This window comes from Oryzias latipes, chromosome 2 (genome assembly GCF_053564925.1).
Source record: "Oryzias latipes strain Hd-rR chromosome 2, Olatipes_Hd-rR_3.1".
In the NCBI taxonomy this organism is placed as follows: Eukaryota; Metazoa; Chordata; class Actinopteri; order Beloniformes; family Adrianichthyidae; genus Oryzias; species Oryzias latipes.
The window spans coordinates 89,831-161,919 of NC_136238.1; positions in this window are offsets into that span (position 1 = coordinate 89,831).

A 72,089-nucleotide genomic window follows, 5' to 3' on the forward strand; every position below is an offset into this window, starting at 1 on the left:
GCAGATGTTAGGCAGGACCTCCGGCGACCTGCAGATGAAAGACTTGGACAGCTTATCCGCAAATTACATGCTGTAATTAAGATGGTGCATCACTTACAAAACGTGACCATCACGCCGGACAGACCAGAACCTCTGATGATCGCTCGCATAGTGGACTCATTAACCTCACTGATTAAACCCGCTGATCCCACGGATGATGTGTTAGACCTCATTGAGGGCAACGCAAAAAACTGGGGACAGAACACACTGCAGATCCTCCAGGATCACTACCAAAAGAGGCTGGAGAAACTTTTACAGGATCTCCCCGGTGATTTAACCCGAGATTGGAGGGAAGCCTTCATCGTGGCGACACGATGGGCTTGCAGAAATCTACCTCGGATCACGCAGGATGTTCTCGATCAGGCAGAGGCCCTGATCATCACCTGCAGATCAGACTCGGAGCGGCGAAGTCCAGCGGCTACGACACCACCCCCCGGCAGGGTCTGATAGCCGCCGGGGGCCGCGCACATCAGGAGGAAGAAAAAAGAGGACCCGTCAACCTGAGCGGGTCTCCATGAGCATTCAAGCTGAATGTTACAAGGCCACAAACCGATCAGTTGGAACTATGACGGACATGAGACCAGCTTGGCCTCCAGATGCAGTTCCAGCAGCCGCTGCCGAGAAGCAGCGTGGACCGCGAACGGCGACCCGCCGCAACCCCTTCGTGGCGCGTGAGGAATTTCTCCCTCAGATTGTGGGGATAACTTCACCCTCTGCTCCCAGACCGGCAGCACGGGCGCCACCTTCCCGAATTTCAGCACTGGACAGCTCCCAGGAGGAGGAAAGCTCCGATAGAGAGGAGAACCGCGGCGGGGAGGTTCTTCACGAGGAGGAGGAGGAGTTCGATAATGAATACGACAGCGAGGAAGATGGGGATGAGGCGGACACGGACGCTGACCCCCCAGCTTCAGGTAGTTCGGGGCTGGATCATATTTCGGACAGCCCGGGTGTGACAGAATGCCAGGAGGACAGCGCATCTCCAGCTTCAGCGGAGGAACGCTGTATTACAGGGCTGGAGCTAGCAGGTGACGGTGCTGAGCCACCAGTAGCCCGTGTTGACTTACCTGCCCCAGAGCGGCAGGTTTTCAAGGTAAAGCGTCACCCTGAAACAAACAGAGAATTGATTGACTGGTTTCTGGAAGTGGAGAAAAGGTGTCTTATTGTTGGTGACTCAAATTTATCCAGAATCCCTGAATATTCCATCCCAGATCTACAGATTGAGAGGTGTCCAGGTGCTAATTTTCGCCACATGCAGGCTTTATTTGAGATAGCCCACGTTCCGTGGGATTTGGTGGTTCAGAATGTGGTCATTGCAGCCGGCATTAACGCCAAAGGTCAGAACATTAAAGAAACTGCAGTTAAACAGCTCCAGCGGGCTCTGAAGATGGCTAAACACAGATTTCCATCTGCTGTCATCTGGGTTCCCTTGGTTAATTTTTCTGGTAACTTATCTGCAATGGAGCAGAACAACATGAAACTACTAAATCAGCATATTAAAAAAAAATATGAGACACATCCCCCTGCTGGAGGACTCGCATTTTGCAACAGAAAAAGATGCAATTCACTGGACCGAGGACACGGCCAGAGCAATGTTGGAACATTGGAGGTATTTTTTAAAGTGGAATACCCACTAAGTCCATTCAGGGTAGAGTGTGTAAGGGGGCAGCCCTTTATGGCCCCACAATATCATGGTTTTGACTGAAAAGTGATGCCCTGACAGAACAACAAGGTGACCTCCTCAAAAACGGTTTAACTTTTATTTCCATAGATAACTTTTTAAAAAAAATACAGACCCAAAACACAAGACTGTATTGATCATGTTTCCTGTTCTTTGTGGGATTAACATTTGGTGGGACAAACCGAAACTTTTGTTAGCACAAGAAAGTGACAACATAAATATAATATTGCTCATAATGGATAGGTGCATAGCCCACTGGTGGAGCATTTTCTCATGACCCAGGGTTTTTCTTTATGGTGAACAGTGTGAGAGATTTTGTTATCATTGTTACTGTTATTATGGCTATTGTTCTTATGGTTCTTATTACTGTTTTATGATGATTATTATTATTACTTTAACCCTACCCCTGGTCCTGTTTCTAACCCTAACCTTTAGTTTAATCTGAACCCTAATCCCAACCCTTAATCAGTTATTAGAAATTTAAATAATCTTAAACATAAAGCAATAACATGGTTGGAAGGAAAAGGTTTTGTTTCACGTGTCTTTTTGCCTGGTTAGCAGTATGCATGCAGGGGAGGGGCTTAGAACATACAGGGCCCATGGCTCAGGACACGCAGGGCCCATGAGGCCGACGCGTGCTCCTTGGTAAGACAGTGTGAATAAAACAGCCACCTTTTGTCTCTCACTTCACTTTTACGCCTGTCCAGCCAAGTTGTAGCTGTTGTGGTGTGCATAGAGCCTGATGAAGGCAGAATTTGCCGAAACGCGTAGCGAGCACACTTTATTCTAATTTTGTATTGTTTATTTATTTATTTTTTTACATTTTTGTGAATAAAAACACTCATTTAAGTGGTTGTCCCGCTTTTTTCTTTTTTCAAAGTTTTCAAGTTTTTCTATTTTTGATTACATTCTTGCCTGGTGGAAAACCGTAACACCTGCCATGCACTTCTACGACGGAGAGGAGGATGGAGGTGCTTGGACCACGGTGCGCTACGGGAGGAGACACTACAGAAATCCCCGTGCGCTCAGCTTTAATTACCGGGGCCGACAGGACCATAGGATGGACCGTGCATTTCCCGTCTCCGGCTGGAAGAGGGCGCCAAGAATCCCAAATTTTGGCTGGAGTAGGGCTTCACCTTCAAATCCTAACTGGCCTGCGCTTCCTATGTACGACGGGTCCCGGCCTTATTTTCCACAGCCCCGCTCTTATGCAGCAGCGGTCCGGGGCTCACCTACCAGACGAGCGACAAGATTTGGACCCCCAGCAGATGTTACGCAGGACCTCCGGCGACCTGCAGATGAAAGACTTGGACAGCTTATCCGCAAATTACATGCTGTAATTAAGATGGTGCATCACTTACAAAACGTGACCATCACGCCGGACAGACCAGAACCTCTGATGATCGCTCGCATAGTGGACTCATTAACCTCACTGATTAAACCCGCTGATCCCACGGATGATGTGTTAGACCTCATTGAGGGCAACGCAAAAAACTGGGGACAGAACACACTGCAGATCCTCCAGGATCACTTCCAAAAGAGGCTGGAGAAACTTTTACAGGATCTCCCCGGTGATTTAACCCGAGATTGGAGGGAAGCCTTCATCGTGGCGACACGATGGGCTTGCAGAAATCTACCTCGGATCACGCAGGATGTTCTCGATCAGGCAGAGGCCCTGATCATCACCTGCAGATCAGACTCGGAGCGGCGAAGTCCAGCGGCTACGACACCACCCCCGGCATGGTCTGATAGCCGCCGGGGGCCGCGCACATCAGGAGGAAGAAAAAAGAGGACCCGTCAACCTGAGCGGGTCTCCATGAGCATTCAAGCTGAATGTTACGAGGCCACAAACCGATCAGTTGGAACTATGACGGACATGAGACCAGCTTGGCCTCCAGATGCAGTTCCAGCAGCCGCTCCCGAGAAGCAGCGTGGACCGCGAACGGCGACCCGCCGCAACCCCTTCGTGGCGCGTCAAGTCAAGTCAAGTCAACTTTATTTATAAAGCGCTTTTAAAACAGCAGAAGCTGACCAAAGTGCTTAACAATGCAGAATAAAACAAAACAACAAACTAAAACAGAATAAAATCAATAAGAAATCGATACATTAAATAAAAATACATAAAACCAATAAAAATAAATTTATAAAACCAATAAAAACATCAACTCATACTGAGTTAAAAGCCAGGGAGAAAAGGTGAGTTTTTAACTTGGATTTAAAATCATTCAGTGAACGGGCCTGCCTAACCTGCATAGGGAGTGCATTCCACAAGCTGGGGCCAGCAACAGCAAATGCTCTATCCCCTCTGTGTTTCCGCCGTGTCCTTGGCACATCTAGGAGCAGCTGGTCAGCTGATCTAAGTGAGCGGGAAGGGAAATGCAGGTGTAGCAGCTCAGAGAGGTAGGGCGGAGCCAGACCATTTAAAGACTTAAAAACAAATAAAAGAATTTTAAAACGAACTCTAAAATGGACAGGCAGCCAGTGGAGAGAAGCCAGAACTGGTGTAATATGCTCTCTCTTCCACGTTCCAGTTAACAAGCGTGCAGCAGCGTTCTGCACCAGCTGGAGACGGGACAAGGATGAGTGAGGGGTACCAAAGTAAAGGGAGTTACAGTAATCCAGCCGAGTTGTAACAAAGGCGTGGATTACTGTCTCAAAGTGCTTTCTTGATAAAAATGATTTGACTTTGGCAAGCTGCCTTAACTGAAAGAAGCTGGATCTCACCACTGAACTGATCTGCCTGTCCAAATTAAAACCAGTGTCCATCTTCACTCCTAAATTTGTGACTGTGGATTTCACCGATTGAGTGAGAGAGCCCAGAGCTATTGGGTGTGACTCACTGTTGCCACTGGGACCAAAGACAATCACCTCTGTCTTTTCCTCATTGAGGTGGAGAAAATTCAGAGCCATCCAGATTTTCAATTCCTCCAAGCACTTAATTAAAGGGCTGATGGAGTGGGCATCCTTCTTTGTTATTGGGACGTATATCTGGGTATCATCCGCATAGCAATGAAAAGCACAGTTATGCTTTCTAAGAATGGAACCCAGGGGGAGTAAGTAAAGGGAGAAAAGCAGAGGCCCAAGGACTGAACCCTGCGGGACCCCATACAGTAGAGGAGCAGAGGAAGATTGAACATTATTGAGGTTTACACAAAATGTTCTATCTTCTAGATATGACCTGAACCACTGCAGAGCAGTGCCACGGATGCCTACAAGTTGCTGTAACCGGGAGATCAAGATGTTGTGATCCAGTGTGTCGAAGGCAGCCGTAAGATCCAGTAGTACCAGAACCACATGGTCCCCAGCATCTGTAGCTAAGAGGATGTCGTTAAACACCCTAAGCAGAGCTGACTCGGTGCTGTGAAGAGATTTGAAGCCAGACTGGAAAACCTCAAGGTTGCCATTTTCATCTAAAAAATCCTTCAATTGAACATACACAATTTTTTCCAGAATCTTTGAGAGGAAAGGAAGTTTAGAAATGGGTCTAAAATTGGACAGCACAGAGGGATCCAGGTTAGGCTTCTTTATCAATGGCTGTACTGTAGCATGTTTACAGTTTCTAGGAAACACACCAGAGGAAAGGCTGCCGTTTACAACAGCAAGAACTGCAGGTCCCAGAGTAGTGATAACCTCTTTAAATAATCGGGGTGGAATCGCATCAGAGGGGGAACCTGAGGGCTTCAGGTGTTTCACAGTCTCATATAAAACAGACAGAGTCACTGGTTCAAACTGGTCAAAGGTTACAGGGCAGGACACAACAACAGAGGGGTCAAATCCAGGTGGTGATATGAGGGCCCTGACATTATTCACCTTGTCCACAAAAAACCTAAGGAAGGTTTCACATGTCTCCAGCGTAGGTTGGACATAGACAGACTTGGGGGCGTTGAGAGCTGCATCTATGGTGCTAAACAGGACACGGGGCTTGTGTCGGTTTAACAGGATAACATTTGACAGATGCTCCCTTTTTGCCTCTTTTACAGTAGCCTGATAATGACACCAGCTGGCCTTCAACATCTGTAGTGACACCTGTAGCTTGTCCTTTTTAAACTTCCGTTCAGCTTTTCTGCACTCACGTCTAGCAGCACGAGTTACGTTGTTCAACCACGGCTCAGTTTTAACTTTTGGCTGCCTGGATTTAAGTGGAACCACTGCATCCAGTACTGTCAGGCAGGTGGAGTGTAACCAGGAGCTGAGCTCATCTGTACTAGAACATGTGGACTGAGGGATGACACTGGTTTGATTAAAAGAAGAAGAGAAAAGAGCTGCAGTGGAAGGTTTGATGATACGGACCCACCGAGCCGGAGCTGGAGGCCTACAGGGGCTACAGGGCAGAGTGATGTCAAATAAAACAGGCATATGATCTGAAAACACTGCATCGCATATCACCAGGTTAGAAACAGAGAGTCCATATGTTAGCACCAGATCAAGTGTGTGTCCACGCTCCTGCGTGGGTTCAGACACATGCTGAACAAGATTAAAAGAGTCAATAAGACTTAAAAAGTCCTTAGACATTGTATGGTCTGGACAGCACACATGTATATTAAAATCTCCAACAATAAGAACTCGGTCATATTTAAGCAGGATTTCAGCCAGCAGCCCAGAGAATTCATTTAAGAAGTCCTTGTTGTATTTTGGTGGACGATAAACCACTGCACACAGCACCGGTGGAGAGCAGCCCAGTTCAAAAAGTTCAAGTTCAAAGCTGGACAAAGAGACCAGCAGAGACGGAGGGAGACATTTATATGCAGATTTATAAATGGTGGCGATTCCTCCTCCTCGGCCTGATGTGCGCGGGGAGTTGAAATAATCACAGTCCGGCGGTAAAAGTTCAGAAAACGCGCTGGACTCACCGACGTTCAGCCACGTCTCCGTCAGACAAAGGAAATCCAAGCCCTGAGAGGCGAAAAAATCCTTCAGGATGAAAGTTTTGTTTGCCAGGGACCTAGTGTTCACCAGGCCAAATCTGGCGGGGGGTGGTGGGGCCGGGGTGTTGATGGTCCGGCTGGCCCGGGGGAGCGGCCGTAAGCTCTCCAGGTTCACCCCGCGCTGCCTGGGGCGAGGAGAACAGGGACCGCGAGGCTGGAACAGCTGCTCTGAGCCGGCGACAGGTAACAGCCAGGTGCTGACAGGCTCCAATGAGCGCCGGAAAGGAAAGAGTCGATGAACCGGTCCAAAGTCATCCAACGAGGCCACCGCAGAGCGCCTCAGACAGGTCGTCAGCATCCGCTTCAGATTCGCCAGCTTACCCCCGCGTTTTCCCCGATAACGACGACGACGGCGTTTCCTCCGCTGAAACGTCACTGAGGTGCGGCAGGCCGTGCACACAGGCGCCATCTTGGTGTCAAGCAGTCAGCATGAGGAATTTCTCCCTCAGATTGTGGGGATAACTTCACCCTCTGCTCCCAGACCGGCAGCACGGGCGCCACCTTCCCGAATTTCAGCACTGGACAGCTCCCAGGAGGAGGAAAGCTCCGATAGAGAGGAGAACCGCGGCGGGGAGGTTCTTCACGAGGAGGAGGAGGAGTTCGATAATGAATACGACAGCGAGGAAGATGGGGATGAGGCGGACACGGACGCTGACCCCCCAGCTTCAGGTAGTTCGGGGCTGGATCATATTTCGGACAGCCCGGGTGTGACAGAATGCCAGGAGGACAGCGCATCTCCAGCTTCAGCGGAGGAACGCTGTATTACAGGGCTGGAGCTAGCAGGTGACGGTGCTGAGCCACCAGTAGCCCGTGTTGACTTACCTGCCCCAGAGCGGCAGGTTTTCAAGGTAAAGCGTCACCCTGAAACAAACAGAAAATTGATTGACTGGTTTCTGGAAGTGGAGAAAAGGTGTCTTATTGTTGGTGACTCAAATTTATCCAGAATCCCTGAATATTCCATCCCAGATCTACAGATTGAGAGTTATCCAGGTGCTAATTTTCGCCACATGCAGGCTTTATTTGAGATATCCCACGTTCCGTGTGATTTGGTGGTTCAGAATGTGGTCATTGCAGCCGGCATTAACGCCAAAGGTCAGAACATTAAAGAAACTGCAGTTAAACAGCTCCAGCGGGCTCTGAAGATGGCTAAACACAGAGTTCCATCTGCTGTCATCTGGGTTCCCTTGGTTAATTTTTCTGGTAACTTATCTGCAATGGAGCAGAACAACATGAAACTACTAAATCAGCATATCAAAAAAAAATATGAGACACATCCCCCTGCTGGAGGACTCGCATTTTGCAACAGAAAAAGATGCAATTCACTGGACCGAGGACACGGCCAGAGCAATGTTGGAACATTGGAGGTATTTTTTAAAGTGGAATACCCACTAAGTCCATTCAGGGTAGAGTGTGTAAGGGGACAGCCCTTTATGGCCCCACAATATCATGGTTTTGACTGAAAAGTGATGCCCTGACAGAACAACAAGGTGACCTCCTCAAAAACGGCTTAACTTTTATTTCCATAGATAACTTTTTAAAAAAATACAGACCCAAAACACAAGACTGTATTAATCATGTTTCCTGTTCTTTGTGGGATTAACATTTGGTGGGACAAACCGAAACTTTTGTTAGCACAAGAAAGTGACAACATAAATATAATATTGCTCATAATGGATAGGTGCATAACCCACTGGTGGAGCATTTTCTCATGACCCAGGGTTTTTCTTTATGGTGAACAGTGTGAGAGATTTTGTTATCATTGTTACTGTTATTATGGCTATTGTTCTTATGGTTCTTATTACTGTTTTATGATGATTATTATTATTACTTTAACCCTACCCCTGGTCCTGTTTCTAACCCTAACCTTTAGTTTAATCTGAACCCTAATCCCAACCCTTAATCAGTTATTAGAAATGTAAATCATCTTAAACATAAAGCAATAACATGGTTGGGAGGAAAAGGTTTTGTTTCACGTGTCTTTTTGCCTGGTTAGCAGTATGCATGCAGGGGAGGGGCTTAGAACGCACAGGGCCCATGGCTCAGGACACGCAGGGCCCATGAGGCCGACGCGTGCTCCTCGGTAAGACAGTGTGAAGAAAACAGCCACCTTTTGTCTCTCACTTCACTTTTACGCCTGTCCAGCCAAGTTGTAGCTGTTGTGGTGTGCATAGAGCCTGATGAAGGCAGAATTTGCCGAAACGCGTAGCGAGCACACTTTATTCTAATTTTGTATTGTTTATTTATTTATTTTTTTACATTTTTGTGAATAAAAACACTCATTTAAGTGGTTGTCCCGCTTTTTTCTTTTTTTCTTTTTTCAAAGTTTGCAAGTTTTTCTATTTTTGATTACATTCTTGCCTGGTGGAAAAACCGTAACACCTGCCATGCACTTCTACGACGGAGAGGAGGATGGAGGTGCTTGGACCACGGCGCGCTACGGGAGGAGACACTACAGAAATCCCCGTGCGCTCAGCTTTAATTACCGGGGCCGACCGGACCATAGGATGGACCGTGCATTTCCCGTCTCCGGCTGGAAGAGGGCGCCAAGGTTCCCAAATTTTGGCTGGAGTAGGGCTTCACCTTCAAATCCTAACTGGCCTGCGCCTCCTATGTACGACGGGTCCCGGCCTTATTTTCCACAGCCCCGCTCTTATGCAGCAGCGGTCCGGGGCTCACCTACCAGACGAGCGACAAGATTTGGACCCCCAGCAGATGTTAGGCAGGACCTCCGGCGACCTGCAGATGAAAGACTTGGACAGCTTATCCGCAAATTACATGCTGTAATTAAGATGGTGCATCACTTACAAAACGTGACCATCACGCCGGACAGACCAGAACCTCTGATGATCGCTCGCATAGTGGACTCATTAACCTCACTGATTAAACCCGCTGATCCCACGGATGATGTGTTAGACCTCATTGAGGGCAACGCAAAAAACTGGGGACAGAACACACTGCAGATCCTCCAGGATCACTACCAAAAGAGGCTGGAGAAACTTTTACAGGATCTCCCCGGTGATTTAACCCGAGATTGGAGGGAAGCCTTCATCGTGGCGACACGATGGGCTTGCAGAAATCTACCTCGGATCACGCAGGATGTTCTCGATCAGGCAGAGGCCCTGATCATCACCTGCAGATCAGACTCGGAGCGGCGAAGTCCAGCGGCTACGACACCACCCCCGGCAGGGTCTGATAGCCGCCGGGGGCCGCGCACATCAGGAGGAAGAAAAAAGAGGACCCGTCAACCTGAGCGGGTCTCCATGAGCATTGAAGCTGAATGTTACGAGGCCACAAACCGATCAGTTGGAACTATGACGGACATGAGACCAGCTTGGCCTCCAGATGCAGTTCCAGCAGCCGCTCCCGAGAAGCAGCGTGGACCGCGAACGGCGACCCGCCGCAACCCCTTCATGGCGCGTGAGGATTTCTCCCTCAGATTGTGGGGATAACTTCACCCTCTGCTCCCAGACCGGCAGCACGGGCGCCACCTTCCCGAATTTCAGCACTGGACAGCTCCCAGGAGGAGGAAAGCTCCGATAGAGAGGAGAACCGCGGCGGGGAGGTTCTTCACGACGAGGAGGAGGAGTTCGATAATGAATACGACAGCGAGGAAGATGGGGATGAGGCGGACACGGACGCTGACCCCCCAGCTTCAGGTAGTTCGGGGCTGGATCATATTTCGGACAGCCCGGGTGTGACAGAATGCCAGGAGGACAGCGCATCTCCAGCTTCAGCGGAGGAACGCTGTATTACAGGGCTGGAGCTAGCAGGTGACGGTGCTGAGCCACCAGTAGCCCGTGTTGACTTACCTGCCCCAGAGCGGCAGGTTTTCAAGGTAAAGCCTCACCCTGAAACAAACAGAGAATTGATTGACTGGTTTCTGGAAGTGGAGAAAAGGTGTCTTATTGTTGGTGACTCAAATTTATCCAGAATCCCTGAATATTCCATCCCAGATCTACAGATTGAGAGTTATCCAGGTGCTAATTTTCGCCACATGCAGGCTTTATTTGAGATAGCCCACGTTCCGTGTGATTTGGTGGTTCAGAATGTGGTCATTGCAGCCGGCATTAACGCCAAAGGTCAGAACATTAAAGAAACTGCAGTTAAACAGCTCCAGCGGGCTCTGAAGATGGCTAAACACAGATTTCCATCTGCTGTCATCTGGGTTCCCTTGGTTAATTTTTCTGGTAACTTATCTGCAATGGAGCAGAACAACATGAAACTACTAAATCAGCATATTAAAAAAAAAAATATGAGACACATCCCCCTGCTGGAGGACTCGCATTTTGCAACAGAAAAAGATGTAATTCACTGGACCGAGGACACGGCCAGAGCAATGTTGGAACATTGGAGGTATTTTTTAAAGTGGAATACCCACTAAGTCCATTCAGGGTAGAGTGTGTAAGGGGACAGCCCTTTATGGCCCCACAATATCATGGTTTTGACTGAAAAGTGATGCCCTGACAGAACAACAAGGTGACCTCCTCAAAAACGGTTTAACTTTTATTTCCATAGATAACTTTTTAAAAAAATACAGACCCAAAACACAAGACTGTATTAATCATGTTTCCTGTTCTTTGTGGGATTAACATTTGGTGGGACAAACCGAAACTTTTGTTAGCACAAGAAAGTGACAACATAAATATAATATTGCTCATAATGGATAGGTGCATAACCCACTGGTGGAGCATTTTCTCATGACCCAGGGTTTTTCTTTATGGTGAACAGTGTGAGAGATTTTGTTATCATTGTTACTGTTATTATGGCTATTGTTCTTATGGTTCTTATTACTGTTTTATGATGATTATTATTATTACTTTAACCCTACCCCTGGTCCTGTTTCTAACCCTAACCTTTAGTTTAATCTGAACCCTAATCCCAACCCTTAATCAGTTATTAGACATTTAAATAATCTTAAACATAAAGCAATAACATGGTTGGAAGGAAAAGGTTTTGTTTCACGTGTCTTTTTGCCTGGTTAGCAGTATGCATGCAGGGGAGGGGCTTAGAACGCACAGGGCCCATGGCTCAGGACACGCAGGGCCCATGAGGCCGACGCGTGCTCCTTGGTAAGACAGTGTGAATAAAACAGCCACCTTTTGTCTCTCACTTCACTTTTACGCCTGTCCAGCCAAGTTGTAGCTGTTGTGGTGTGCATAGAGCCTGATGAAGGCAGAATTTGCCGAAACGCGTAGCGAGCACACTTTATTCTAATTTTGTATTGTTTATTTATTTATTTTTTTACATTTTTGTGAATAAAAACACTCATTTAAGTGGTTGTCCCGCTTTTTTCTTTTTTTCTTTTTTCAAAGTTTGCAAGTTTTTCTATTTTTGATTACATTCTTGCCTGGTGGAAAAACCGTAACACCTGCCATGCACTTCTACGACGGAGAGGAGGATGGAGGTGCTTGGACCACGGTGCGCTACGGGAGGAGACACTACAGAAATCCCCGTGCGCTCAGCTTTAATTACCGGGGCCGACCGGACCATAGGATGGACCGTGCATTTCCCGTCTCTGGCTGGAAGAGGGCGCCAAGGTTCCCAAATTTTGGCTGGAGTAGGGCTTCACCTTCAAATCCTGACTGGCCTGCGCCTCCTATGTACGACGGGTCCCGGCCTTATTTTCCACAGCCCCGCTCTTATGCAGCAGCGGTCCGGGGCTCACCTACCAGACGAGCGACAAGATTTGGACCCCCAGCAGATGTTAGGCAGGACCTCCGGCGACCTGCAGATGAAAGACTTGGACAGCTTATCCGCAAATTACATGCTGTAATTAAGATGGTGCATCACTTACAAAACGTGACCATCACGCCGGACAGACCAGAACCTCTGATGATCGCTCGCATAGTGGACTCATTAACCTCACTGATTAAACCCGCTGATCCCACGGATGATGTGTTAGACCTCATTGAGGGCAACGCAAAAAACTGGGGACAGAACACACTGCAGATCCTCCAGGATCACTACCAAAAGAGGCTGGAGAAACTTTTACAGGATCTCCCCGGTGATTTAACCCGAGATTGGAGGGAAGCCTTCATCGTGGCGACACGATGGGCTTGCAGAAATCTACCTCGGATCACGCAGGATGTTCTCGATCAGGCAGAGGCCCTGATCATCACCTGCAGATCAGACTCGGAGCGGCGAAGTCCAGCGGCTAGGACACCACCCCCGGCAGGGTCTGATAGCCGCCGGGGGCCGCGCACATCAGGAGGAAGAAAAAAGAGGACCCGTCAACCTGAGCGGGTCTCCATGAGCATTCAAGCTGAATGTTACGAGGCCACAAACCGATCAGTTGGAACTATGACGGACATGAGACCAGCTTGGCCTCCAGATGCAGTTCCAGCAGCCGCTGCCGAGAAGCAGCGTGGACCGCGAACGGCGACCCGCCGCAACCCCTTCGTGGCGCGTGAGGAATTTCTCCCTCAGATTGTGGGGATAACTTCACCCTCTGCTTCCAGACCGGCAGCACGGGCGCCACCTTCCCGAATTTCAGCACTGGACAGCTCCCAGGAGGAGGAAAGCTCCGATAGAGAGGAAAACCGCGGCGGGGAGGTTCTTCACGAGGAGGAGGAAGAGGAGTTCGATAATGAATACGACAGCGAGGAAGATGGGGATGAGGCGGACACGGACGCTGACCCCCCAGCTTCAGGTAGTTCGGGGCAAGATCATATTGTAAGGCCTGGAGGGTTGAAAGATGGGGTAAACAACAAAAAATTGAATGAGGGTATTGAAGGGCTAGAGGAATGATCTGGGGAGAGCGCACGCACACCACCAAAGAGGACCCAAATTCTTGGCCACAATGACAATTTATTCCGATGGAAAAAACATATGAATGGCCAAAAAGTTCCAGTTAAAAGACACTTAAAACAAGCATAAAATGCGTCTAAAAATTCTAGGCACGGATTAAAACAGTAAAACACGATAAAAATCCCAGGAACAGTTAAAAAGGATAAAAGAGACCTAAAAGTCCAAAGAACAGTTAAAACTGGTTTAAAAATGCAGCTCAAAGGGGGGAATCACTGATCCCAAACCAGGAGACGTCTCTCTTCCCCCGACGCTGTTCCGAGGATCCCTCCAGTCATACACACAAAGACCTGGGGGGCGGGCTCCGTTCCACCTCTGGGGTTTGTGACCGGCACTCCTCCGCGTCACCTCCAGCTGGCTCTCCTGGACACGCTGGAATCTGTGGAAACAGGCAAGCGGCAGCACGAAAAGCAATTCCTGATGCAGGCTGCCACTAGCCCTCCCACCTATTTCCACCAGTCTGCTGAAGCCCGTTCGGCTACTTACACACAGGCAGGGTCCCTGCCCTGCCCTTGCGTGTCGATCGCTCTGCAGACTGATGGTCCCAGCGCCCAGCGCTCTCAGAGTGTGTGTCCCGATCACAGCGAGTCTTCCCGACGTCTGGCGGTCCCGGCGTCCCACTCGCGCCCCGCGTGCATGCGCCTGCTGTCGGTGTGCGACTGCCTTTGGCTTTCCTCCTCAGGACTTTTATAAGTCCCTCCTGATGAGGAGCAGGTGCGGTGGATCGGCGCGCTATGTTACAAGGGGGGTGTGTCCATAGAAAGCATGCAACAAACAGGTAGCACCACAAACATGCAAAAGAAAAACACCCTACAACATGCAATCCCCCCACATCATCACAATATTTCGGACAGCCCGGGTGTGACAGAATGCCAGGAGGACAGCGCATCTCCAGCTTCAGCGGAGGAACGCTGTATTACAGGGCTGGAGCTAGCAGGTGACGGTGCTGAGCCACCAGTAGCCCGTGTTGACTTACCTGCCCCAGAGCGGCAGGTTTTCAAGGTAAAGCGTCACCCTGAAACAAACAGAGAATTGATTGACTGGTTTCTGGAAGTGGAGAAAAGGTGTCTTATTGTTGGTGACTCAAATTTATCCAGAATCCCTGAATATTCCATCCCAGATCTACAGATTGAGAGGTGTCCAGGTGCTAATTTTCGCCACATGCAGGCTTTATTTGAGATAGCCCACGTTCCGTGGGATTTGGTGGTTCAGAATGTGGTCATTGCAGCCGGCATTAACGCCAAAGGTCAGAACATTAAAGAAACTGCAGTTAAACAGCTCCAGCGGGCTCTGAAGATGGCTAAACACAGATTTCCATCTGCTGTCATCTGGGTTCCCTTGGTTAATTTTTCTGGTAACTTATCTGCAATGGAGCAGAACAACATGAAACTACTAAATCAGCATATTAAAAAAATATATGAGACACATCCCCCTGCTGGAGGACTCGCATTTTGCAACAGAAAAAGATGCAATTCACTGGACCGAGGACACGGCCAGAGCAATGTTGGAACATTGTAGGTATTTTTTAAAGTGGAATACCCACTAAGTCCATTCAGGGTAGAGTGTGTAAGGGGACAGCCCTTTATGGCCCCACAATATCATGGTTTTGACTGAAAAGTGATGCCCTGACAGAACAACAAGGTGACCTCCTCAAAAACGGCTTAACTTTTATTTCCATAGATAACTTTTTAAAAAAATACAGACCCAAAACACAAGACTGTATTAATCATGTTTCCTGTTCTTTGTGGGATTAACATTTGGTGGGACAAACCGAAACTTTTGTTAGCACAAGAAAGTGACAACATAAATATAATATTGCTCATAATGGATAGGTGCATAACCCACTGGTGGAGCATTTTCTCATGACCCAGGGTTTTTCTTTATGGTGAACAGTGTGAGAGATTTTGTTATCATTGTTACTGTTATTATGGCTATTGTTCTTATGGTTCTTATTACTGTTATATGATGATTATTATTATTACTTTAACCCTACCCCTGGTCCTGTTTCTAACCCTAACCTTTAGTTTAATCTGAACCCTAATCCCAACCCTTAATCAGTTATTAGAAATTTAAATAATCTTAAACATAAAGCAATAACATGGTTGGAAGGAAAAGGTTTTGTTTCACGTGTCTTTTTGCCTGGTTAGCAGTATGCATGCAGGGGAGGGGCTTAGAACGCACAGGGCCCATGGCTCAGGACACGCAGGGCCCATGAGGCCGACGCGTGCTCCTTGGTAAGACAGTGTGAATAAAACAGCCACCTTTTGTCTCTCACTTCACTTTTACGCCTGTCCAGCCAAGTTGTAGCTGTTGTGGTGTGCATAGAGCCTGATGAAGGCAGAATTTGCCGAAACGCGTAGCGAGCACACTTTATTCTAATTTTGTATTGTTTATTTATTTTTTTTTTACATTTTTGTGAATAAAAACACTCATTTAAGTGGTTGTCCCGCTTTTTTCTTTTTTCAAAGTTTGCAAGTTTTTCTATTTTTGATTACATTCTTGCCTGGTGGAAAACCGTAACACCTGCCATGCACTTCTACGACGGAGAGGAGGATGGAGGTGCTTGGACTACGGTGCGCTACGGGAGGAGACACTACAGAAATCCCCGTGCGCTCAGCTTTAATTACCGGGGCCGACCGGACCATAGGATGGACCGTGCATTTCCCGTCTCCGGCTGGAAGAGGGCGCCAAGGTTCCCAAATTTTGGCTGGAGTAGGGCTTCACCTTCAAATCCTAACTGGCCTGCGCCTCCTATGTACGACGGGTCCCGGCCTTATTTTCCACAGCCCCGCTCTTATGCAGCAGCGGTCCGGGGCTCACCTACAAGACGAGCAACAAGATTTGGACCCCCAGCAGATGTTAGGCAGGACCTCCGGCGACCTGCAGATGAAAGACTTGGACAGCTTATCCGCAAATTACATGCTGTAATTAAGATGGTGCATCACTTACAAAACGTGACCATCACGCCGGACAGACCAGAACCTCTGATGATCGCTCGCATAGTGGACTCATTAACCTCACTGATTAAACCCGCTGATCCCACGGATGATGTGTTAGACCTCATTGAGGGCAACGCAAAAAACTGGGGACAGAACACACTGCAGATCCTCCAGGATCACTACCAAAAGAGGCTGGAGAAACTTTTACAGGATCTCCCCGGTGATTTAACCCGAGATTGGAGGGAAGCCTTCATCGTGGCGACACGATGGGCTTGCAGAAATCTACCTCGGATCACGCAGGATGTTCTCGATCAGGCAGAGGCCCTGATCATCACCTGCAGATCAGACTCGGAGCGGCGAAGTCCAGCGGCTACGACACCACCCCCCGGCAGGGTCTGATAGCCGCCGGGGGCCGCGCACATCAGGAGGAAGAAAAAAGAGGACCCGTCAACCTGAGCGGGTCTCCATGAGCATTCAAGCTGAATGTTACGAGGCCACAAACCGATCAGTTGGAACTATGACGGACATGAGACCAGCTTGGCCTCCAGATGCAGTTCCAGCAGCCGCTCCCGAGAAGCAGCGTGGACCGCGAACGGCGACCCGCCGCAACCCCTTCGTGGCGCGTCAAGTCAAGTCAAGTCAACTTTATTTATAAAGCGCTTTTAAAACAGCAGAAGCTGACCAAAGTGCTTAACAATGCAGAATAAAACAAAACAACAAACTAAAACAGAATAAAATCAATAAGAAATCGATACATTAAATAAAAATACATAAAACCAATAAAAATAAATTTATAAAACCAATAAAAACATCAACTCATACTGAGTTAAAAGCCAGGGAGAAAAGGTGCATTTTTAACTTGGATTTAAAATCATTCAGTGAACGGGCCTGCCTAACCTGCATAGGGAGTGCATTCCACAAGCTGGGGCCAGCAACAGCAAATGCTCTATCCCCTCTGTGTTTCCGCCGTGTCCTTGGCACATCTAGGAGCAGCTGGTCAGCTGATCTAAGTGAGCGGGAAGGGAAATGCAGGTGTAGCAGCTCAGAGAGGTAGGGCGGAGCCAGACCATTTAAAGACTTAAAAACAAATAAAAGAATTTTAAAACGAACTCTAAAATGGACAGGCAGCCAGTGGAGAGAAGCCAGAACTGGTGTAATATGCTCTCTCTTCCACGTTCCAGTTAACAAGCGTGCAGCAGCGTTCTGCACCAGCTGGAGACGGGACAAGGATGAGTGAGGGGTACCAAAGTAAAGGGAGTTACAGTAATCCAGCCGAGTTGTAACAAAGGCGTGGTTTTTTAACATACAAGCTTGATATTTACAGGACATGTTCATCAGATGGAAACCTACAAAAAAGTCTCTTGGGACCAAGCTGTCAGTCGCACAGGAAGTCTGCTATATTGATGTCAATATGTCAGTTTTGCTCTATTTTGGTCCTTTGCAGGCCTCGTTCTAGAACGAACTCCTCCTAGAGATTTTTGAACAATGACTCCAAACTTTGGTTTTGTAAACTAAACACATGTCCGATCTTAAATTGCGAAGCTTTTAAGTTTTTACGGTTGTTTGTGACCGTGGCGGCGCGTCAAAATTTGAGGTCGTTTCGAAATCACGCCATGAAAAGAAAAATGGCCATTACTCAGCCATAAATAATCTAATCTGATCCAAATTTGTTGTGCATGATTGTAGTCTGACTTTGAACACATCTGCAGTGGAAAAATCCGAAACAGGTGTAGCGCCACCTGTTGGCAACAGGAAATGACATGTTTTACTTGGAGCATCACTGCTCCAAGTAGGATGAGCAAACACACCTCAAAATGACGTCCACCTGTTGAAAAACCATTGAAGTTTACTCTGATGAAAAACAAATCTTTCAACGCGGGGGTGTGGTCGTGACAGAGCGGCGAAGTTGGGTATCTCGCCATGCACAAATGTTGCTCTCACGTTCACATTCTTTGTCTGATCTCACTGAAATTAAATAGATTTGATGAAACTTCCATTCTGAACCCATGGATATGACAATTTTGGACGAGCTATATATGTTCATAAATGATCATGAAGCATGATCATATAATCAAGCTTCATAGGAAATCAGCCGTTTGTCTCAGGAAGCTGAGATTTCAGAATTAGATGCGTCTTACAAAGCTCCACGTTTGAAAAGCAGCACTATACGTACGAGAAACATCTAACCACCTTAATCACCCTTTTGTGCTGAAAGCAAATTTTTGGACATTTTGTCTCAAGCAAATATTTTTATCATAACATCTGTTTAGTTTATCAGCACCAAAATAAAAAATATTTACATTTATAAAATGAACTGGTCAACTCTAGGATTTTATTTATTCAATCTTACATCCTCAAGCTTTTCATCAGTCTCCCCTGCTGCAGGAGTGGAGTTAGCCCCCCCCCCCCCCGGCTGTGTGCTCACATGTAAATTAGCCACGAGTGGCAGACAGAAAGTAGAACAGTTAGAAAGCCTAGTTCAACACTAAAATACAGCAATTTCCTTTGTTTTGTTTGTCTTTTATACATCCTTAGCACTAATCATTGCTTTTTTATTCATCCAAAATACAATTAACTTTATATTTTATCTTTTTTTTTTTTTTACAAACAAAATATATGAATGTGCTCCAAAACAAAACCCAGTCTCAGTACACTCCTACAGATGTAACATCTGACAGTAAATGTCTCTTTTATGCTTTTTTAATCAATGCTGCAACTTCTTTTCATTTCCTTTCAATACACCCAAAGAAATTAAACTACAACGACAACAAACACAACATATAGCAAATGTCTCTAAGAAGATTGTGTATATACATTATGTACCACCTTTAAACACCAAATAAATAACAAATCTTTCTAATACAATCACAAAAAATGGAACACAAAATGTAAAACCCAAATTAGAAATTGCAATTTTAAAAAGATACATTTTTCAGCAGCTTTTCAAAATCAATCACATATTTTACTCTTCTGTGGATGAAACAAAGAAGTCCAGAGCAATGTAGCCACTTCTCCAAAGTCTCTGTCACCTTCAGTTTTACACAAAGTCTGTGAAAATCCACCATACATTGGTCACATGTATTCAGAGACCGGCTAAAAGTCCACAATTGTAAAAGCTCTTATATAGACAACTGTTTGTTTGCTTGGAGCTCTAAATATAAAAAAATGCTTTTCTATCACCTAGACACAGATGGAGAACCATATCAACTGGATTAGTAACAGGGAAACATGTTTAGGTTTAAACTTACATCAATAGACAACATGAAGCTGTTCATCACATTTTTGACCTAAACATGTAAACACATCCTTGGCTCTGCGGTTAGGAAATGGTACTTGGGAATCTCTTCATACCAGGAGCCAGCCTGAACATTGGAACATCACCACAGTGCCCATCCAGACTGGGACAGCAACGGGGTCCACTTCAGAGCCCTGAGCTGCTGTGTTTAACTCCAGCTGTCCCAGCAAGGGAGACAACTGCAGCAACATCCACTGACCAAGCTGGCAAGCCCTGGCAGAAAAGATCCCCACAAGAAAAACACTGGCTCAGGCAGGCTGGTCAATAAAAAAATATAGTTTTACCAATGTCTTGCAGCTCGCAGATCAAGTGGTTTAGTTTTCCAGTAATGTCAGTCAAGAATACAAGTTCAGATTCACCATATTCAGCAGATATCTCCACCAATAGCACCTTAAAAATCCTGTTCTGTTTTGCTTTGCAGCTGAGGTTGTTTACGATTTTCAGAATAAGAGTCATTATATGTCCAGAGCCAATCACTTCTGCACATAAGGCCTACTGGTGAAAGAAGCAGCAGTAATGCAGACATTTTGGAAAGTCTTGGTCAGCTTTACAGTGAGTGATGAAACCTGTTTGTCGGTCAATCATAGCAGGAGCCCCGTCTGCAGGTATGGCTACCAGCTTTTCTAATGGTACCTTTTTCTGCACAAAAACTCCTTCACCGTGTTATACATTTCAACTCCTCTTGTAGTTGTCTGTTAGGGCAGATGTGTCAGGAATTCTTCTCTTGTGGAAACCAAAAGCTATGCTGTACTGTTGCCGTCCACAGACTCATCACACTGGACGTTAACCACCTGCACTTTGTAAGATCCCGGTCCAGCTAATTGGCCAAGTTATCAGACATAGCTGACATTCATCTAGACATTGTAGTGGAAATTGAATGAGTTCTATTGTTCTCATTCTTAGGAACAGTGATAGCAATTATCATCATTGCTTGTTTCTTAATCTGATAAAAACCTTCTTCTACTTGATGAGAAAATGAGCAGGTCTAAACGAGGCTTAGATTTAAGAATTTTTTTCATGCTATATGCAAAAGTCTTTGTCCTTTAAGGCAACAGATTATAGTCACCCCCCCCCCCCCCCCACAGGCTGCTGTCATATTAACATTAGCTTGGAGCTCCAGAATGGACAAGAAAAAACGACGAGAATGGCTCGAGCAGGGCGTTGCTCACGGGGCGGTCGCTCGTGCCAGGCGGTGGCACGTGCTCGGGCCCGCTAAATGCTACTTGTAGCTTTAATTATTATTATTACTTTAACCCTACCCCTGGTCCTGTTTCTAACCCTAACCTTTAGTTTAATCTGAACCCTAATCCCAACCCTTAATCAGTTATTAGAAATTTAAATAATCTTAAACATAAAGCAATAACATGGTTGGAAGGAAAAGGTTTTGTTTCACGTGTCTTTTTGCCTGGTTAGCAGTATGCATGCAGGGGAGGGGCTTAGAACGCACAGGGCCCATGGCTCAGGACACGCAGGGCCCATGAGGCCGACGCGTGCTCCTTGGTAAGACACTGTGAATAAAACAGCCACCTTTTGTCTCTCACTTCACTTTTACGCCTGTCCAGCCAAGTTGTAGCTGTTGTGGTGTGCATAGAGCCTGATGAAGGCAGAATTTGCCGAAACGCGTAGCGAGCACACTTTATTCTAATTTTGTATTGTTTATTTATTTATTTTCTTACATTTTTGTGAATAAAAACACTCATTTAAGTGGTTGTCCCGCTTTTTTCTTTTTTTCTTTTCAAAGTTTGCAAGTTTTTCTATTTTTGATTACATTCTTGCCTGGTGGAAAAACCGTAACACCTGCCATGCACTTCTACGACGGAGAGGAGGATGGAGGTGCTTGGACCACGGTGCGCTACGGGAGGAGACACTACAGAAATCCCCGTGCGCTCAGCTTTAATTACCGGGGCCGACCGGACCATAGGATGGACCGTGCATTTCCCGTCTCCGGCTGGAAGAGGGCGCCAAGGTTCCCAAATTTTGGCTGGAGTAGGGCTTCACCTTCAAATCCTAACTGGCCTGCGCCTCCTATGTACGACGGGTCCCGGCCTTATTTTCCACAGCCCCGCTCTTATGCAGCAGCGGTCCGGGGCTCACCTACCAGACGAGCGACAAGATTTGGACCCCAGCAGATGTTAGGCAGGACCTCCGGCGACCTGCAGATGAAAGACTTGGACAGCTTATCCGCAAATTACATGCTGTAATTAAGATGGTGCATCACTTACAAAACGTGACCATCACGCCGGACAGACCAGAACCTCTGATGATCGCTCGCATAGTGGACTCATTAACCTCACTGATTAAACCCGCTGATCCCACGGATGATGTGTTAGACCTCATTGAGGGCAACGCAAAAAACTGGGGACAGAACACACTGCAGATCCTCCAGGATCACTACCAAAAGAGGCTGGAGAAACTTTTACAGGATCTCCCCGGTGATTTAACCCGAGATTGGAGGGAAGCCTTCATCGTGGCGACACGATGGGCTTGCAGAAATCTACCTCGGATCACGCAGGATGTTCTCGATCAGGCAGAGGCCCTGATCATCACCTGCAGATCAGACTCGGAGCGGCGAAGTCCAGCGGCTACGACACCACCCCCCGGCAGGGTCTGATAGCCGCCGGGGGCCGCGCACATCAGGAGGAAGAAAAAAGAGGACCCGTCAACCTGAGCGGGTCTCCATGAGCATTCAAGCTGAATGTTACGAGGCCACAAACCGATCAGTTGGAACTATGACGGACATGAGACCAGCTTGGCCTCCAGATGCAGTTCCAGCAGCCGCTGCCGAGAAGCAGCGTGGACCGCGAACGGCGACCCGCCGCCACCCCTTCGTGGCGCGTGAGGAATTTCTCCCTCAGATTGTGGGGATAACTTCACCCTCTGCTCCCAGACCGGCAGCACGGGCGCCACCTTCCCGAATTTCAGCACTGGACAGCTCCCAGGAGGAGGAAAGCTCCGATAGAGAGGAGAACCGCGGCGGGGAGGTTCTTCACGAGGAGGAGGAGGAGGAGGAGTTCGATAATGAATACGACAGCGAGGAAGATGGGGATGAGGCGGACACGGACGCTGACCCCCCAGCTTCAGGTAGTTCGGGGCTGGATCATATTGTAAGGCCTGGAGGGTTGAAAGATGGGGTAAACAACAAAAATTTGAATGAGGGTATTGAAGGGCTAGAGGAATGATCTGGGGAGAGCGCACGCACACCACCAAAGAGGACCCAAATTCTTGGCCACAATGACAATTTATTCCGATGGAAAAAACATATGAATGGCCAAAAAGTTCCAGTTAAAAGACACTTAAAACAAGCATAAAATGCGTCTAAAAATTCTAGGCACGGATTAAAACAGTAAAACACGATAAAAATCCCAGGAACAGTTGAAAAAGGATAAAAGAGACCTAAAAGTCCAAAGAACAGTTAAAACTGGTTTAAAAATGCAGCTCAAAGGGGGGAATCACTGATCCCAAACCAGGAGACGTCTCTCTTCCCCCGACGCTGTTCCGAGGATCCCTCCAGTCATACACACAAAGACCTGGGGGGCGGGCTCCGTTCCGCCTCTGGGGTTTGTGACCGGCACTCCTCCGCGTCACCTCCAGCTGGCTCTCCTGGACACGCTGGAATCTGTGGAAACAGGCAAGCGGCAGCACGAAAAGCAATTCCTGATGCAGGCTGCCACTAGCCCTCCCACCTATTTCCACCAGTCTGCTGAAGCCCGTTCGGCTACTTACACACAGGCAGGGTCCCTGCCCTGCCCTTGCGTGTCGATCGCTCTGCAGACTGATGGTCCCAGCGCCCAGCGCTCTCAGAGTGTGTGTCCCGATCACAGCGAGTCTTCCCGACGTCTGGCGGTCCCGACGTCTGGCGGTCCCGACGTCTGGCGGTCCCGGCGTCCCACTCGCGCCCCGCGTGCATGCGCCTGCTGTCGGTGTGCGACTGCCTTTGGCTTTCCTCCTCAGGACTTTTATAAGTCCCTCCTGATGAGGAGCAGGTGCGGTGGATCGGCGCGCTATGTTACAAGGGGGGTGTGTCCATAGAAAGCATGCAACAAACAGGTAGCACCACAAACATGCAAAAGAAAAACACCCTACAACATGCAATCCCCCCACATCATCACAATATTTCGGACAGCCCGGGTGTGACAGAATGCCAGGAGGACAGCGCATCTCCAGCTTCAGCGGAGGAACGCTGTATTACAGGGCTGGAGCTAGCAGGTGACGGTGCTGAGCCACCAGTAGCCCGTGTTGACTTACCTGCCCCAGAGCGGCAGGTTTTCAAGGTAAAGCGTCACCCTGAAACAAACACAGAATTGATTGACTGGTTTCTGGAAGTGGAGAAAAGGTGTCTTATTGTTGGTGACTCAAATGTATCCAGAATCCCTGAATATTCCATCCCAGATCTACAGATTGAGAGTTATCCAGGTGCTAATTTTCGCCACATGCAGGCTTTATTTGAGATAGCCCACGTTCCGTGGGATTTGGTGGTTCAGAATGTGGTCATTACAGCCGGCATTAACGCCAAAGGTCAGAACATTAAAGAAACTGCAGTTAAACAGCTCCAGCGGGCTCTGAAGATGGCTGAACACAGATTTCCATCTGCTGTCATCTGGGTTCCCTTGGTTAATTTTTCTGGTAACTTATCTGCAATGGAGCAGAACAACATGAAACTACTAAATCAGCATATTAAAAAAGAAATATGAGACACATCCCCCTGCTGGAGGACTCGCATTTTGCAACAGAAAAAGATGCAATTCACTGGACCGAGGACACGGCCAGAGCAATGTTGGAACATTGGAGGTATTTTTTAAAGTGGAATACCCACTAAGTCCATTCAGGGTAGAGTGTGTAAGGGGACAGCCCTTTATGGCCCCACAATATCATGGTTTTGACTGAAAAGTGATGCCCTGACAGAACAACAAGGTGACCTCCTCAAAAACGGTTTAACTTTTATTTCCATAGATAACTTTTTAAAAAAATACAGACCCAAAACACAAGACTGTATTAATCATGTTTCCTGTTCTTTGCGGGATTAACATTTGGTGGGACAAACCGAAACTTTTGTTAGCACAAGAAAGTGACAACATAAATATAATATTGCTCATAATGGATAGGTGCATAACCCACTGGTGGAGCATTTTCTCATGACCCAGGGTTTTTCTTTATGGTGAACAGTGTGAGAGATTTTGTTATCATTGTTACTGTTATTATGGCTATTGTTCTTATGGTTCTTATTACTGTTTTATGATGATTATTATTATTACTTTAACCCTACCCCTGGTCCTGTTTCTAACCCTAACCTTTAGTTTAATCTGAACCCTAATCCCAACCCTTAATCAGTTATTAGAAATTTAAATAATCTTAAACATAAAGCAATAACATGGTTGGAAGGAAAAGGTTTTGTTTCACGTGTCTTTTTGCCTGGTTAGCAGTATGCATGCAGGGGAGGGGCTTAGAACGCACAGGGCCCATGGCTCAGGACACGCAGGGCCCATGAGGCCGACGCGTGCTCCTTGGTAAGACAGTGTGAATAAAACAGCCACCTTTTGTCTCTCACTTCACTTTTACGCCTGTCCAGCCAAGTTGTAGCTGTTGTGGTGTGCATAGAGCCTGATGAAGGCAGAATTTGCCGAAACGCGTAGCGAGCACACTTTATTCTAATTTTGTATTGTTTATTTATTTATTTTTTTACATTTTTGTGAATAAAAACACTCATTTAAGTGGTTGTCCCGCTTTTTTCTTTTTTTCTTTTTTCAAAGTTTGCAAGTTTTTCTATTTTTGATTACATTCTTGCCTGGTGGAAAAACCGTAACACCTGCCATGCACTTCTACGACGGAGAGGAGGATGGAGGTGCTTGGACCACGGCGCGCTACGGGAGGAGACACTACAGAAATCCCCGTGCGCTCAGCTTTAATTACCGGGGCCGACCGGACCATAGGATGGACCGTGCATTTCCCGTCTCCGGCTGGAAGAGGGCGCCAAGGTTCCCAAATTTTGGCTGGAGTAGGGCTTCACCTTCAAATCCTAACTGGCCTGCGCCTCCTATGTACGACGGGTCCCGGCCTTATTTTCCACAGCCCCGCTCTTATGCAGCAGCGGTCCGGGGCTCACCTACCAGACGAGCGACAAGATTTGGACCCCCAGCAGATGTTAGGCAGGACCTCCGGCGACCTGCAGATGAAAGACTTGGACAGCTTATCCGCAAATTACATGCTGTAATTAAGATGGTGCATCACTTACAAAACGTGACCATCACGCCGGACAGACCAGAACCTCTGATGATCGCTCGCATAGTGGACTCATTAACCTCACTGATTAAACCCGCTGATCCCACGGATGATGTGTTAGACCTCATTGAGGGCAACGCAAAAAACTGGGGACAGAACACACTGCAGATCCTCCAGGATCACTACCAAAAGAGGCTGGAGAAACTTTTACAGGATCTCCCCGGTGATTTAACCCGAGATTGGAGGGAAGCCTTCATCGTGGCGACACGATGGGCTTGCAGAAATCTACCTCGGATCACGCAGGATGTTCTCGATCAGGCAGAGGCCCTGATCATCACCTGCAGATCAGACTCGGAGCGGCGAAGTCCAGCGGCTACGACACCACCCCCCGGCAGGGTCTGATAGCCGCCGGGGGCCGCGCACATCAGGAGGAAGAAAAAAGAGGACCCGTCAACCTGAGCGGGTCTCCATGAGCATTCAAGCTGAATGTTACGAGGCCACAAACCGATCAGTTGGAACTATGACGGACATGAGACCAGCTTGGCCTCCAGATGCAGTTGCAGCAGCCGCTGCCGAGAAGCAGCGTGGACCGCGAACGGCGACCCGCCGCAACCCCTTCGTGGCGCGTGAGGAATTTCTCCCTCAGATTGTGGGGATAACTTCACCCTCTGCTCCCAGACCGGCAGCACGGGCGCCACCTTCCCGAATTTCAGCACTGGACAGCTCCCAGGAGGAGGAAAGCTCCGATAGAGAGGAGAACCGCGGCGGGGAGGTTCTTCACGAGGAGGAGGAGGAGGAGGAGGAGTTCGATAATGAATACGACAGCGAGGAAGATGGGGATGAGGCGGACACGGACGCTGACCCCCCAGCTTCAGGTAGTTCGGGGCTGGATCATATTGTAAGGCCTGGAGGGTTGAAAGATGGGGTAAACAACAAAAAATTGAATGAGGGTATTGAAGGGCTAGAGGAATGATCTGGGGAGAGCGCACGCACACCACCAAAGAGGACCCAAATTCTTGGCCACAATGACAATTTATTCCGATGGAAAAAACATATGAATGGCCAAAAAGTTCCAGTTAAAAGACACTTAAAACAAGCATAAAATGCGTCTAAAAATTCTAGGCACGGATTAAAACAGTAAAACACGATATAAATCCCAGGAACAGTTGAAAAAGGATAAAAGAGACCTAAAAGTCCAAAGAACAGTTAAAACTGGTTTAAAAATGCAGCTCAAAGGGGGGAATCACTGATCCCAAACCAGGAGACGTCTCTCTTCCCCCGACGCTGTTCCGAGGATCCCTCCAGTCATACACACAAAGACCTGGGGGGCGGGCTCCGTTCCGCCTCTGGGGTTTGTGACCGGCACTCCTCCGCGTCACCTCCAGCTGGCTCTCCTGGACACGCTGGAATCTGTGGAAACAGGCAAGCGGCAGCACGAAAAGCAATTCCTGAAGCAGGCTGCCACTAGCCCTCCCACCTATTTCCACCAGTCTGCTGAAGCCCGTTCGGCTACTTACACACAGGCAGGGTCCCTGCCCTGCCCTTGCGTGTCGATCGCTCTGCAGACTGATGGTCCCAGCGCCCAGCGCTCTCAGAGTGTGTGTCCCGATCACAGCGAGTCTTCCCGACGTCTGGCGGTCCCGGCGTCCCACTCGCGCCCCGCGTGCATGCGCCTGCTGTCGGTGTGCGACCGCCTTTGGCTTTCCTCCTCAGGACTTTTATAAGTCCCTCCTGATGAGGAGCAGGTGTGGTGGATCGGCGCGCTATGTTACAAGGGGGGTGTGTCCATAGAAAGCATGCAACAAACAGGTAGCACCAGAAACATGCAAAAGAAAAACACCCTACAACATGCAATCCCCCCACATCATCACAATATTTCGGACAGCCCGGGTGTGACAGAATGCCAGGAGGACAGCGCATCTCCAGCTTCAGCGGAGGAACGCTGTATTACAGGGCTGGAGCTAGCAGGTGACGGTGCTGAGCCACCAGTAGCCCGTGTTGACTTACCTGCCCCAGAGCGGCAGGTTTTCAAGGTAAAGCGTCACCCTGAAACAAACACAGAATTGATTGACTGGTTTCTGGAAGTGGAGAAAAGGTGTCTTATTGTTGGTGACTCAAATTTATCCAGAATCCCTGAAGATTGAGAGGTGTCCAGGTGCTAATTTTCGCCACATGCAGGCTTTATTTGAGATAGCCCACGTTCCGTGGGATTTGGTGGTTCAGAATGTGGTCATTGCAGCCGGCATTAACGCCAAAGGTCAGAACATTAAAGAAACTGCAGTTAAACAGCTCCAGCGGGCTCTGAAGATGGCTAAACACAGATTTCCATCTGCTGTCATCTGGGTTCCCTTGGTTAATTTTTCTGGTAACTTATCTGCAATGGAGCAGAACAACATGAAACTACTAAATCAGCATATTAAAAAAAAATATGAGACACATCCCCCTGCTGGAGGACTCGCATTTTGCAACAGAAAAAGATGCAATTCACTGGACCGAGGACACGGCCAGAGCAATGTTGGAACATTGGAGGTATTTTTTAAAGTGGAATACCCACTAAGTCCATTCAGGGTAGAGTGTGTAAGGGGACAGCCCTTTATGGCCCCACAATATCATGGTTTTGACTGAAAAGTGATGCCCTGACAGAACAACAAGGTGACCTCCTCAAAAACGGTTTAACTTTTATTTCCATAGATAACTTTTTAAAAAAATACAGACCCAAAACACAAGACTGTATTAATCATGTTTCCTGTTCTTTGTGGGATTAACATTTGGTGGGACAAACCGAAACTTTTGTTAGCACAAGAAAGTGACAACATAAATATAATATTGCTCATAATGGATAGGTGCATAACCCACTGGTGGAGCATTTTCTCATGACCCAGGGTTTTTCTTTATGGTGAACAGTGTGAGAGATTTTGTTATCATTGTTACTGTTATTATGGCTATTGTTCTTATGGTTCTTATTACTGTTTTATGATGATTATTATTATTACTTTAACCCTACCCCTGGTCCTGTTTCTAACCCTAACCTTTAGTTTAATCTGAACCCTAATCCCAACCCTTAATCAGTTATTAGACATTTAAATAATCTTAAACATAAAGCAATAACATGGTTGGAAGGAAAAGGTTTTGTTTCACGTGTCTTTTTGCCTGGTTAGCAGTATGCATGCAGGGAGGAGGTGATGGGCAGGTTTGGTGTGAAGGAAAGGAATCTGGAGGGACAGATGTTGGTGGACTTTGCGAAGAGGATGGAAATGGCTGTAGTCAACACTTACTTCCAGAAGAGAGAGGAACATAGAGTGACATACAGAAGTGGAGGTAGGAGTACTCAGGTGGACTACATCCTATGTAGACGAGGTCATTTGAGAGAGGTTAATGGCTGCAAAGTGGTGGTAGGAGAGAGTGTAGCCAGACAGCACCGCATGGTGGTGTGTAAGATGACTCTGGAGGTCAGGAAGAAGAAGAGAGGGAAAACAGAAAAGAAGACCAAGTGGTGGAAGCTACAGAATGAAGAAACTTGTGAGGAATTTAGGCAGAAGTTGAGGCAGGTCCTGGGTGGTCAGGATGAGCTTCCAGAGGACTGGGAAACTACAGCAGAGATTATCAGGGAAACAGGTAGGAAGGTGCTAGGTGTGTCATCTGGAAAGAGGAAAGACGGTAAAGAGACTTGGTGGTGGAATGAGGAAGTACAGGAATGCGTCCAGAGGAAGAGGTTGGCTAAAAGGAAGTGGGATGTAGAAAGGACTGAGGAAGGTAGACAGGAGTACAAGGAAGCGCAGCGTAAAGTGAAGAGAGAGGTGGCAAAGGCCAAACAGAAAGCTTACGATGAGCTATATGACAGGTTAGACACAAAGGAAGGAGAGAAGGACTTGTACAGGCTAGCCAGACAGAGAGACAGAGATGGGAAGGACGTGCAACAGATAAGGGTGATTAAGGACAGAGATGGAAAGGTGCTAACAACCCAAGAGAGTGTACAGAAAAGATGGAAGGAGTATTTTGAGGAGCTGATGAACGAGGAAAATGACAGGGAAAGAAGGGAGGAAGATGTGGTTGTTGTGGAGCAGGAAGTAGCAGAGATTGGAAAGGATGAGGTTAGGAAGGCTCTGAAAAGGATGAAGAGCGGAAAGGCCGTTGGTCCTGATGACGTACCTGTGGAGGTATGGAAGTGCCTAGGAGAGACAGCAGTGGAATTTCTAACAAGGTTGTTCAATAGGATTTTAGAGAGTGAGAAGATGCCTGAGGAATGGAGGAGAAGCGTTCTGGTCCCAATCTTTAAGAACAAGGGTGACACGCAGAACTGCAGCAACTATAGAGGAATAAAGTTGATGAGCCACACAATGAAGCTGTGGGAAAGAGTAGTGGAAGCCAGGCTTAGGAAGAAGGTGGAGATTTGTGAGCAGCAGTATGGTTTCATGCCCCGTAAGAGCACCACTGATGCCATTTTTGCTTTGAGAATGTTGATGGAAAAGTACAGAGAAGGTCAGAAGGAGCTGCATTGTGTGTTCGTAGATTTAGAGAAGGCGTATGACAGGGTGCCGAGGGAGGAGCTGTGGTACTGTATGAGGTCGTCTGGAGTGGCAGAAAAGTATGTCAGAGTAGTTCAGGACATGTATGAGAGAAGTATGACGGTGGTGAGATGTGCTGTAGGTCAGACAGAGGAGTTCAAGGTGGAGGTGGGACTACACCAAGGATCAGCTTTGAGTCCTTTTTTGTTTGCTATGCTGATGGACAGGCTGACAGACGAGGTAAGACAGGAATCTCCCTGGACAATGATGTTTGCGGATGACATTGTAATTTGCAGTGAGAGTAGAGAGCAGGTGGAGGAACAGCTAGAGAGGTGGAGGTTTGCTCTGGAAAGAAGAGGTATGAAGGTCAGTCGTAGTAAGACAGAATACATGTGTCTGAACGAGAGGGATCAAGGTAGAAGCGTTAGGTTACAGGGGACTGAGGTGAAGAAGGTGCAGGAGTTTAAGTACTTGGGGTCAACAGTTCAGTGTGATGGGGATTGTGGAAAAGAGGTGAAGAGGCGAGTGCAGGCAGGTTGGAGCGGTTGGAGGAAAGTGTCAGGAGTGTTGTGTGACAGAAGAGTGCCAGCAAGACTCAAAGGAAAGGTGTACAAGACAGTGGTGAGACCAGCTCTGCTCTATGGGTTAGAGACGGTAGCTAGATCTCACCACTAGGGGGAGAAGATGGCGCCTGTGTTCGGCAATGCCTCTGCTCGTCTCATGTTATGTAGAGTGATAGTGATTGTTTTTACTATGTATGTGATCATGTCAGCCCGATTAACAAACGGATATGTTGCTGCTTTGCGGACCTATGGCCGGGACTTTCTCCTTCAAATCAAAGAGCAAATGGAGTCTGTCTTTGAAACATGGGACAGCTACAAGCAAACATTTCCTCCACCATTTATTTGTGCGGCTGGCCTGTCAGATGTACTATATCTGCCTCGACCTCCAAGGAAAAGGAGAAAGCAGAGGAAAAGAGGTCTTAGGGCTGGACTCCAGGTAAAGTGCAGACGAGCCTTACACTTGGAATTCACCGGCCCGGATCTGCGTTATGGGAAACGCGCAAGATGCCTGCGTCCGATTCCTCTTCAGGAGGCCTGCAGCGGCACAGCCTCGCCGCCGACATCGCCTGCTCGGATTACGTCGGCTACTGTCCTGGAGCCCCAACAATGCTGGCATTCTCACCACCGGATTACTGTACCGTCCCTCACTTCCGTGTTTTCACCGGTATATACTCAGCTTCCACCGCAGCGGACATCCGACTGGAAGTCACGTGACCGCTGGACTTGTCTGCTACCAATCCCGGTGCACCCCGCTGCCGCTTCGATAGTGACGTCACCACCAACAATACAACTTGGCTTGCTGAACACTCGCTCTATTGCCAACAAATCCTTCTCATTGACTGATCTCTTTTCAAGACAAAACCTTGATTTTATGTTTCTGACTGAGACTTGGCAAAAAGAGGAAGAGTTTATTCATTTAAACGAACTCTGTTTGGAGGGCTGTTCAGTCATCGGGAAGCCCCGCCCCTCTCGCCGTGGTGGGGGTGTGGCAGTTGTGTATAAGGACAACTACACATGCAAAGACATGAACACCCAAACGTTCTCATCTTTTGAATCTCTGTCATTCAAAGTTGATACGTCAGATCCATTTTATTGTGTTTTAGTCTACCGCCCCCCGGGTCCTGCTGCTCCCTTTTTACATGATTTTAGTGACTTTCTGTCTTCCATCATAAAACTGGAAAGGGTTTTAATACTAGGGGATTTTAACCTTCATATAAATGATTGTTCATCCTGTCCAGCAATGGAATTTTTATTTTTGACTGAAACCTTTAATTTTGAGCAACATGTCTCTGACCCCACCCATCAAAAGGGCAACACTTTGGACTTAGTTTTTTCTCTTGGCCTGAGCATTACTAATCTTTATGTGGAGGATGTACATATGAGTGATCATAGTGGTGTCTTCTTTGAGCTAAACGTCACTCCTGAACCCGTTTCCTCATGCATACTGTCTCAAAGGCGCATCATCACCGCCAACACTGATGGACGTTTTTCAGCGCTGTTTGACCCCCACTTATTTAAGGAATGTTCTGATGTTAACAATCTGATTGATCGTTTTAGTGATCACTGTGTCACAATCCTGGATCAGGTGGCTCCTGTCAAATCCAATTTATCAAAGAAAAAAGTGTGTCCCTGGATAAATGAAGCCATCCAAAATTTAAAGAGACAGTGTCGTCAAACTGAGCGTCTTTTAAAATCCACCAATCTCATGGTCCACAGACTGCATCTTAGGGATCTCGTGTCCTCATACAACGAGATGGTGAAAGATGCCAGATCTGACTACTTTCGCCAGCTAATATCCTCAAATAAGAAGAGCCCAAAAGTTTTGTTTCACACGATAAATTCTATTGTTGGTCCTGCAGCCCCAGTACCCCCTGTGTTCTGCAAAGCCGACTCCAATGAATTTCTCAAGTTCTTTGCAAATAAGACTAAGAAGATCAAAGAGCAGCTCCCACCTCCTTGTTGTGATGATGGTGTTGTGGTGGAGCCTGTTTCCCACAAATGGTCTACTTTTAGGCCTGTCACTCTGGAGGACATATCTGCTCTGTTGACCAAGTTGAAACCTTCTACTTGTCCATCTGATGTCATTCCTTCCAAACTCTTCTTAAAGGTGTTTGAGACCATCGGCCAAAGTGTCACTGAAATGATCAACCTTTCACTTTCCACTGGTGTTTTTCCAAACGCATTCAAACATGCCATAGTGGAGCCTCTGCTGAAAAAGTCTAATCTGGACCCATCAGTCTTCCAGAATTATAGACCCATCTCAAAGCTTCCATTTATCTCAAAGATTCTGGAAAAGGTGGTTGCTGAACAATTGTCAGAGTTCTTGGATAAAAGGAGCATCTATGACACTTTTCAGTCAGGTTTTCGTAAACATCACTCCACAGAGACAGCCCTGCTGAAGGTGTCCAGTGATATTTTGATGTCTGCTGATTCTGGCAGACACACGGTCCTTGTCTTACTAGATCTTTCATCAGCCTTTGACACGGTTGACCACCAGATCTTATTGGACAGATTGAGGGACCTGATTGGTTTGTCAGGGTCAGTTCTCCACTGGTTTTCCTCTTACTTATCCGGTCGGAATTTCAGTGTCATGGCCAACCACAAAATGTCTCAGTCAGTAGACTTACTGTGTGGGGTTCCCCAGGGCTCTGTTCTAGGCCCTGTTCTGTTTCTCCTATACATGATCCCTCTTGGAAAGATCATTCAGGATTTCAGTGATGTTTCCTACCATCTCTTTGCTGATGATATCCAGCTATATTGCTCTTTTAAGCCCTCCGAGACACACAAGCTGGATTCTCTGATGAACTGCTTGATGCAGATAAAACAATGGCTCTGTAAAAACTCTCTGCAACTAAACTCAGAGAAAACAGAAACCTTAGTTGTTGCCCCTGATGATGCTATACCAGGGATTAAGCAGCACTTGGGTTCTCTTGGCCAGGATGTCAAACCCAGCCTTAGAAATTTGGGTGTCATTTTTGACAAAGATATGTCGCTGGAGCAGCACTCCAAGCAGTTGATCAGGAACTGTTTCTTCCAGTTGAGGAACATTTCTAAGCTACGGAAGATGGTGTCATATGAAGATCTAGAACTTCTTATTCATGCCTTTGTTTCTACACGGCTAGACTACTGTAACAGTCTGTTTTCCTGTCTGAATAAGAAGGAGCTGTCTCGCCTGCAGCTGATCCAGAACTCTGCTGCGAGGATCTTGACTCGCACCAAGAGAAGAGATCACATCTCCCCGATCCTCAAAGCTCTTCATTGGCTCCCGGTTGCTTACCGCTACCAATACAAAATTCTAGTTTTGACTTTTAGGGCCCTTCATTCCCAAGCTCCTCCATATGTTTGTGATCTGATCGCCCCTTACAGACCATCTCGTGCACTGAGGTCTGCGGATCAGAACCTGTTGATGGTCCCTCGCACACGGTTCCGAACTAGAGGAGAAAGATCCTTCCAGGCTGTTGCTCCCAAACTCTGGAATGAACTTCCATTGTCGCTACGTTCCCTGGACTCTGTGAATTCTTTTAAAAGTCAACTAAAAACTTTTTATTTTTGCAAAGCATTTTAACTGAAACTACTTTTATTGGGCTTGAGATGATTGTTTTTACATAGTTTATGCTTTTATATTTTATGTTTTTATGTTTTTATATGTGTATGTATACATATTTTAACCTGTGAAGCACCTTGTGACCTTTGTCTGCGAAAGGTGCTATACAAATAAAATTTACTTACTTACTTACTTACTTACAGTGAGACAGAGACAAGAGGCTGAGATGGAGGTAGCGGAGATGAAGATGTTGAGGTTCTCCTTAGGAGTGACCAGGTTAGACAGGATAAGGAACGAGTACATCAGAGGGACGGCTCATGTTGCCTGTGTCAGCGACAAAGTCAGAGAAGCCAGACTGAGATGGTTTGGACATGTTCAGAGGAGGGATAGTGGATATATTGGTAGAAGGATGTTGGAGATGGAGCTGCCTGGCAGGAGGGCAAGAGGACGGCCAAAGAGGAGATACATGGATGTCTTAACAGAGGACATGAAGTTGGCTAATGTTAGGGTAGAAGATGTCCATGATAGAGTGAGGTGGAAAAGGATGATTCGCTGTGGCGACCCCTGATGGGAAAAGCCGAAAGAGAAAGAAGAAGAAGCAGTATGCATGCAGGGGAGGGGCTTAGAACGCACAGGGCCCATGGCTCAGGACACGCAGGGCCCATGAGGCCGACGCGTGCTCCTTGGTAAGACAGTGTGAATAAAACAGCCACCTTTTGTCTCTCACTTCACTTTTACGCCTGTCCAGCCAAGTTGTAGCTGTTGTGGTGTGCATAGAGCCTGATGAAGGCAGAATTTGCCGAAACGCGTAGCGAGCACACTTTATTCTAATTTTGTATTGTTTATTTATTTATTTTTTTACATTTTTGTGAATAAAAACACTCATTTAAGTGGTTGTCCCGCTTTTTTCTTTTTTCAAAGTTTGCAAGTTTTTCTATTTTTGATTACATTCTTGCCTGGTGGAAAAACCGTAACACCTGCCATGCACTTCTACGACGGAGAGGAGGATGGAGGTGCTTGGACCACGGTGCGCTACGGGAGGAGACACTACAGAAATCCCCGTGCGCTCAGCTTTAATTACCGGGGCCGACCGGACCATAGGATGGACCGTGCATTTCCCGTCTCCGGCTGGAAGAGGGCGCCAAGGTTCCCAAATTTTGGCTGGAGTAGGGCTTCACCTTCAAATCCTAACTGGCCTGCGCCTCCTATGTACGACGGGTCCCGGCCTTATTTTCCACAGCCCCGCTCTTATGCAGCAGCGGTCCGGGGCTCACCTACCAGACGAGCGACAAGATTTGGACCCCCAGCAGATGTTAGGCAGGACCTCCGGCGACCTGCAGATGAAAGACTTGGACAGCTTATCCGCAAATTACATGCTGTAATTAAGATGGTGCATCACTTACAAAACGTGACCATCACGCCGGACAGACCAGAACCTCTGATGATCGCTCGCATAGTGGACTCATTAACCTCACTGATTAAACCCGCTGATCCCACGGATGATGTGTTAGACCTCATTGAGGGCAACGCAAAAAACTGGGGACAGAACACACTGCAGATCCTCCAGGATCACTACCAAAAGAGGCTGGAGAAACTTTTACAGGATCTCCCCGGTGATTTAACCCGAGATTGGAGGGAAGCCTTCATCGTGGCGACACGATGGGCTTGCAGAAATCTACCTCGGATCACGCAGGATGTTCTCGATCAGGCAGAGGCCCTGATCATCACCTGCAGATCAGACTCGGAGCGGCGAAGTCCAGCGGCTACGACACCACCCCCCGGCAGGGTCTGATAGCCGCCGGGGGCCGCGCACATCAGGAGAAAGAAAAAAGAGGACCCGTCAACCTGAGCGGGTCTCCATGAGCATTCAAGCTGAATGTTACGAGGCCACAAACCGATCAGTTGGAACTATGACGGACATGAGACCAGCTTGGCCTCCAGATGCAGTTGCAGCAGCCGCTGCCGAGAAGCAGCGTGGACCGCGAACGGCGACCCGCCGCAACCCCTTCGTGGCGCGTGAGGAATTTCTCCCTCAGATTGTGGGGATAACTTCACCCTCTGCTCCCAGACCGGCAGCACGGGCGCCACCTTCCCGAATTTCAGCACTGGACAGCTCCCAGGAGGAGGAAAGCTCCGATAGAGAGGAGAACCGCGGCGGGGAGGTTCTTCACGAGGAGGAGGAGGAGGAGGAGTTCGATAATGAATACGACAGCGAGGAAGATGGGGATGAGGCAGACACGGACGCTGACCCCCCAGCTTCAGGTAGTTCGGGGCTGGATCATATTGTAAGGCCTGGAGGGTTGAAAGATGGGGTAAACAACAAAAAATTGAATGAGGGTATTGAAGGGCTAGAGGAATGATCTGGGGAGAGCGCACGCACACCACCAAAGAGGACCCAAATTCTTGGCCACAATGACAATTTATTCCGATGGAAAAAACATATGAATGGCCAAAAAGTTCCAGTTAAAAGACACTTAAAACAAGCATAAAATGCGTCTAAAAATTCTAGGCACGGATTAAAACAGTAAAACACGATAAAAATCCCAGGAACAGTTGAAAAAGGATAAAAGAGACCTAAAAGTCCAAAGAACAGTTAAAACTGGTTTAAAAATGCAGCTCAAAGGGGGGAATCACTGATCCCAAACCAGGAGACGTCTCTCTTCCCCCGACGCTGTTCCGAGGATCCCTCCAGTCATACACACAAAGACCTGGGGGGCGGGCTCCGTTCCGCCTCTGGGGTTTGTGACCGGCACTCCTCCGCGTCACCTCCAGCTGGCTCTCCTGGACACGCTGGAATCTGTGGAAACAGGCAAGCGGCAGCACGAAAAGCAATTCCTGATGCAGGCTGCCACTAGCCCTCCCACCTATTTCCACCAGTCTGCTGAAGCCCGTTCGGCTACTTACACACAGGCAGGGTCCCTGCCCTGCCCTTGCGTGTCGATCGCTCTGCAGACTGATGGTCCCAGCGCCCAGCGCTCTCAGAGTGTGTGTCCCGATCACAGCGAGTCTTCCCGACGTCTGGCGGTGCCGACGTCTGGCGGTCCCGGCGTCCCACTCGCGCCCCGCGTGCATGCGCCTGCTGTCGGTGTGCGACTGCCTTTGGCTTTCCTCCTCAGGACTTTTATAAGTCCCTCCTGATGAGGAGCAGGTGCGGTGGATCGGCGCGCTATGTTACAAGGGGGGTGTGTCCATAGAAAGCATGCAACAAACAGGTAGCACCACAAACATGCAAAAGAAAAACACCCTACAACATGCAATCCCCCCACATCATCACAATATTTCGGACAGCCCGGGTGTGACAGAATGCCAGGAGGACAGCGCATCTCCAGCTTCAGCGGAGGAACGCTGTATTACAGGGCTGGAGCTAGCAGGTGACGGTGCTGAGCCACCAGTAGCCCGTGTTGACTTACCTGCCCCAGAGCGGCAGGTTTTCAAGGTAAAGCGTCACCCTGAAACAAACAGAGAATTGATTGACTGGTTTCTGGAAGTGGAGAAAAGGTGTCTTATTGTTGGTGACTCAAATTTATCCAGAATCCCTGAATATTCCATCCCAGATCTACAGATTGAGAGGTGTCCAGGTGCTAATTTTCGCCACATGCAGGCTTTATTTGAGATAGCCCACGTTCCGTGGGATTTGGTGGTTCAGAATGTGGTCATTGCAGCCGGCATTAACGCCAAAGGTCAGAACATTAAAGAAACTGCAGTTAAACAGCTCCAGCGGGCTCTGAAGATGGCTAAACACAGATTTCCATCTGCTGTCATCTGGGTTCCCTTGGTTAATTTTTCTGGTAACTTATCTGCAATGGAGCAGAACAACATGAAACTACTAAATCAGCATATTAAAAAAGAAATATGAGACACATCCCCCTGCTGGAGGACTCGCATTTTGCAACAGAAAAAGATGCAATTCACTGGACCGAGGACACGGCCAGAGCAATGTTGGAACATTGGAGGTATTTTTTAAAGTGGAATACCCACTAAGTCCATTCAGGGTAGAGTGTGTAAGGGGACAGCCCTTTATGGCCCCACAATATCATGGTTTTGACTGAAAAGTGATGCCCTGACAGAACAACAAGGTGACCTCCTCAAAAACGGCTTAACTTTTATTTCCATAGATAACTTTTTAAAAAAATCAGACCCAAAACACAAGACTGTATTAATCATGTTTCCTGTTCTTTGTGGGATTAACATTTGGTGGGACAAACCGAAACTTTTGTTAGCACAAGAAAGTGACAACATAAATATAATATTGCTCATAATGGATAAGTGCATAACCCACTGGTGGAGCATTTTCTCATGACCCAGGGTTTTTCTTTATGGTGAACAGTGTGAGAGATTTTGTTATCATTGTTACTGTTATTATGGCTATTGTTCTTATGGTTCTTATTACTGTTTTATGATGATTAGGGCCCGAGCACGGAGTGCAAGGACCCTATTGTAATTCGAATGTTTATTATTATTATTATTATTATTATTATTCTACCGGAAGAGTCGCCTTTTTGAGGCCTTTAACATACCCCAAAACTCACCAAATTTGGCACACACATCAGGAGTCGCGAAAAATTTCGTATTTTATAGGAGATTGGCATGGGCGCAGAAAAACGGCTTGATAGCGCCACCTACGGTGACTTTTGTCCCGACGCCCCGCATACGCTTTAACGTACAAGCTTGATTTTTACAGGGCATGTTCTTCAGATGGAGACCTACAAAAAAGTCTGAAAGGACCCACCTGTCACTCGCACAGGAAGTCTGATATATTGAGGTCAATATGTCATTTTTGCTTCATTTTGGACATTTGCAGGCCTCGCTCTAGAGCGAACTCCTCCTAGAGATTTGTGAATAATGACTCCAAACTTTGGTTTTGTAAACTAAACACATGTCCGATGTTAAATTGCGAAGCTTTTACGTTTTTACGGTTGTTTGTGACCGTGGCGGCGCGTCGAAAATGGAGGTCATTTTGAAAACACGCCATGAAAAGAAAAATGGCCATTACTCAGCCATGCAAAATCCAATATTATCCAAAGTTGATATGCATGATTGTAGTCTGACTTTGAACACATCTGCAGTGGAAGAATCTGGAATAGGTGTAGCGCCACCTGCTGGTAAAAGGAAATGACATGTTTTACTTGGAGCATCACTGCTCCAAGTAGGATGAGCCGACACACCTCAAAATGATGTCCACCTGTTGAAAAGCCATTGATGTTTACTCTGATAAAAAGCCATAACTTTCAATGCGGGGGTGTGGTCGTGACAGAGCGGCGAAGTTGGGCGTCTCGCCATGCACACAAAAGTTGCTCTCACGTGCACATTCCTTGTCCAATCTCACTGAAATTCAATAGAGGTGATGAGGCTTCCATTCTGAACCCATGGATATGACAATCTTGGACGAGCTCCATAGCGCCACCTAGATATTGACAAATACATTTTATGTCACATTCTGACCTATCTTTTCTCTGTGCTTTGTCCGACATTCATAAAATTACAACAGGAGATACTCATAAGGGTCTTCTCTCATCGTCTAAAGTTTCATGGGTGTACACCTGACGGTGCCTGCGCAAGCCACCACCAAACAGGAAGTGGTTGATTGCGTTGCAGTCAGATAATTAAAAATTCATAAAAAATCAGCCGTTTGTATCACGAGGCTGAGATTTCAGAATGAGAGGCCTCTTACATATCTCCAACTTAGATACACAGCACTTGCATGGGTGAACAAAAAACGGCTCAATAGCGCCACCTACCATGTTTGTTTTTGAGAGCCCCGCCATGTTTTTTAACATACAAGCTTGATATTTACAGGACATGTTCATCAGATGGAAACCTACAAAAAAGTCTCTTGGGACCAAGCTGTCAGTCGCACAGGAAGTCTGCTATATTGATGTCAATATGTCAGTTTTGCTCTATTTTGGTCCTTTGCAGGCCTCGTTCTAGAACGAACTCCTCCTAGAGATTTTTGAACAATGACTCCAAACTTTGGTTTTGTAAACTAAACACATGTCCGATCTTAAATTGCGAAGCTTTTAAGTTTTTACGGTTGTTTGTGACCGTGGCGGCGCGTCAAAATTTGAGGTCGTTTCGAAATCACGCCATGAAAAGAAAAATGGCCATTACTCAGCCATAAATAATCTAATCTGATCCAAATTTGTTGTGCATGATTGTAGTCTGACTTTGAACACATCTGCAGTGGAAAAATCCGAAACAGGTGTAGCGCCACCTGTTGGCAACAGGAAATGACATGTTTTACTTGGAGCATCACTGCTCCAAGTAGGATGAGCAAACACACCTCAAAATGACGTCCACCTGTTGAAAAACCATTGAAGTTTACTCTGATGAAAAACAAATCTTTCAACGCGGGGGTGTGGTCGTGACAGAGCGGCGAAGTTGGGTATCTCGCCATGCACAAATGTTGCTCTCACGTTCACATTCTTTGTCTGATCTCACTGAAATTAAATAGATTTGATGAAACTTCCATTCTGAACCCATGGATATGACAATTTTGGACGAGCTATATATGTTCATAAATGATCATGAAGCATGATCATATAATCAAGCTTCATAGGAAATCAGCCGTTTGTCTCAGGAAGCTGAGATTTCAGAATTAGATGCGTCTTACAAAGCTCCACGTTTGAAAAGCAGCACTATACGTACGAGAAACATCTAACCACCTTAATCACCCTTTTGTGCTGAAAGCAAATTTTTGGACATTTTGTCTCAAGCAAATATTTTTATCATAACATCTGTTTAGTTTATCAGCACCAAAATAAAAAATATTTACATTTATAAAATGAACTGGTCAACTCTAGGATTTTATTTATTCAATCTTACATCCTCAAGCTTTTCATCAGTCTCCCCTGCTGCAGGAGTGGAGTTAGCCCCCCCCCCCCCCCCCCCCCCCCCCCCCCCCCCCCCCCCCCCCCCCGGCTGTGTGCTCACATGTAAATTAGCCACGAGTGGCAGACAGAAAGTAGAACAGTTAGAAAGCCTAGTTCAACACTAAAATACAGCAATTTCCTTTGTTTTGTTTGTCTTTTATACATCCTTAGCACTAATCATTGCTTTTTTATTCATCCAAAATACAATTAACTTTATATTTTATCTTTTTTTTTTTTTTACAAACAAAATATATGAATGTGCTCCAAAACAAAACCCAGTCTCAGTACACTCCTACAGATGTAACATCTGACAGTAAATGTCTCTTTTATGCTTTTTTAATCAATGCTGCAACTTCTTTTCATTTCCTTTCAATACACCCAAAGAAATTAAACTACAACGACAACAAACACAACATATAGCAAATGTCTCTAAGAAGATTGTGTATATACATTATGTACCACCTTTAAACACCAAATAAATAACAAATCTTTCTAATACAATCACAAAAAATGGAACACAAAATGTAAAACCCAAATTAGAAATTGCAATTTTAAAAAGATACATTTTTCAGCAGCTTTTCAAAATCAATCACATATTTTACTCTTCTGTGGATGAAACAAAGAAGTCCAGAGCAATGTAGCCACTTCTCCAAAGTCTCTGTCACCTTCAGTTTTACACAAAGTCTGTGAAAATCCACCATACATTGGTCACATGTATTCAGAGACCGGCTAAAAGTCCACAATTGTAAAAGCTCTTATATAGACAACTGTTTGTTTGCTTGGAGCTCTAAATATAAAAAAATGCTTTTCTATCACCTAGACACAGATGGAGAACCATATCAACTGGATTAGTAACAGGGAAACATGTTTAGGTTTAAACTTACATCAATAGACAACATGAAGCTGTTCATCACATTTTTGACCTAAACATGTAAACACATCCTTGGCTCTGCGGTTAGGAAATGGTACTTGGGAATCTCTTCATACCAGGAGCCAGCCTGAACATTGGAACATCACCACAGTGCCCATCCAGACTGGGACAGCAACGGGGTCCACTTCAGAGCCCTGAGCTGCTGTGTTTAACTCCAGCTGTCCCAGCAAGGGAGACAACTGCAGCAACATCCACTGACCAAGCTGGCAAGCCCTGGCAGAAAAGATCCCCACAAGAAAAACACTGGCTCAGGCAGGCTGGTCAATAAAAAAATATAGTTTTACCAATGTCTTGCAGCTCGCAGATCAAGTGGTTTAGTTTTCCAGTAATGTCAGTCAAGAATACAAGTTCAGATTCACCATATTCAGCAGATATCTCCACCAATAGCACCTTAAAAATCCTGTTCTGTTTTGCTTTGCAGCTGAGGTTGTTTACGATTTTCAGAATAAGAGTCATTATATGTCCAGAGCCAATCACTTCTGCACATAAGGCCTACTGGTGAAAGAAGCAGCAGTAATGCAGACATTTTGGAAAGTCTTGGTCAGCTTTACAGTGAGTGATGAAACCTGTTTGTCGGTCAATCATAGCAGGAGCCCCGTCTGCAGGTATGGCTACCAGCTTTTCTAATGGTACCTTTTTCTGCACAAAAACTCCTTCACCGTGTTATACATTTCAACTCCTCTTGTAGTTGTCTGTTAGGGCAGATGTGTCAGGAATTCTTCTCTTGTGGAAACCAAAAGCTATGCTGTACTGTTGCCGTCCACAGACTCATCACACTGGACGTTAACCACCTGCACTTTGTAAGATCCCGGTCCAGCTAATTGGCCAAGTTATCAGACATAGCTGACATTCATCTAGACATTGTAGTGGAAATTGAATGAGTTCTATTGTTCTCATTCTTAGGAACAGTGATAGCAATTATCATCATTGCTTGTTTCTTAATCTGATAAAAACCTTCTTCTACTTGATGAGAAAATGAGCAGGTCTAAACGAGGCTTAGATTTAAGAATTTTTTTCATGCTATATGCAAAAGTCTTTGTCCTTTAAGGCAACAGATTATAGTCACCCCCCCCCCCCCACAGGCTGCTGTCATATTAACATTAGCTTGGAGCTCCAGAATGGACAAGAAAAAACGACGAGAATGGCTCGAGCAGGGCGTTGCTCACGGGGCGGTCGCTCGTGCCAGGCGGTGGCACGTGCTCGGGCCCGCTAAATGCTACTTGTAGCTTTAATTATTATTATTACTTTAACCCTACCCCTGGTCCTGTTTCTAACCCTAACCTTTAGTTTAATCTGAACCCTAATCCCAACCCTTAATCAGTTATTAGAAATTTAAATAATCTTAAACATAAAGCAATAACATGGTTGGAAGGAAAAGGTTTTGTTTCACGTGTCTTTTTGCCTGGTTAGCAGTATGCATGCAGGGGAGGGGCTTAGAACGCACAGGGCCCATGGCTCAGGACACGCAGGGCCCATGAGGCCGACGCGTGCTCCTTGGTAAGACACTGTGAATAAAACAGCCACCTTTTGTCTCTCACTTCACTTTTACGCCTGTCCAGCCAAGTTGTAGCTGTTGTGGTGTGCATAGAGCCTGATGAAGGCAGAATTTGCCGAAACGCGTAGCGAGCACACTTTATTCTAATTTTGTATTGTTTATTTATTTATTTTCTTACATTTTTGTGAATAAAAACACTCATTTAAGTGGTTGTCCCGCTTTTTTCTTTTTTTCTTTTTTCAAAGTTTGCAAGTTTTTCTATTTTTGATTACATTCTTGCCTGGTGGAAAAACCGTAACACCTGCCATGCACTTCTACGACGGAGAGGAGGATGGAGGTGCTTGGACCACGGTGCGCTACGGGAGGAGACACTACAGAAATCCCCGTGCGCTCAGCTTTAATTACCGGGGCCGACCGGACCATAGGATGGACCGTGCATTTCCCGTCTCCGGCTGGAAGAGGGCGCCAAGGTTCCCAAATTTTGGCTGGAGTAGGGCTTCACCTTCAAATCCTAACTGGCCTGCGCCTCCTATGTACGACGGGTCCCGGCCTTATTTTCCACAGCCCCGCTCTTATGCAGCAGCGGTCCGGGGCTCACCTACCAGACGAGCGACAAGATTTGGACCCCAGCAGATGTTAGGCAGGACCTCCGGCGACCTGCAGATGAAAGACTTGGACAGCTTATCCGCAAATTACATGCTGTAATTAAGATGGTGCATCACTTACAAAACGTGACCATCACGCCGGACAGACCAGAACCTCTGATGATCGCTCGCATAGTGGACTCATTAACCTCACTGATTAAACCCGCTGATCCCACGGATGATGTGTTAGACCTCATTGAGGGCAACGCAAAAAACTGGGGACAGAACACACTGCAGATCCTCCAGGATCACTACCAAAAGAGGCTGGAGAAACTTTTACAGGATCTCCCCGGTGATTTAACCCGAGATTGGAGGGAAGCCTTCATCGTGGCGACACGATGGGCTTGCAGAAATCTACCTCGGATCACGCAGGATGTTCTCGATCAGGCAGAGGCCCTGATCATCACCTGCAGATCAGACTCGGAGCGGCGAAGTCCAGCGGCTACGACACCACCCCCCGGCAGGGTCTGATAGCCGCCGGGGGCCGCGCACATCAGGAGGAAGAAAAAAGAGGACCCGTCAACCTGAGCGGGTCTCCATGAGCATTCAAGCTGAATGTTACGAGGCCACAAACCGATCAGTTGGAACTATGACGGACATGAGACCAGCTTGGCCTCCAGATGCAGTTCCAGCAGCCGCTGCCGAGAAGCAGCGTGGACCGCGAACGGCGACCCGCCGCCACCCCTTCGTGGCGCGTGAGGAATTTCTCCCTCAGATTGTGGGGATAACTTCACCCTCTGCTCCCAGACCGGCAGCACGGGCGCCACCTTCCCGAATTTCAGCACTGGACAGCTCCCAGGAGGAGGAAAGCTCCGATAGAGAGGAGAACCGCGGCGGGGAGGTTCTTCACGAGGAGGAGGAGGAGGAGGAGTTCGATAATGAATACGACAGCGAGGAAGATGGGGATGAGGCGGACACGGACGCTGACCCCCCAGCTTCAGGTAGTTCGGGGCTGGATCATATTGTAAGGCCTGGAGGGTTGAAAGATGGGGTAAACAACAAAAATTTGAATGAGGGTATTGAAGGGCTAGAGGAATGATCTGGGGAGAGCGCACGCACACCACCAAAGAGGACCCAAATTCTTGGCCACAATGACAATTTATTCCGATGGAAAAAACATATGAATGGCCAAAAAGTTCCAGTTAAAAGACACTTAAAACAAGCATAAAATGCGTCTAAAAATTCTAGGCACGGATTAAAACAGTAAAACACGATAAAAATCCCAGGAACAGTTGAAAAAGGATAAAAGAGACCTAAAAGTCCAAAGAACAGTTAAAACTGGTTTAAAAATGCAGCTCAAAGGGGGGAATCACTGATCCCAAACCAGGAGACGTCTCTCTTCCCCCGACGCTGTTCCGAGGATCCCTCCAGTCATACACACAAAGACCTGGGGGGCGGGCTCCGTTCCGCCTCTGGGGTTTGTGACCGGCACTCCTCCGCGTCACCTCCAGCTGGCTCTCCTGGACACGCTGGAATCTGTGGAAACAGGCAAGCGGCAGCACGAAAAGCAATTCCTGATGCAGGCTGCCACTAGCCCTCCCACCTATTTCCACCAGTCTGCTGAAGCCCGTTCGGCTACTTACACACAGGCAGGGTCCCTGCCCTGCCCTTGCGTGTCGATCGCTCTGCAGACTGATGGTCCCAGCGCCCAGCGCTCTCAGAGTGTGTGTCCCGATCACAGCGAGTCTTCCCGACGTCTGGCGGTCCCGACGTCTGGCGGTCCCGACGTCTGGCGGTCCCGGCGTCCCACTCGCGCCCCGCGTGCATGCGCCTGCTGTCGGTGTGCGACTGCCTTTGGCTTTCCTCCTCAGGACTTTTATAAGTCCCTCCTGATGAGGAGCAGGTGCGGTGGATCGGCGCGCTATGTTACAAGGGGGGTGTGTCCATAGAAAGCATGCAACAAACAGGTAGCACCACAAACATGCAAAAGAAAAACACCCTACAACATGCAATCCCCCCACATCATCACAATATTTCGGACAGCCCGGGTGTGACAGAATGCCAGGAGGACAGCGCATCTCCAGCTTCAGCGGAGGAACGCTGTATTACAGGGCTGGAGCTAGCAGGTGACGGTGCTGAGCCACCAGTAGCCCGTGTTGACTTACCTGCCCCAGAGCGGCAGGTTTTCAAGGTAAAGCGTCACCCTGAAACAAACAGAGAATTGATTGACTGGTTTCTGGAAGTGGAGAAAAGGTGTCTTATTGTTGGTGACTCAAATTTATCCAGAATCCCTGAATATTCCATCCCAGATCTACAGATTGAGAGGTGTCCAGGTGCTAATTTTCGCCACATGCAGGCTTTATTTGAGATAGCCCACGTTCCGTGGGATTTGGTGGTTCAGAATGTGGTCATTACAGCCGGCATTAACGCCAAAGGTCAGAACATTAAAGAAACTGCAGTTAAACAGCTCCAGCGGGCTCTGAAGATGGCTGAACACAGATTTCCATCTGCTGTCATCTGGGTTCCCTTGGTTAATTTTTCTGGTAACTTATCTGCAATGGAGCAGAACAACATGAAACTACTAAATCAGCATATTAAAAAAGAAATATGAGACACATCCCCCTGCTGGAGGACTCGCATTTTGCAACAGAAAAAGATGCAATTCACTGGACCGAGGACACGGCCAGAGCAATGTTGGAACATTGGAGGTATGTTTTAAAGTGGAATACCCACTAAGTCCATTCAGGGTAGAGTGTGTAAGGGGACAGCCCTTTATGGCCCCACAATATCATGGTTTTGACTGAAAAGTGATGCCCTGACAGAACAACAAGGTGACCTCCTCAAAAACGGTTTAACTTTTATTTCCATAGATAACTTTTTAAAAAAATACAGACCCAAAACACAAGACTGTATTAATCATGTTTCCTGTTCTTTGTGGGATTAACATTTGGTGGGACAAACCGAAACTTTTGTTAGCACAAGAAAGTGACAACATAAATATAATATTGCTCATAATGGATAGGTGCATAACCCACTGGTGGAGCATTTTCTCATGACCCAGGGTTTTTCTTTATGGTGAACAGTGTGAGAGATTTTGTTATCATTGTTACTGTTATTATGGCTATTGTTCTTATGGTTCTTATTAGTGTTTTATGATGATTATTATTATTACTTTAACCCTACCCCTGGTCCTGTTTCTAACCCTAACCTTTAGTTTAATCTGAACCCTAATCCCAACCCTTAATCAGTTATTAGACATTTAAATAATCTTAAACATAAAGCAATAACATGGTTGGAAGGAAAAGGTTTTGTTTCACGTGTCTTTTTGCCTGGTTAGCAGTATGCATGCAGGGAGGAGGTGATGGGCAGGTTTGGTGTGAAGGAAAGGAATCTGGAGGGACAGATGTTGGTGGACTTTGCGAAGAGGATGGAAATGGCTGTAGTCAACACTTACTTCCAGAAGAGAGAGGAACATAGAGTGACATACAGAAGTGGAGGTAGGAGTACTCAGGTGGACTACATCCTATGTAGACGAGGTCATTTGAGAGAGGTTAATGGCTGCAAAGTGGTGGTAGGAGAGAGTGTAGCCAGACAGCACCGCATGGTGGTGTGTAAGATGACTCTGGAGGTCAGGAAGAAGAAGAGAGGGAAAACAGAAAAGAAGACCAAGTGGTGGAAGCTACAGAATGAAGAAACTTGTGAGGAATTTAGGCAGAAGTTGAGGCAGGTCCTGGGTGGTCAGGATGAGCTTCCAGAGGACTGGGAAACTACAGCAGAGATTATCAGGGAAACAGGTAGGAAGGTGCTAGGTGTGTCATCTGGAAAGAGGAAAGACGGTAAAGAGACTTGGTGGTGGAATGAGGAAGTACAGGAATGCGTCCAGAGGAAGAGGTTGGCTAAAAGGAAGTGGGATGTAGAAAGGACTGAGGAAGGTAGACAGGAGTACAAGGAAGCGCAGCGTAAAGTGAAGAGAGAGGTGGCAAAGGCCAAACAGAAAGCTTACGATGAGCTATATGACAGGTTAGACACAAAGGAAGGAGAGAAGGACTTGTACAGGCTAGCCAGACAGAGAGACAGAGATGGGAAGGACGTGCAACAGATAAGGGTGATTAAGGACAGAGATGGAAAGGTGCTAACAACCCAAGAGAGTGTACAGAAAAGATGGAAGGAGTATTTTGAGGAGCTGATGAACGAGGAAAATGACAGGGAAAGAAGGGAGGAAGATGTGGTTGTTGTGGAGCAGGAAGTAGCAGAGATTGGAAAGGATGAGGTTAGGAAGGCTCTGAAAAGGATGAAGAGCGGAAAGGCCGTTGGTCCTGATGACGTACCTGTGGAGGTATGGAAGTGCCTAGGAGAGACAGCAGTGGAATTTCTAACAAGGTTGTTCAATAGGATTTTAGAGAGTGAGAAGATGCCTGAGGAATGGAGGAGAAGCGTTCTGGTCCCAATCTTTAAGAACAAGGGTGACACGCAGAACTGCAGCAACTATAGAGGAATAAAGTTGATGAGCCACACAATGAAGCTGTGGGAAAGAGTAGTGGAAGCCAGGCTTAGGAAGAAGGTGGAGATTTGTGAGCAGCAGTATGGTTTCATGCCCCGTAAGAGCACCACTGATGCCATTTTTGCTTTGAGAATGTTGATGGAAAAGTACAGAGAAGGTCAGAAGGAGCTGCATTGTGTGTTCGTAGATTTAGAGAAGGCGTATGACAGGGTGCCGAGGGAGGAGCTGTGGTACTGTATGAGGTCGTCTGGAGTGGCAGAAAAGTATGTCAGAGTAGTTCAGGACATGTATGAGAGAAGTATGACGGTGGTGAGATGTGCTGTAGGTCAGACAGAGGAGTTCAAGGTGGAGGTGGGACTACACCAAGGATCAGCTTTGAGTCCTTTTTTGTTTGCTATGCTGATGGACAGGCTGACAGACGAGGTAAGACAGGAATCTCCCTGGACAATGATGTTTGCGGATGACATTGTAATTTGCAGTGAGAGTAGAGAGCAGGTGGAGGAACAGCTAGAGAGGTGGAGGTTTGCTCTGGAAAGAAGAGGTATGAAGGTCAGTCGTAGTAAGACAGAATACATGTGTCTGAACGAGAGGGATCAAGGTAGAAGCGTTAGGTTACAGGGGACTGAGGTGAAGAAGGTGCAGGAGTTTAAGTACTTGGGGTCAACAGTTCAGTGTGATGGGGATTGTGGAAAAGAGGTGAAGAGGCGAGTGCAGGCAGGTTGGAGCGGTTGGAGGAAAGTGTCAGGAGTGTTGTGTGACAGAAGAGTGCCAGCAAGACTCAAAGGAAAGGTGTACAAGACAGTGGTGAGACCAGCTCTGCTCTATGGGTTAGAGACGGTAGCTAGATCTCACCACTAGGGGGAGAAGATGGCGCCTGTGTTCGGCAATGCCTCTGCTCGTCTCATGTTATGTAGAGTGATAGTGATTGTTTTTACTATGTATGTGATCATGTCAGCCCGATTAACAAACGGATATGTTGCTGCTTTGCGGACCTATGGCCGGGACTTTCTCCTTCAAATCAAAGAGCAAATGGAGTCTGTCTTTGAAACATGGGACAGCTACAAGCAAACATTTCCTCCACCATTTATTTGTGCGGCTGGCCTGTCAGATGTACTATATCTGCCTCGACCTCCAAGGAAAAGGAGAAAGCAGAGGAAAAGAGGTCTTAGGGCTGGACTCCAGGTAAAGTGCAGACGAGCCTTACACTTGGAATTCACCGGCCCGGATCTGCGTTATGGGAAACGCGCAAGATGCCTGCGTCCGATTCCTCTTCAGGAGGCCTGCAGCGGCACAGCCTCGCCGCCGACATCGCCTGCTCGGATTACGTCGGCTACTGTCCTGGAGCCCCAACAATGCTGGCATTCTCACCACCGGATTACTGTACCGTCCCTCACTTCCGTGTTTTCACCGGTATATACTCAGCTTCCACCGCAGCGGACATCCGACTGGAAGTCACGTGACCGCTGGACTTGTCTGCTACCAATCCCGGTGCACCCCGCTGCCGCTTCGATAGTGACGTCACCACCAACAATACAACTTGGCTTGCTGAACACTCGCTCTATTGCCAACAAATCCTTCTCATTGACTGATCTCTTTTCAAGACAAAACCTTGATTTTATGTTTCTGACTGAGACTTGGCAAAAAGAGGAAGAGTTTATTCATTTAAACGAACTCTGTTTGGAGGGCTGTTCAGTCATCGGGAAGCCCCGCCCCTCTCGCCGTGGTGGGGGTGTGGCAGTTGTGTATAAGGACAACTACACATGCAAAGACATGAACACCCAAACGTTCTCATCTTTTGAATCTCTGTCATTCAAAGTTGATACGTCAGATCCATTTTATTGTGTTTTAGTCTACCGCCCCCCGGGTCCTGCTGCTCCCTTTTTACATGATTTTAGTGACTTTCTGTCTTCCATCATAAAACTGGAAAGGGTTTTAATACTAGGGGATTTTAACCTTCATATAAATGATTGTTCATCCTGTCCAGCAATGGAATTTTTATTTTTGACTGAAACCTTTAATTTTGAGCAACATGTCTCTGACCCCACCCATCAAAAGGGCAACACTTTGGACTTAGTTTTTTCTCTTGGCCTGAGCATTACTAATCTTTATGTGGAGGATGTACATATGAGTGATCATAGTGGTGTCTTCTTTGAGCTAAACGTCACTCCTGAACCCGTTTCCTCATGCATACTGTCTCAAAGGCGCATCATCACCGCCAACACTGATGGACGTTTTTCAGCGCTGTTTGACCCCCACTTATTTAAGGAATGTTCTGATGTTAACAATCTGATTGATCGTTTTAGTGATCACTGTGTCACAATCCTGGATCAGGTGGCTCCTGTCAAATCCAATTTATCAAAGAAAAAAGTGTGTCCCTGGATAAATGAAGCCATCCAAAATTTAAAGAGACAGTGTCGTCAAACTGAGCGTCTTTTAAAATCCACCAATCTCATGGTCCACAGACTGCATCAAAGGGATCTCGTGTCCTCATACAACGAGATGGTGAAAGATGCCAGATCTGACTACTTTCGCCAGCTAATATCCTCAAATAAGAAGAGCCCAAAAGTTTTGTTTGACACGATAAATTCTATTGTTGGTCCTGCAGCCCCAGTACCCCCTGTGTTCTGCAAAGCCGACTCCAATGAATTTCTCAAGTTCTTTGCAAATAACACTAAGAAGATCAAAGAGCAGCTCCCACCTCCTTGTTGTGATGATGGTGTTGTGGTGGAGCCTGTTTCCCACAAATGGTCTACTTTTAGGCCTGTCACTCTGGAGGACATATCTGCTCTGTTGACCAAGTTGAAACCTTCTACTTGTCCATCTGATGTCATTCCTTCCAAACTCTTCTTAAAGGTGTTTGAGACCATCGGCCAAAGTGTCACTGAAATGATCAACCTTTCACTTTCCACTGGTGTTTTTCCAAACGCATTCAAACATGCCATAGTGGAGCCTCTGCTGAAAAAGTCTAATCTGGACCCATCAGTCTTCCAGAATTATAGACCCATCTCAAAGCTTCCATTTATCTCAAAGATTCTGGAAAAGGTGGTTGCTGAACAATTGTCAGAGTTCTTGGATAAAAGGAGCATCTATGACACTTTTCAGTCAGGTTTTCGTAAACATCACTCCACAGAGACAGCCCTGCTGAAGGTGTCCAGTGATATTTTGATGTCTGCTGATTCTGGCAGACACACGGTCCTTGTCTTACTAGATCTTTCATCAGCCTTTGACACGGTTGACCACCAGATCTTATTGGACAGATTGAGGGACCTGATTGGTTTGTCAGGGTCAGTTCTCCACTGGTTTTCCTCTTACTTATCCGGTCGGAATTTCAGTGTCATGGCCAACCACAAAATGTCTCAGTCAGTAGACTTACTGTGTGGGGTTCCCCAGGGCTCTGTTCTAGGCCCTGTTCTGTTTCTCCTATACATGATCCCTCTTGGAAAGATCATTCAGGATTTCAGTGATGTTTCCTACCATCTCTTTGCTGATGATATCCAGCTATATTGCTCTTTTAAGCCCTCCGAGACACACAAGCTGGATTCTCTGATGAACTGCTTGATGCAGATAAAACAATGGCTCTGTAAAAACTCTCTGCAACTAAACTCAGAGAAAACAGAAACCTTAGTTGTTGCCCCTGATGATGCTATACCAGGGATTAAGCAGCACTTGGGTTCTCTTGGCCAGGATGTCAAACCCAGCCTTAGAAATTTGGGTGTCATTTTTGACAAAGATATGTCGCTGGAGCAGCACTCCAAGCAGTTGATCAGGAACTGTTTCTTCCAGTTGAGGAACATTTCTAAGCTACGGAAGATGGTGTCATATGAAGATCTAGAACTTCTTATTCATGCCTTTGTTTCTACACGGCTAGACTACTGTAACAGTCTGTTTTCCTGTCTGAATAAGAAGGAGCTGTCTCGCCTGCAGCTGATCCAGAACTCTGCTGCGAGGATCTTGACTCGCACCAAGAGAAGAGATCACATCTCCCCGATCCTCAAAGCTCTTCATTGGCTCCCGGTTGCTTACCGCTACCAATACAAAATTCTAGTTTTGACTTTTAGGGCCCTTCATTCCCAAGCTCCTCCATATGTTTGTGATCTGATCGCCCCTTACAGACCATCTCGTGCACTGAGGTCTGCGGATCAGAACCTGTTGATGGTCCCTCGCACACGGTTCCGAACTAGAGGAGACAGATCCTTCCAGGCTGTTGCTCCCAAACTCTGGAATGAACTTCCATTGTCGCTACGTTCCCTGGACTCTGTGAATTCTTTTAAAAGTCAACTAAAAACTTTTTATTTTTGCAAAGCATTTTAACTGAAACTACTTTTATTGGGCTTGAGATGATTGTTTTTACATAGTTTATGCTTTTATATTTTATGTTTTTATATGTGTATGTATACATATTTTAACCTGTGAAGCACCTTGTGACCTTTGTCTGCGAAAGGTGCTATACAAATAAAATTTACTTACTTACTTACTTACTTACAGTGAGACAGAGACAAGAGGCTGAGATGGAGGTAGCGGAGATGAAGATGTTGAGGTTCTCCTTAGGAGTGACCAGGTTAGACAGGATAAGGAACGAGTACATCAGAGGGACGGCTCATGTTGCCTGTGTCAGCGACAAAGTCAGAGAAGCCAGACTGAGATGGTTTGGACATGTTCAGAGGAGGGATAGTGGATATATTGGTAGAAGGATGTTGGAGATGGAGCTGCCTGGCAGGAGGGCAAGAGGACGGCCAAAGAGGAGATACATGGATGTCTTAACAGAGGACATGAAGTTGGCTAATGTTAGGGTAGAAGATGTCCATGATAGAGTGAGGTGGAAAAGGATGATTCGCTGTGGCGACCCCTGATGGGAAAAGCCGAAAGAGAAAGAAGAAGAAGCAGTATGCATGCAGGGGAGGGGCTTAGAACGCACAGGGCCCATGGCTCAGGACACGCAGGGCCCATGAGGCCGACGCGTGCTCCTTGGTAAGACAGTGTGAATAAAACAGCCACCTTTTGTCTCTCACTTCACTTTTACGCCTGTCCAGCCAAGTTGTAGCTGTTGTGGTGTGCATAGAGCCTGATGAAGGCAGAATTTGCCGAAACGCGTAGCGAGCACACTTTATTCTAATTTTGTATTGTTTATTTATTTATTTTTTTACATTTTTGTGAATAAAAACACTCATTTAAGTGGTTGTCCCGCTTTTTTCTTTTTTTCTTTTTTCAAAGTTTGCAAGTTTTTCTATTTTTGATTACATTCTTGCCTGGTGGAAAAACCGTAACACCTGCCATGCACTTCTACGACGGAGAGGAGGATGGAGGTGCTTGGACCATGGTGCGCTACGGGAGGAGACACTACAGAAATCCCCGTGCGCTCAGCTTTAATTACCGGGGCCGACCGGACCATAGGATGGACCGTGCATTTCCCGTCTCCGGCTGGAAGAGGGCGCCAAGGTTCCCAAATTTTGGCTGGAGTAGGGCTTCACCTTCAAATCCTAACTGGCCTGCGCCTCCTATGTACGACGGGTCCCGGCCTTATTTTCCACAGCCCCGCTCTTATGCAGCAGCGGTCCGGGGCTCACCTACCAGACGAGCGACAAGATTTGGACACCCAGCAGATGTTAGGCAGGACGACCTGCAGATGAAAGACTTGGACAGCTTATCCGCAAATTACATGCTGTAATTAAGATGGTGCATCACTTACAAAACGTGACCATCACGCCGGACAGACCAGAACCTCTGATGATTGCTCGCATAGTGGACTCATTAACCTCACTGATTAAACCCGCTGATCCCACGGATGATGTGTTAGACCTCATTGAGGGCAACGCAAAAAACTGGGGACAGAACACACTGCAGATCCTCCAGGATCACTACCAAAAGAGGCTGGAGAAACTTTTACAGGATCTCCCCGGTGATTTAACCCGAGATTGGAGGGAAGCCTTCATCGTGGCGACACGATGGGCTTGCAGAAATCTACCTCGGATCACGCAGGATGTTCTCGATCAGGCAGAGGCCCTGATCATCACCTGCAGATCAGACTCGGAGCGGCGAAGTCCAGCGGCTACGACACCACCCCCCGGCAGGGTCTGATAGCCGCCGGGGGCCGCGCACATCAGGAGGAAGAAAAAAGAGGACCCGTCAACCTGAGCGGGTCTCCATGAGCATTCAAGCTGAATGTTACGAGGCCACAAACCGATCAGTTGGAACTATGACGGACATGAGACCAGCTTGGCCTCCAGATGCAGTTGCAGCAGCCGCTGCCGAGAAGCAGCGTGGACCGCGAACGGCGACCCGCCGCAACCCCTTCGTGGCGCGTGAGGAATTTCTCCCTCAGATTGTGGGGATAACTTCACCCTCTGCTCCCAGACCGGCAGCACGGGCGCCACCTTCCCGAATTTCAGCACTGGACAGCTCCCAGGAGGAGGAAAGCTCCGATAGAGAGGAGAACCGCGGCGGGGAGGTTCTTCACGAGGAGGAGGAGGAGGAGGAGTTCGATAATGAATACGACAGCGAGGAAGATGGGGATGAGGCAGACACGGACGCTGACCCCCCAGCTTCAGGTAGTTCGGGGCTGGATCATATTGTAAGGCCTGGAGGGTTGAAAGATGGGGTAAACAACAAAAAATTGAATGAGGGTATTGAAGGGCTAGAGGAATGATCTGGGGAGAGCGCACGCACACCACCAAAGAGGACCCAAATTCTTGGCCACAATGACAATTTATTCCGATGGAAAAAACATATGAATGGCCAAAAAGTTCCAGTTAAAAGACACTTAAAACAAGCATAAAATGCGTCTAAAAATTCTAGGCACGGATTAAAACAGTAAAACACGATAAAAATCCCAGGAACAGTTGAAAAAGGATAAAAGAGACCTAAAAGTCCAAAGAACAGTTAAAACTGGTTTAAAAATGCAGCTCAAAGGGGGGAATCACTGATCCCAAACCAGGAGACGTCTCTCTTCCCCCGACGCTGTTCCGAGGATCCCTCCAGTCATACACACAAAGACCTGGGGGGCGGGCTCCGTTCCGCCTCTGGGGTTTGTGACCGGCACTCCTCCGCGTCACCTCCAGCTGGCTCTCCTGGACACGCTGGAATCTGTGGAAACAGGCAAGCGGCAGCACGAAAAGCAATTCCTGATGCAGGCTGCCACTAGCCCTCCCACCTATTTCCACCAGTCTGCTGAAGCCCGTTCGGCTACTTACACACAGGCAGGGTCCCTGCCCTGCCCTTGCGTGTCGATCGCTCTGCAGACTGATGGTCCCAGCGCCCAGCGCTCTCAGAGTGTGTGTCCCGATCACAGCGAGTCTTCCCGACGTCTGGCGGTCCCGGCGTCCCACTCGCGCCCCGCGTGCATGCGCCTGCTGTCGGTGTGCGACTGCCTTTGGCTTTCCTCCTCAGGACTTTTATAAGTCCCTCCTGATGAGGAGCAGGTGCGGTGGATCGGCGCGCTATGTTACAAGGGGGGTGTGTCCATAGAAAGCATGCAACAAACAGGTAGCACCACAAACATGCAAAAGAAAAACACCCTACAACATGCAATCCCCCCACATCATCACAATATTTCGGACAGCCCGGGTGTGACAGAATGCCAGGAGGACAGCGCATCTCCAGCTTCAGCGGAGGAACGCTGTATTACAGGGCTGGAGCTAGCAGGTGACGGTGCTGAGCCACCAGTAGCCCGTGTTGACTTACCTGCCCCAGAGCGGCAGGTTTTCAAGGTAAAGCGTCACCCTGAAACAAACAGAGAATTGATTGACTGGTTTCTGGAAGTGGAGAAAAGGTGTCTTATTGTTGGTGACTCAAATTTATCCAGAATCCCTGAATATTCCATCCCAGATCTACAGATTGAGAGGTGTCCAGGTGCTAATTTTCGCCACATGCAGGCTTTATTTGAGATAGCCCACGTTCCGTGGGATTTGGTGGTTCAGAATGTGGTCATTACAGCCGGCATTAACGCCAAAGGTCAGAACATTAAAGAAACTGCAGTTAAACAGCTCCAGCGGGCTCTGAAGATGGCTGAACACAGATTTCCATCTGCTGTCATCTGGGTTCCCTTGGTTAATTTTTCTGGTAACTTATCTGCAATGGAGCAGAACAACATGAAACTACTAAATCAGCATATTAAAAAAGAAATATGAGACACATCCCCCTGCTGGAGGACTCGCATTTTGCAACAGAAAAAGATGCAATTCACTGGACCGAGGACACGGCCAGAGCAATGTTGGAACATTGGAGGTATGTTTTAAAGTGGAATACCCACTAAGTCCATTCAGGGTAGAGTGTGTAAGGGGACAGCCCTTTATGGCCCCACAATATCATGGTTTTGACTGAAAAGTGATGCCCTGACAGAACAACAAGGTGACCTCCTCAAAAACGGTTTAACTTTTATTTCCATAGATAACTTTTTAAAAAAATACAGACCCAAAACACAAGACTGTATTAATCATGTTTCCTGTTCTTTGTGGGATTAACATTTGGTGGGACAAACCGAAACTTTTGTTAGCACAAGAAAGTGACAACATAAATATAATATTGCTCATAATGGATAGGTGCATAACCCACTGGTGGAGCATTTTCTCATGACCCAGGGTTTTTCTTTATGGTGAACAGTGTGAGAGATTTTGTTATCATTGTTACTGTTATTATGGCTATTGTTCTTATGGTTCTTATTAGTGTTTTATGATGATTATTATTATTACTTTAACCCTACCCCTGGTCCTGTTTCTAACCCTAACCTTTAGTTTAATCTGAACCCTAATCCCAACCCTTAATCAGTTATTAGACATTTAAATAATCTTAAACATAAAGCAATAACATGGTTGGAAGGAAAAGGTTTTGTTTCACGTGTCTTTTTGCCTGGTTAGCAGTATGCATGCAGGGAGGAGGTGATGGGCAGGTTTGGTGTGAAGGAAAGGAATCTGGAGGGACAGATGTTGGTGGACTTTGCGAAGAGGATGGAAATGGCTGTAGTCAACACTTACTTCCAGAAGAGAGAGGAACATAGAGTGACATACAGAAGTGGAGGTAGGAGTACTCAGGTGGACTACATCCTATGTAGACGAGGTCATTTGAGAGAGGTTAATGGCTGCAAAGTGGTGGTAGGAGAGAGTGTAGCCAGACAGCACCGCATGGTGGTGTGTAAGATGACTCTGGAGGTCAGGAAGAAGAAGAGAGGGAAAACAGAAAAGAAGACCAAGTGGTGGAAGCTACAGAATGAAGAAACTTGTGAGGAATTTAGGCAGAAGTTGAGGCAGGTCCTGGGTGGTCAGGATGAGCTTCCAGAGGACTGGGAAACTACAGCAGAGATTATCAGGGAAACAGGTAGGAAGGTGCTAGGTGTGTCATCTGGAAAGAGGAAAGACGGTAAAGAGACTTGGTGGTGGAATGAGGAAGTACAGGAATGCGTCCAGAGGAAGAGGTTGGCTAAAAGGAAGTGGGATGTAGAAAGGACTGAGGAAGGTAGACAGGAGTACAAGGAAGCGCAGCGTAAAGTGAAGAGAGAGGTGGCAAAGGCCAAACAGAAAGCTTACGATGAGCTATATGACAGGTTAGACACAAAGGAAGGAGAGAAGGACTTGTACAGGCTAGCCAGACAGAGAGACAGAGATGGGAAGGACGTGCAACAGATAAGGGTGATTAAGGACAGAGATGGAAAGGTGCTAACAACCCAAGAGAGTGTACAGAAAAGATGGAAGGAGTATTTTGAGGAGCTGATGAACGAGGAAAATGACAGGGAAAGAAGGGAGGAAGATGTGGTTGTTGTGGAGCAGGAAGTAGCAGAGATTGGAAAGGATGAGGTTAGGAAGGCTCTGAAAAGGATGAAGAGCGGAAAGGCCGTTGGTCCTGATGACGTACCTGTGGAGGTATGGAAGTGCCTAGGAGAGACAGCAGTGGAATTTCTAACAAGGTTGTTCAATAGGATTTTAGAGAGTGAGAAGATGCCTGAGGAATGGAGGAGAAGCGTTCTGGTCCCAATCTTTAAGAACAAGGGTGACACGCAGAACTGCAGCAACTATAGAGGAATAAAGTTGATGAGCCACACAATGAAGCTGTGGGAAAGAGTAGTGGAAGCCAGGCTTAGGAAGAAGGTGGAGATTTGTGAGCAGCAGTATGGTTTCATGCCCCGTAAGAGCACCACTGATGCCATTTTTGCTTTGAGAATGTTGATGGAAAAGTACAGAGAAGGTCAGAAGGAGCTGCATTGTGTGTTCGTAGATTTAGAGAAGGCGTATGACAGGGTGCCGAGGGAGGAGCTGTGGTACTGTATGAGGTCGTCTGGAGTGGCAGAAAAGTATGTCAGAGTAGTTCAGGACATGTATGAGAGAAGTATGACGGTGGTGAGATGTGCTGTAGGTCAGACAGAGGAGTTCAAGGTGGAGGTGGGACTACACCAAGGATCAGCTTTGAGTCCTTTTTTGTTTGCTATGCTGATGGACAGGCTGACAGACGAGGTAAGACAGGAATCTCCCTGGACAATGATGTTTGCGGATGACATTGTAATTTGCAGTGAGAGTAGAGAGCAGGTGGAGGAACAGCTAGAGAGGTGGAGGTTTGCTCTGGAAAGAAGAGGTATGAAGGTCAGTCGTAGTAAGACAGAATACATGTGTCTGAACGAGAGGGATCAAGGTAGAAGCGTTAGGTTACAGGGGACTGAGGTGAAGAAGGTGCAGGAGTTTAAGTACTTGGGGTCAACAGTTCAGTGTGATGGGGATTGTGGAAAAGAGGTGAAGAGGCGAGTGCAGGCAGGTTGGAGCGGTTGGAGGAAAGTGTCAGGAGTGTTGTGTGACAGAAGAGTGCCAGCAAGACTCAAAGGAAAGGTGTACAAGACAGTGGTGAGACCAGCTCTGCTCTATGGGTTAGAGACGGTAGCTAGATCTCACCACTAGGGGGAGAAGATGGCGCCTGTGTTCGGCAATGCCTCTGCTCGTCTCATGTTATGTAGAGTGATAGTGATTGTTTTTACTATGTATGTGATCATGTCAGCCCGATTAACAAACGGATATGTTGCTGCTTTGCGGACCTATGGCCGGGACTTTCTCCTTCAAATCAAAGAGCAAATGGAGTCTGTCTTTGAAACATGGGACAGCTACAAGCAAACATTTCCTCCACCATTTATTTGTGCGGCTGGCCTGTCAGATGTACTATATCTGCCTCGACCTCCAAGGAAAAGGAGAAAGCAGAGGAAAAGAGGTCTTAGGGCTGGACTCCAGGTAAAGTGCAGACGAGCCTTACACTTGGAATTCACCGGCCCGGATCTGCGTTATGGGAAACGCGCAAGATGCCTGCGTCCGATTCCTCTTCAGGAGGCCTGCAGCGGCACAGCCTCGCCGCCGACATCGCCTGCTCGGATTACGTCGGCTACTGTCCTGGAGCCCCAACAATGCTGGCATTCTCACCACCGGATTACTGTACCGTCCCTCACTTCCGTGTTTTCACCGGTATATACTCAGCTTCCACCGCAGCGGACATCCGACTGGAAGTCACGTGACCGCTGGACTTGTCTGCTACCAATCCCGGTGCACCCCGCTGCCGCTTCGATAGTGACGTCACCACCAACAATACAACTTGGCTTGCTGAACACTCGCTCTATTGCCAACAAATCCTTCTCATTGACTGATCTCTTTTCAAGACAAAACCTTGATTTTATGTTTCTGACTGAGACTTGGCAAAAAGAGGAAGAGTTTATTCATTTAAACGAACTCTGTTTGGAGGGCTGTTCAGTCATCGGGAAGCCCCGCCCCTCTCGCCGTGGTGGGGGTGTGGCAGTTGTGTATAAGGACAACTACACATGCAAAGACATGAACACCCAAACGTTCTCATCTTTTGAATCTCTGTCATTCAAAGTTGATACGTCAGATCCATTTTATTGTGTTTTAGTCTACCGCCCCCCGGGTCCTGCTGCTCCCTTTTTACATGATTTTAGTGACTTTCTGTCTTCCATCATAAAACTGGAAAGGGTTTTAATACTAGGGGATTTTAACCTTCATATAAATGATTGTTCATCCTGTCCAGCAATGGAATTTTTATTTTTGACTGAAACCTTTAATTTTGAGCAACATGTCTCTGACCCCACCCATCAAAAGGGCAACACTTTGGACTTAGTTTTTTCTCTTGGCCTGAGCATTACTAATCTTTATGTGGAGGATGTACATATGAGTGATCATAGTGGTGTCTTCTTTGAGCTAAACGTCACTCCTGAACCCGTTTCCTCATGCATACTGTCTCAAAGGCGCATCATCACCGCCAACACTGATGGACGTTTTTCAGCGCTGTTTGACCCCCACTTATTTAAGGAATGTTCTGATGTTAACAATCTGATTGATCGTTTTAGTGATCACTGTGTCACAATCCTGGATCAGGTGGCTCCTGTCAAATCCAATTTATCAAAGAAAAAAGTGTGTCCCTGGATAAATGAAGCCATCCAAAATTTAAAGAGACAGTGTCGTCAAACTGAGCGTCTTTTAAAATCCACCAATCTCATGGTCCACAGACTGCATCAAAGGGATCTCGTGTCCTCATACAACGAGATGGTGAAAGATGCCAGATCTGACTACTTTCGCCAGCTAATATCCTCAAATAAGAAGAGCCCAAAAGTTTTGTTTGACACGATAAATTCTATTGTTGGTCCTGCAGCCCCAGTACCCCCTGTGTTCTGCAAAGCCGACTCCAATGAATTTCTCAAGTTCTTTGCAAATAAGACTAAGAAGATCAAAGAGCAGCTCCCACCTCCTTGTTGTGATGATGGTGTTGTGGTGGAGCCTGTTTCCCACAAATGGTCTACTTTTAGGCCTGTCACTCTGGAGGACATATCTGCTCTGTTGACCAAGTTGAAACCTTCTACTTGTCCATCTGATGTCATTCCTTCCAAACTCTTCTTAAAGGTGTTTGAGACCATCGGCCAAAGTGTCACTGAAATGATCAACCTTTCACTTTCCACTGGTGTTTTTCCAAACGCATTCAAACATGCCATAGTGGAGCCTCTGCTGAAAAAGTCTAATCTGGACCCATCAGTCTTCCAGAATTATAGACCCATCTCAAAGCTTCCATTTATCTCAAAGATTCTGGAAAAGGTGGTTGCTGAACAATTGTCAGAGTTCTTGGATAAAAGGAGCATCTATGACACTTTTCAGTCAGGTTTTCGTAAACATCACTCCACAGAGACAGCCCTGCTGAAGGTGTCCAGTGATATTTTGATGTCTGCTGATTCTGGCAGACACACGGTCCTTGTCTTACTAGATCTTTCATCAGCCTTTGACACGGTTGACCACCAGATCTTATTGGACAGATTGAGGGACCTGATTGGTTTGTCAGGGTCAGTTCTCCACTGGTTTTCCTCTTACTTATCCGGTCGGAATTTCAGTGTCATGGCCAACCACAAAATGTCTCAGTCAGTAGACTTACTGTGTGGGGTTCCCCAGGGCTCTGTTCTAGGCCCTGTTCTGTTTCTCCTATACATGATCCCTCTTGGAAAGATCATTCAGGATTTCAGTGATGTTTCCTACCATCTCTTTGCTGATGATATCCAGCTATATTGCTCTTTTAAGCCCTCCGAGACACACAAGCTGGATTCTCTGATGAACTGCTTGATGCAGATAAAACAATGGCTCTGTAAAAACTCTCTGCAACTAAACTCAGAGAAAACAGAAACCTTAGTTGTTGCCCCTGATGATGCTATACCAGGGATTAAGCAGCACTTGGGTTCTCTTGGCCAGGATGTCAAACCCAGCCTTAGAAATTTGGGTGTCATTTTTGACAAAGATATGTCGCTGGAGCAGCACTCCAAGCAGTTGATCAGGAACTGTTTCTTCCAGTTGAGGAACATTTCTAAGCTACGGAAGATGGTGTCATATGAAGATCTAGAACTTCTTATTCATGCCTTTGTTTCTACACGGCTAGACTACTGTAACAGTCTGTTTTCCTGTCTGAATAAGAAGGAGCTGTCTCGCCTGCAGCTGATCCAGAACTCTGCTGCGAGGATCTTGACTCGCACCAAGAGAAGAGATCACATCTCCCCGATCCTCAAAGCTCTTCATTGGCTCCCGGTTGCTTACCGCTACCAATACAAAATTCTAGTTTTGACTTTTAGGGCCCTTCATTCCCAAGCTCCTCCATATGTTTGTGATCTGATCGCCCCTTACAGACCATCTCGTGCACTGAGGTCTGCGGATCAGAACCTGTTGATGGTCCCTCGCACACGGTTCCGAACTAGAGGAGACAGATCCTTCCAGGCTGTTGCTCCCAAACTCTGGAATGAACTTCCATTGTCGCTACGTTCCCTGGACTCTGTGAATTCTTTTAAAAGTCAACTAAAAACTTTTTATTTTTGCAAAGCATTTTAACTGAAACTACTTTTATTGGGCTTGAGATGATTGTTTTTACATAGTTTATGCTTTTATATTTTATGTTTTTATATGTGTATGTATACATATTTTAACCTGTGAAGCACCTTGTGACCTTTGTCTGCGAAAGGTGCTATACAAATAAAATTTACTTACTTACTTACTTACTTACAGTGAGACAGAGACAAGAGGCTGAGATGGAGGTAGCGGAGATGAAGATGTTGAGGTTCTCCTTAGGAGTGACCAGGTTAGACAGGATAAGGAACGAGTACATCAGAGGGACGGCTCATGTTGCCTGTGTCAGCGACAAAGTCAGAGAAGCCAGACTGAGATGGTTTGGACATGTTCAGAGGAGGGATAGTGGATATATTGGTAGAAGGATGTTGGAGATGGAGCTGCCTGGCAGGAGGGCAAGAGGACGGCCAAAGAGGAGATACATGGATGTCTTAACAGAGGACATGAAGTTGGCTAATGTTAGGGTAGAAGATGTCCATGATAGAGTGAGGTGGAAAAGGATGATTCGCTGTGGCGACCCCTGATGGGAAAAGCCGAAAGAGAAAGAAGAAGAAGCAGTATGCATGCAGGGGAGGGGCTTAGAACGCACAGGGCCCATGGCTCAGGACACGCAGGGCCCATGAGGCCGACGCGTGCTCCTTGGTAAGACAGTGTGAATAAAACAGCCACCTTTTGTCTCTCACTTCACTTTTACGCCTGTCCAGCCAAGTTGTAGCTGTTGTGGTGTGCATAGAGCCTGATGAAGGCAGAATTTGCCGAAACGCGTAGCGAGCACACTTTATTCTAATTTTGTATTGTTTATTTATTCATTTTTTTACATTTTTGTGAATAAAAACACTCATTTAAGTGGTTGTCCCGCTTTTTTCTTTTTTTCTTTTTTCAAAGTTTGCAAGTTTTTCTATTTTTGATTACATTCTTGCCTGGTGGAAAAACCGTAACACCTGCCATGCACTTCTACGACGGAGAGGAGGATGGAGGTGCTTGGACCACGGTGCGCTACGGGAGGAGACACTACAGAAATCCCCGTGCGCTCAGCTTTAATTACCGGGGCCGACCGGACCATAGGATGGACCGTGCATTTCCCGTCTCCGGCTGGAAGAGGGCGCCAAGGTTCCCAAATTTTGGCTGGAGTAGGGCTTCACCTTCAAATCCTAACTGGCCTGCGCCTCCTATGTACGACGGGTCCCGGCCTTATTTTCCACAGCCCCGCTCTTATGCAGCAGCGGTCCGGGGCTCACCTACCAGACGAGCGACAAGATTTGGACCCCCAGCAGATGTTAGGCAGGACCTCCGGCGACCTGCAGATGAAAGACTTGGACAGCTTATCCGCAAATTACATGCTGTAATTAAGATGGTGCATCACTTACAAAACGTGACCATCACGCCGGACAGACCAGAACCTCTGATGATCGCTCGCATAGTGGACTCATTAACCTCACTGATTAAACCCGCTGATCCCACGGATGATGTGTTAGACCTCATTGAGGGCAACGCAAAAAACTGGGGACAGAACACACTGCAGATCCTCCAGGATCACTACCAAAAGAGGCTGGAGAAACTTTTACAGGATCTCCCCGGTGATTTAACCCGAGATTGGAGGGAAGCCTTCATCGTGGCGACACGATGGGCTTGCAGAAATCTACCTCGGATCACGCAGGATGTTCTCGATCAGGCAGAGGCCCTGATCATCACCTGCAGATCAGACTCGGAGCGGCGAAGTCCAGCGGCTACGACACCACCCCCGGCAGGGTCTGATAGCCGCCGGGGGCCGCGCACATCAGGAGGAAGAAAAAAGAGGACCCGTCAACCTGAGCGGGTCTCCATGAGCATTCAAGCTGAATGTTACGAGGCCATAAACCGATCAGTTGGAACTATGACGGACATGAGACCAGCTTGGCCTCCAGATGCAGTTGCAGCAGCCGCTGCCGAGAAGCAGCGTGGACCGCGAACGGCGACCCGCCGCAACCCCTTCGTGGCGCGTGAGGAATTTCTCCCTCAGATTGTGGGGATAACTTCACCCTCTGCTCCCAGACCGGCAGCACGGGCGCCACCTTCCCGAATTTCAGCACTGGACAGCTCCCAGGAGGAGGAAAGCTCCGATAGAGAGGAGAACCGCGGCGGGGAGGTTCTTCACGAGGAGGAGGAGGAGGAGGAGTTCGATAATGAATACGACAGCGAGGAAGATGGGGATGAGGCAGACACGGACGCTGACCCCCCAGCTTCAGGTAGTTCGGGGCTGGATCATATTGTAAGGCCTGGAGGGTTGAAAGATGGGGTAAACAACAAAAAATTGAATGAGGGTATTGAAGGGCTAGAGGAATGATCTGGGGAGAGCGCACGCACACCACCAAAGAGGACCCAAATTCTTGGCCACAATGACAATTTATTCCGATGGAAAAAACATATGAATGGCCAAAAAGTTCCAGTTAAAAGACACTTAAAACAAGCATAAAATGCGTCTAAAAATTCTAGGCACGGATTAAAACAGTAAAACACGATAAAAATCCCAGGAACAGTTAAAAAGGATAAAAGAGACCTAAAAGTCCAAAGAACAGTTAAAACTGGTTTAAAAATGCAGCTCAAAGGGGGGAATCACTGATCCCAAACCAGGAGACGTCTCTCTTCCCCCGACGCTGTTCCGAGGATCCCTCCAGTCATACACACAAAGACCTGGGGGGCGGGCTCCGTTCCGCCTCTGGGGTTTGTGACCGGCACTCCTCCGCGTCACCTCCAGCTGGCTCTCCTGGACACGCTGGAATCTGTGGAAACAGGCAAGCGGCAGCACGAAAAGCAATTCCTGATGCAGGCTGCCACTAGCCCTCCCACCTATTTCCACCAGTCTGCTGAAGCCCGTTCGGCTACTTACACACAGGCAGGGTCCCTGCCCTGCCCTTGCGTGTCGATCGCTCTGCAGACTGATGGTCCCAGCGCCCAGCGCTCTCAGAGTGTGTGTCCCGATCACAGCGAGTCTTCCCGACGTCTGGCGGTCCCGGCGTCCCACTCGCGCCCCGCGTGCATGCGCCTGCTGTCGGTGTGCGACTGCCTTTGGCTTTCCTCCTCAGGACTTTTATAAGTCCCTCCTGATGAGGAGCAGGTGCGGTGGATCGGCGCGCTATGTTACAAGGGGGGTGTGTCCATAGAAAGCATGCAACAAACAGGTAGCACCACAAACATGCAAAAGAAAAACACCCTACAACATGCAATCCCCCCACATCATCACAATATTTCGGACAGCCCGGGTGTGACAGAATGCCAGGAGGACAGCGCATCTCCAGCTTCAGCGGAGGAACGCTGTATTACAGGGCTGGAGCTAGCAGGTGACGGTGCTGAGCCACCAGTAGCCCGTGTTGACTTACCTGCCCCAGAGCGGCAGGTTTTCAAGGCAAAGCGTCACCCTGAAACAAACAGAGAATTGATTGACTGGTTTCTGGAAGTGGAGAAAAGGTGTCTTATTGTTGGTGACTCAAATTTATCCAGAATCCCTGAATATTCCATCCCAGATCTACAGATTGAGAGGTGTCCAGGTGCTAATTTTCGCCACATGCAGGCTTTATTTGAGATAGCCCACGTTCCGTGGGATTTGGTGGTTCAGAATGTGGTCATTGCAGCCGGCATTAACGCCAAAGGTCAGAACATTAAAGAAACTGCAGTTAAACAGCTCCAGCGGGCTCTGAAGATGGCTAAACACAGAGTTCCATCTGCTGTCATCTGGGTTCCCTTGGTTAATTTTTCTGGTAACTTATCTGCAATGGAGCAGAACAACATGAAACTACTAAATCAGCATGTTAAAAAAAAATATGAGACACATCCCCCTGCTGGAGGACTCGCATTTTGCAACAGAAAAAGATGCAATTCACTGGACCGAGGACACGGCCAGAGCAATGTTGGAACATTGGAGGTATTTTTTAAAGTGGAATACCCACTAAGTCCATTCAGGGTAGAGTGTGTAAGGGGACAGCCCTTTATGGCCCCACAATATCATGGTTTTGACTGAAAAGTGATGCCCTGACAGAACAACAAGGTGACCTCCTCAAAAACGGTTTAACTTTTATTTCCATAGATAACTTTTTAAAAAAAATACAGACCCAAAACACAAGACTGTATTAATCATGTTTCCTGTTCTTTGCGGGATTAACATTTGGTGGGACAAACCGAAACTTTTGTTAGCACAAGAAAGTGACAACATAAATATAATATTGCTCATAATGGATAAGTGCATAACCCACTGGTGGAGCATTTTCTCATGACCCAGGGTTTTTCTTTATGGTGAACAGTGTGAGAGATTTTGTTATCATTGTTACTGTTATTATGGCTATTGTTCTTATGGTTCTTATTACTGTTTTATGATGATTATTATTATTACTTTAACCCTACCCCTGGTCCTGTTTCTAACCCTAACCTTTAGTTTAATCTGAACCCTAATCCCAACCCTTAATCAGTTATTAGACATTTAAATAATCTTAAACATAAAGCAATAACATGGTTGGAAGGAAAAGGTTTTGTTTCACGTGTCTTTTTGCCTGGTTAGCAGTATGCATGCAGGGAGGAGGTGATGGGCAGGTTTGGTGTGAAGGAAAGGAATCTGGAGGGACAGATGGTGGTGGACTTTGCGAAGAGGATGGAAATGGCTGTAGTCAACACTTACTTCCAGAAGAGAGAGGAACATAGAGTGACATACAGAAGTGGAGGTAGGAGTACTCAGGTGGACTACATCCTATGTAGACGAGGTCATTTGAGAGAGGTTAATGGCTGCAAAGTGGTGGTAGGAGAGAGTGTAGCCAGACAGCACCGCATGGTGGTGTGTAAGATGACTCTGGAGGTCAGGAAGAAGAAGAGAGGGAAAACAGAAAAGAAGACCAAGTGGTGGAAGCTACAGAATGAAGAAACTTGTGAGGAATTTAGGCAGAAGTTGAGGCAGGTCCTGGGTGGTCAGGATGAGCTTCCAGAGGACTGGGAAACTACAGCAGAGATTATCAGGGAAACAGGTAGGAAGGTGCTAGGTGTGTCATCTGGAAAGAGGAAAGACGGTAAAGAGACTTGGTGGTGGAATGAGGAAGTACAGGAATGCGTCCAGAGGAAGAGGTTGGCTAAAAGGAAGTGGGATGTAGAAAGGACTGAGGAAGGTAGACAGGAGTACAAGGAAGCGCAGCGTAAAGTGAAGAGAGAGGTGGCAAAGGCCAAACAGAAAGCTTACGATGAGCTATATGACAGGTTAGACACAAAGGAAGGAGAGAAGGACTTGTACAGGCTAGCCAGACAGAGAGACAGAGATGGGAAGGACGTGCAACAGATAAGGGTGATTAAGGACAGAGATGGAAAGGTGCTAACAACCCAAGAGAGTGTACAGAAAAGATGGAAGGAGTATTTTGAGGAGCTGATGAACGAGGAAAATGACAGGGAAAGAAGGGAGGAAGATGTGGTTGTTGTGGAGCAGGAAGTAGCAGAGATTGGAAAGGATGAGGTTAGGAAGGCTCTGAAAAGGATGAAGAGCGGAAAGGCCGTTGGTCCTGATGACGTACCTGTGGAGGTATGGAAGTGCCTAGGAGAGACAGCAGTGGAATTTCTAACAAGGTTGTTCAATAGGATTTTAGAGAGTGAGAAGATGCCTGAGGAATGGAGGAGAAGCGTTCTGGTCCCAATCTTTAAGAACAAGGGTGACACGCAGAACTGCAGCAACTATAGAGGAATAAAGTTGATGAGCCACACAATGAAGCTGTGGGAAAGAGTAGTGGAAGCCAGGCTTAGGAAGAAGGTGGAGATTTGTGAGCAGCAGTATGGTTTCATGCCCCGTAAGAGCACCACTGATGCCATTTTTGCTTTGAGAATGTTGATGGAAAAGTACAGAGAAGGTCAGAAGGAGCTGCATTGTGTGTTCGTAGATTTAGAGAAGGCGTATGACAGGGTGCCGAGGGAGGAGCTGTGGTACTGTATGAGGTCGTCTGGAGTGGCAGAAAAGTATGTCAGAGTAGTTCAGGACATGTATGAGAGAAGTATGACGGTGGTGAGATGTGCTGTAGGTCAGACAGAGGAGTTCAAGGTGGAGGTGGGACTACACCAAGGATCAGCTTTGAGTCCTTTTTTGTTTGCTATGCTGATGGACAGGCTGACAGACGAGGTAAGACAGGAATCTCCCTGGACAATGATGTTTGCGGATGACATTGTAATTTGCAGTGAGAGTAGAGAGCAGGTGGAGGAACAGCTAGAGAGGTGGAGGTTTGCTCTGGAAAGAAGAGGTATGAAGGTCAGTCGTAGTAAGACAGAATACATGTGTCTGAACGAGAGGGATCAAGGTAGAAGCGTTAGGTTACAGGGGACTGAGGTGAAGAAGGTGCAGGAGTTTAAGTACTTGGGGTCAACAGTTCAGTGTGATGGGGATTGTGGAAAAGAGGTGAAGAGGCGAGTGCAGGCAGGTCGGAGCGGTTGGAGGAAAGTGTCAGGAGTGTTGTGTGACAGAAGAGTGCCAGCAAGACTCAAAGGAAAGGTGTACAAGACAGTGGTGAGACCAGCTCTGCTCTATGGGTTAGAGACGGTAGCTAGATCTCACCACTAGGGGGAGAAGATGGCGCCTGTGTTCGGCAATGCCTCTGCTCGTCTCATGTTATGTAGAGTGATAGTGATTGTTTTTACTATGTATGTGATCATGTCAGCCCGATTAACAAACGGATATGTTGCTGCTTTGCGGACCTATGGCCGGGACTTTCTCCTTCAAATCAAAGAGCAAATGGAGTCTGTCTTTGAAACATGGGACAGCTACAAGCAAACATTTCCTCCACCATTTATTTGTGCGGCTGGCCTGTCAGATGTACTATATCTGCCTCGACCTCCAAGGAAAAGGAGAAAGCAGAGGAAAAGAGGTCTTAGGGCTGGACTCCAGGTAAAGTGCAGACGAGCCTTACACTTGGAATTCACCGGCCCGGATCTGCGTTATGGGAAACGCGCAAGATGCCTGCGTCCGATTCCTCTTCAGGAGGCCTGCAGCGGCACAGCCTCGCCGCCGACATCGCCTGCTCGGATTACGTCGGCTACTGTCCTGGAGCCCCAACAATGCTGGCATTCTCACCACCGGATTACTGTACCGTCCCTCACTTCCGTGTTTTCACCGGTATATACTCAGCTTCCACCGCAGCGGACATCCGACTGGAAGTCACGTGACCGCTGGACTTGTCTGCTACCAATCCCGGTGCACCCCGCTGCCGCTTCGATAGTGACGTCACCACCAACAATACAACTTGGCTTGCTGAACACTCGCTCTATTGCCAACAAATCCTTCTCATTGACTGATCTCTTTTCAAGACAAAACCTTGATTTTATGTTTCTGACTGAGACTTGGCAAAAAGAGGAAGAGTTTATTCATTTAAACGAACTCTGTTTGGAGGGCTGTTCAGTCATCGGGAAGCCCCGCCCCTCTCGCCGTGGTGGGGGTGTGGCAGTTGTGTATAAGGACAACTACACATGCAAAGACATGAACACCCAAACGTTCTCATCTTTTGAATCTCTGTCATTCAAAGTTGATACGTCAGATCCATTTTATTGTGTTTTAGTCTACCGCCCCCGGGTCCTGCTGCTCCCTTTTTACATGATTTTAGTGACTTTCTGTCTTCCATCATAAAACTGGAAAGGGTTTTAATACTAGGGGATTTTAACCTTCATATAAATGATTGTTCATCCTGTCCAGCAATGGAATTTTTATTTTTGACTGAAACCTTTAATTTTGAGCAACATGTCTCTGACCCCACCCATCAAAAGGGCAACACTTTGGACTTAGTTTTTTCTCTTGGCCTGAGCATTACTAATCTTTATGTGGAGGATGTACATATGAGTGATCATAGTGGTGTCTTCTTTGAGCTAAACGTCACTCCTGAACCCGTTTCCTCATGCATACTGTCTCAAAGGCGCATCATCACCGCCAACACTGATGGACGTTTTTCAGCGCTGTTTGACCCCCACTTATTTAAGGAATGTTCTGATGTTAACAATCTGATTGATCGTTTTAGTGATCACTGTGTCACAATCCTGGATCAGGTGGCTCCTGTCAAATCCAATTTATCAAAGAAAAAAGTGTGTCCCTGGATAAATGAAGCCATCCAAAATTTAAAGAGACAGTGTCGTCAAACTGAGCGTCTTTTAAAATCCACCAATCTCATGGTCCACAGACTGCATCAAAGGGATCTCGTGTCCTCATACAACGAGATGGTGAAAGATGCCAGATCTGACTACTTTCGCCAGCTAATATCCTCAAATAAGAAGAGCCCAAAAGTTTTGTTTGACACGATAAATTCTATTGTTGGTCCTGCAGCCCCAGTACCCCCTGTGTTCTGCAAAGCCGACTCCAATGAATTTCTCAAGTTCTTTGCAAATAAGACTAAGAAGATCAAAGAGCAGCTCCCACCTCCTTGTTGTGATGATGGTGTTGTGGTGGAGCCTGTTTCCCACAAATGGTCTACTTTTAGGCCTGTCACTCTGGAGGACATATCTGCTCTGTTGACCAAGTTGAAACCTTCTACTTGTCCATCTGATGTCATTCCTTCCAAACTCTTCTTAAAGGTGTTTGAGACCATCGGCCAAAGTGTCACTGAAATGATCAACCTTTCACTTTCCACTGGTGTTTTTCCAAACGCATTCAAACATGCCATAGTGGAGCCTCTGCTGAAAAAGTCTAATCTGGACCCATCAGTCTTCCAGAATTATAGACCCATCTCAAAGCTTCCATTTATCTCAAAGATTCTGGAAAAGGTGGTTGCTGAACAATTGTCAGAGTTCTTGGATAAAAGGAGCATCTATGACACTTTTCAGTCAGGTTTTCGTAAACATCACTCCACAGAGACAGCCCTGCTGAAGGTGTCCAGTGATATTTTGATGTCT